The sequence below is a fragment of the Botrytis sinoallii genome (genome assembly GCF_014898435.1).
Source record: "Botrytis sinoallii strain Bc 23 chromosome Unknown BSIN_015, whole genome shotgun sequence".
In the NCBI taxonomy this organism is placed as follows: Eukaryota; Fungi; Ascomycota; class Leotiomycetes; order Helotiales; family Sclerotiniaceae; genus Botrytis; species Botrytis sinoallii.
This window is the reverse complement of record NW_024066042.1, coordinates 970,030-1,024,668: the sequence shown is the minus strand read 5'-3', so window position 1 is coordinate 1,024,668 and position 54,639 is coordinate 970,030. Positions and strand designations below refer to the sequence as shown.

Genomic DNA, 54,639 nt, shown 5'->3' with positions numbered 1-54,639 from the left:
GTGTTCAGAAATTTCACAACAAATCAATATCATGTCATCACTGCCCAGAGGCTATATTAAAAAATCATTTTATTCCGCTATCTACTATGCCATCAAACACTCAACCTTTCAACCCGCTAACCATCCCAAAAAAAATAGACTATCAATCATCTCCTGATATCCTATCCCCATTCTCCGTTCATAACCATAAGAGCCTTCAGGGTATTAAACATAAAACGCTCCACACACGCAAGGTAAGGCAAAAAAGACTGTATAATAGATCCAACGTAAATATCCGTGGTATACGCCATAAATCCTCATTGCGTTAAATATGTCTCTCTGTGAGATTATTTGTCTCACATGATCGTAGAAGAAAAAAATACCCCAAAGAAAAGTGTGCGACCGGACCAGACTTTTACATATATTAAGAAAATCAATATAAAGTCGATAGAATGACCCAAAATGCAAAACATCCAAAGTGAGATCGGGCCCAATAATATTTCTGTACAATCATCGCCATAAATCTTGGCTGCTGTTTTTCCTGGAATGTCTTTTCTTTTCACCAGCGGAGCTGCTGGGTCTGGGAGGATCATCTGCGGGCACGGCGAGGAAGCCACCAAATCCATTTCCGACAATAACACTTCTTCTCGCGCCATGACCCGGAGCCCATGCTTTACCCATACTGTCACCTAGTCCGTAACTGCTAATCGGTCTTGCTGTTGTTGCCGAACCTCTCCTGCCGGGTGCAGTTGGCGGTTGGACTTTGGCGAAATTCCATTCCATCTCATCAAGACCTTTACTGTAAACCTCTAATTCTTGTTTAAGTCCCATTCCAGTAGGCATCGCCGGAGACAGGCTTGCTTGAGCTGCAAAAGGATTGTTGGAACTGAATCGATTGTTGGGCATGGCAGAAGGCGCATTCGACGAACGATCGAAAGGATTAGGTGGTACAAAATTATCTGGATCGGACGCATATGCGGGAGCAGGAGGTGCGAGACCGATCAAAGATTCGGGGAACTCGGAATCGCGAACGTAAAGAGCTCGAAGCGCGGGAAGTCTATTGGCGATCAGGGAGGTGGTGAGGTATGAGTAATGACTTTGTGCAACGCTCTTGAATGTATTTGCAGATGATCCGGAGGTAATTTCGTAATGCAGTGTTTGTAGTGACGTTGAGGAAAGTGGTGGAATGTTTTGAAGAGCTGGAAAGGACGCATGTACTGACTCAACAATCGACAAAAAGGTCAATCTGGGAGCATTGTCTGTGATTTTGTGCAAAGTAGAAGGATGGATACCCGTTTCTGTCAATGAAAGACTTGTGAGTTTCTCTTGCGTGTCTGAACGGAATAAATACGCCTCCAAGCCGATCGCTGTAACGTTGGGTGTATTTTCGAAAACCAATTCGGTAAAAGCTGGAAACGGCGGTAGATAATCGCTGTGCTGGAATACTTCATCATTGAATGTCTTTGTATCTGTCACTTTCAAAGCTCGAAGCCCAGTCAATGAGCCCAAGGCACGTCGAATGATCGTGGGGTCCATATTGAGTCTTGTAAATTCCAATACCTCCAGATTTCTCCAGATCTTGCCGCCTGCCAATTGTTCAAGACTTCTCTCCGAGCCGGTCATGTATGTCATCTTTCGTAGATCTGGACATCGCGCTTGAATTTCGAGTTTGAGTGCGTGACAGGAAGGATCATCTGAAAATATCCCCTCGGGAAGATCGAGATATCGCATATTAGGACAAACTGCCACGCTGCGTGCAAGATCGGCTTTGCAAGCTCCTCTAGTCATATACGGTGTTTTGAGAAATTCCACCAACTCTCCCAACATCCTATTATCGCGAATCGTTCTACAAAGTAGTTGCAACCTAACGTTGGGGGTTTCTTCTGGTTCTGCATTGCGATTGAATCGACCTTTGTGTTTCCTCTTCTCTGATAATATTTCTTCGAGTTCGCAGAAATGAACTGCATCAATCCGAACACTATGATACCTGCGCAATAATTGAGTCAGCTTAATTGAACACTTTGCACCAATGGTTGGACTACGAACAAAACCCCAATAGCTACATTCCTCCATTTTCTTGAGACTCGCGCACAGTGAGCCAAATCTCTTGTATCGCATAATGGACAGCAGTCATCCAGAGAAGATTGCTCGCACGTCTCATAAGTTTCGTCTTGCGTATGAGGGCATACAAGTGTGAAGATGCGTTCGAGAACTTTATCGGGAAGCTTGTTTATGATAGATCCACGCGGGGTTGCATATGCTGCATGATGCCTTCGATCTGCTCGATTTGTGTAACTGCGTACGAGAGTTGGTTTATCTGACAGCTCCTTTCCTGGCTTCTTCTTTCTTCGGAACCACTTCATGATGAATTTTGCCAGTTTGATAATTGAAGCAACAAATCACCCCTACGGAAAGAGGTGATTATTAAAAGGGAAGGAACGATCTCGGTATTTCGAGGGTGTTAATCTTTTTTGGTGGAGGAGTTGCAAATCGACCGGGATTCCTTGTGGATTGGTGGATTCCTTTTGGGGATGTAGCTAAGCCTGAGGAAGCGAATCAAAGGGCGACAAAGCCTGAAGGATTGATTTGATGGGATTTCGTTGGTTGTTGGTGCATTGAAGTTTGGGGCGAATTGCCTATGAATTGCCTCTGAACTACCACGGTATTACCTGTCTCCCGGTTACCCAGTATGGATGTACCTGATACCCAGAATCTAGTATCTACGGAGTAGAGTAGTAGCACGGAGTATGTGGGGAAGGCAACCTCTTATTAATAACTTCAAACACAATCTCGCTCTTCTTCTCCCTTGGTATTGATTTGGTCGAGAATCAACCTCACTCTGCACACATAAAAGAGGTGTGCGTGTGCGTGTGCGTGTGTGAGTGAGAGAAAGTTTGATAAATGATTTTGAAAGAAACCCTTCAGCAGACAAGGAAAATCGGTTTTATTAACCCACCACCACCTAGGTATGATTTACTTATATTCACTTGATTACATACTCCTCAGAAATAGGGGAATTCACTATCATTACATCCTTGGCATCACAGGCACAAGTACAGGTCAGGTACAGGTACAGGTACGAATGTAACCAAGATCTACCCATCTCCAACCGTTGGATGGTAGCTTGTTCTCTAACCATCACCTATGAGCCTTCCACAAGACTCACAAGACGACGGCTAAATGTGAATGGGAATTCCATCCTGTTAATTACATTGTTTGCTAACTCTTGACAGGGTCTGTGAATGTTTCATATCCAACCGATCAACCCGTCTGAACTTCCTTTGATTCCTTGAGATCCACCTTTTGGGTTCAATGGAACTTATGGAAGCGATGAAGTGCATTGTATTCCGACCCCAAATTTTCATTTGATCCCTGACAGCTACCGGAATCAAGCTCCTGTTGCTAATTCGGGATATCTGTAGGACTTGTCAATGTGGCTGTGATTTGTTTGTTTGTTTGTTTGTTTGCTTGTTTGCTGCAAGGGACGATATCTCAACAACAAGAAAGGAGCCAGCCTTGTTAACGTTCTCTCTCCCACTTGTGAAGTCACATCTTTATTTCATATATGGAGTCCGGGGTTCAGATATTCAGATCAATTGGGAGTTGATCACGAAAGCGCTTCTAAATTTTCGATCAATTTCCTTTGTTCCTACTAGGTAGAAGTCACACATCTCTTTGGTCACAAAACGAGAGTTCAAACAAGGCTTCCTGATAATTATCCGATGTACCGAAGTTGCTTTCTTTGTTCTCACATCTATTTTGGCTCCAAGATATATCATACCTGGTAATCTCATCATGAAGCCAGCAAACAAACACAGGGAAAATATCCTAGACCTTGCCACTCAGTGTTGGCGGGAGGCACAGGAAGTACATTTGCCTGTTTTACTCATCATTATCACACAATCCTTGGTACTTTTGATATCTCACCGACAGCCTTTCGTCACCAATTTATCGTGATTCTTAAGGCACTTTCACCAAAACCCTCACTCATTTGAGTCAAATCCAGATCGTCATGTCTAACAAACTACAAATTTGAGGTTCCAGTGACCACTTTCCATGATTCACTTGCTTTACGCTTCATGCTTTGTTGAATAATTCCAATTCAAAGAAAATCAAGACACAATGGCGTACATGAGACGCCCACACGTACATCTCTCATTGAACTGATGGTGATCATTGCAAAGCGAAATCAGGTGCTTTACAAGGAAACATTCGGGGGTTCAGATGCTTCTTATCAGCGATGTAAGGCGAAACAAGTTACAACGGTCGTTATATCGGCGAAGTTTCCTGATGAAGAGAAATCGAATTTATCAACAAAGCAGATCAACAAGCCGGATCATCAATTTGGATTGTGTAAAATTTATGTTTCACTACTTTCCCCGCCCTATTATGAAGCTTAATTAAAAAGCTAGTCTCGGGATATGTCCGTGCATCAGATATTTTGACTTTATCAATGACTTGGTTCAATTATTTTCTCCTGAAAATCTTTCTACATCTTCATTTACTGATATTTTTAGTCACAACATTCACACATTAATCTCATCGCATTTGGGGATTTGATACAGTTTCTAATTCGGTTTTGATTACTTACAATTTTTATTTATTGATCAAAGGCTAGGTCCTGCCTGCCGTCATGCTCACACTTTACTTTTGTGAAAATAACGCCAATTGTGGATATCAAGCATTTTTTGTAGGGGTTTTTAATTTTTACCTTTTTTTGATTTTATTCTTGGGTGTTTTGAATATGAAAATCACTCGACCAACTCCGAAATACCAAATGATTGATACTTATACAATTTCGGCGCGTGTTTGTTTGTTGGTGTCCTCGTCCTCGTGGTCCCAAGCTCAGTGTCGAACCAAGCATCCCCATTTGATCTCAGGCAACTCCCAATTTGGACCTTTCTTTTGTCGAATAATAGAGATGAAACTATTATACCAAGGGACAGTATATCCAAATGCATCCATTTCCACCTGTGAGAGTGGAGTTGGGTCGATCGAGACTCTGATGTTATCAGAAGTTGAGCGGATGGCGGGGTCTAGAATGACTAAATGAGGTGTTACTTCTTGTGCCGGGTCATCCCGAAGGATTACCAAGGTCTTTAACCTCTTAAAGTTGCGTGCGTCATTCAACTGGGAAAGATGTAGTGCACAGTGCAGACTGTGGTTGCTTATGCCGAATTTTGATTGTGGAATAGCAATGGTTCGGATCGCGTATTTGAGAGTGGGGATCTCCCACCTACCTAGTGTAAACTTTCTGATAGGGTCAATGACAAAGACATCAGCTTCAGTGCTAAACCAGACCTTTTTGCGACGCCCAGCGCCAGTATGCCAGGGGCATTCGCCAGGGTATACTTGAACGTTTCCAAATCTGGACGATGGCGAAGAGCTTCTGCACAAGATTCGTGACTGACTCCGAGAGCTCCGATGGTTCTAGGCTCCCACAGCACGTCGCCGATGATCGCCGAGGAGGACTGAGATCACCTTCTATTATGCTTCGCCAGATCCGTAGTCTGATTTCCAAGGGAAGATCTGCGAAGCGAGAAAGATCTGTAGGAGACATGATTTGTGGGTTGATAAAGTGATAGCTGATAGATTTTTGGTTGTGTCTATTTATCTCTAGTCTATGTCTTGTTCTGAGATGGAACTAAGGATAATGAACTGAATTATGAGAGTGATAACCATCTCTTATACACTCCAGAAAGAGGTGCTGTTTGCATTTGAGGAACAACTCACAAACCGTACTTCCACAGAGAAGTGTCTCAGTACAGACCCCTTGAACAATAGTTGTACAGCAGCTGAACAGGCGAGTTGGCGGACCAAGTCACGCGACTTCAAGCTCAGTATCGGACCAAGCATCCCCATTTGATCTCAGGTAACTGCCAGTCTGGCGTCATGTTGCTGCGCATCGAAATGACGAGGTTGTTAAAGAAATTGACATCGAATCCCAATAGGTCCAACTCCACTTGTGAAAGTGGGCTGTCTTCGATCTTGATTCTGATGTCGTTAGTACGGGGGTAAAAAAGTCTGTTCTGGATGAGATTTCTGTGGGAAATTGGTTCTTGCGCCGGATCGTCTCGAAGAAGTACTACGGTTTTCAAGCCCTGGTAAATATTCATGTATCTCGATTCCCATCTAAGTTGACGAATAATCACTCTGCCATCACAATCCAACACGAAAGCTGGAATTGCGATGGTTTTGATTGCATTTCTGAAAGTGATATCATAACATAGTGATCGTAGGATACGGTCATTTGCCCCGAGGACAAAGACATCTGTTTCTAGACTGTACCAATCCCGGGGGCTGTGCCGAACATACTCTTCTCGATCTTCTAGACTGAGGCCTAGTCGATTTAAATGTACTGGGTCTTCTGGCAAAGAGTATCGAAGAACGCTTCTCAAATCTGTTTGAGCCATGGCCTCTTCACGAGCCTCGAGGCTAGTGTTGAGAACTGCGATAGTTCTACGTGGTCCGTTGCGCCATTCGATGATGGCACGAGGAGGGTTCAAGGCGTTCCTTGCCGCCCATCCCCAGACTTGGAGCCTGACTTCTGCGGGAAGATTTACGAAGCGGGAAAAATCTGTGGAAGACATGATTCTTGTTGTACTGATTTCTGATAGATCCTTGAATGTGTTTATTTATCTCTAGTTTATTATCTTCTTCTATAACAGTATTAAGAATAATGAATTAAATTACAAGATCAATAACTATTTCTTATATATTTCAGAAAAAGATATTGTTTTTATCTGAGGAATTACTTATAAACTATAGGTCAACAAATAAGTACTGAATAAAACCCCCCCTAAACAGTAACTGAACAGGCGGGTTGCTAAACAAGGTCGGTCACATGATGTTAAGTTAAGTTCCTACGGTATCACTCCTAACCAACGCGTCAATCAGATTAATCTGGGCATACCCACTCCAGAGCGTAACTATACATTCCCAAAAATCTTAACACTAATTGCAATCACATCTATCTGCGCTCGCTACTGCACATAAGTTTCGCGCTACATATCATGACATTGTTTTTCAATTCGAATTCTGGAACCACGAATGTCTTTTATCTGGCAGATTAAACATTCTACGCTTCTGCAGTCTGTCAGTATAGATTTGATCAAGTCAATGGAGTGCCTAAATAGTAGATCGGAAGATCGGAAGCTGCAAATGTTTGTTCGGAAGTGTTCTAGGAGCTGGGGTAGAGTGGGGAGTATGGGGGGTAACAGGTAGTAGGTAGTAGGTAGTATACTTACTCATTCATAACTAAATCACTAAAGCTGCTACTAGGGAAATAGGATCTACTATGGGCTTTAACCCTCTGTACTCGTTTCTACAGATGATAAAATCTTCGCCTGTCAGTTGGACTTGCAGCTATTATCTTTATTATTCCCTTTTTGGTAAGCGGAGTCAGATATCGATTGTAGGGGTGATATGTGATATGTTATCATGATGATAAACATCCTATATATATATATATATATATAGGACAGTAAAGTAATCTTTAGAAGCTGCAAGTGTGCGAGGAATGACAACGAGAAAAGTTGTGGGATGTTGGTGTGGACTCTTTGGCGGGTGCTGATTATAAGATATTACTATGTCAAGAAATCTGATGTTAATAATAGTATGTTATAGAACATTAGCTTGTGAAATTTGATATTTTTTGTGGTTGTTGTTGTTGGCTCTTTTCACTGAGCGAGTTATGATTGTTAGTTTTACATAGTCGTCCTGAACATAAGAAATCAGGAAGATATTGTGCTTTTGTTGTCACCTAGCATTCTTTGTCGAAATCTTCGACTCTCACAATTTACAATCTGAGATTTTGCCCAAAAATGAGATTATCTTGCATTGAAAATTGCTGTTACATAGAATCTCATCTATGCAAGCGAGAGTTTGCAGGCAGTCCCCCTTTCCTGCCTTGGGAATCCCTTCTCATCTCATTCCATTCCGTAATCATTGTTAGATGATGATCCCAGATAAAGCGTAGACGATGGTGTTTATATAGGAAGGTCTTGATCTACAGATAATAGAATTCACTACATTTTGATGGGACTCTGATAATGGGCGAGTACACATGACAGACACTACACTCCACAAGACAGTCTACTTACTTCGATATGAGAAGTGAATATATTCACCCCGCAAAAGCATGCGCCAAGATAATTCACAATCTTCCGACCGACAGACCTGAGTATTTAAGACATTCAACACCTTGCAATAAACGGACAAGCTTTCAATTTTCCAAGATGAGAGATCAAATACCATCTAGGTCAGCTTTTCTGTAGGTGTACTGCACTTAGTCGCGCTTTACAAGATTTCTCTTCCCGATTTTCGCACGGCGAGTTTGTCTTGATTGTCAAGATAGTTGAGTATCGTCGAATTGAAATTGTCATTGTCGCTATTGTTGCGTGGAGATTCACTCATTATTGTTTTCTGATTACTTATTGACAATTGACGATACAAAAATTTCTCTTTTAAATCAGCAAGATTCTCGGCCAGTAGAATTACCAAATAAGAACTAAGTAACTAGATATCTAGTCAAATCGAAAGATATGGATGGAACTGCGGGTACCCCCTTGGCTTATATCTACCTTTTTGACTTGTGGTTTGGGATCTTAGAATCCTGTTTTCCTTGTTCTTTAAATACCTCAATGTTCTCATTTTTCGCTGTCCGATAGGTTTTCTGGGGAAGAGTTGATGGGTATATTCATGGATGTTGATACATTGACGGGGTATAGTGAATCTTTACATACGGATTCGAGATTTTCTAATGAGGTCGCTGCAATATCTTCGTATTTAAACGAAGCCTTTGAATTCCATGAGGTTTGCGAACTCTAATATACGCTAGAAAGCAAAGAATGGGTAAAGCTCAGGATCTTGAAACTCTAGCTTCAGTCGTTGCATGAAACCACGACTTTAGGTACTTGACTATGTTACATATTAGCACTGCAACGTCCTCAATTGATCCTTACAATCTTCATTGCCGAAGCTTTTGGTTGCGGTGATCATTATCATCGAAGAACTTTTCATCGTCACCTCAAACACGATCTCATTGAAATGTCCAATATAGTATCAATACAAGGAAAATGTCTCGGGCTTTCCAATCTAAGTATCTTCTTACTCTAGCTTTATCTGGTTCTCATTCAGACCTTTGTGAAAGAGTCCAGATCCAGGACACATTATATATCTTCAATCTGCTTTGGGCTTGTGATTGTGTCTTGTGTAGGAGTTATAGTGATGTATTTTTATACTGTTACGATTAGGTTACTATTCATCAGGTGCTCTGTTTTGCAACAAAGGATCTCCAGCTAGCAAGTGATTCACTTTCTTGGCCGCGATGAGGTTCTAACTGGTATAAAAATCCGTCTTGGATCCATTTGAATTCCCTGTAGATATGAAGTCACAGAGATACAAGCCAACAGAGGACGAACAGATAATCCTCTCGCTGAACGTGCGCGAGAAATCTCTGAGAGTCTTGTCCCTTTTATTTCTTTCAATATATATCCAAAAAATTGACTGTACCTGTTTTCTAATTCTCACTATCGATACTGGTGAGCTATAATTCCCGAAAAGCGCAATTTCCGCTGTTATCGGTGGTACATTTTGTAGTCATCCCTTTTGAATACTCGTCTGACACAAACGACAACAATCCCTTAGAAATGAGTACCAGTTTGACTTGTTCCGGGCTTGAAGAAGTGTCCAAACTTGGGGGTTTGGAATACAGGTAAGGTAATTTTGTAGCCATGAAAACGCAATTTGAAGACCTAGCAGCCACATCTGCAGGTCTATCGTTTGTTCTTGATTATCACTTTCTCTGCCTTGATCAATGTTTTTATAGTTAAGAGACTCTCCGTGATGTGTCAGGCGATTTAGTGAATAAATGGCAACGTACATATTGATATCGTACCATTTGACTATGACAACCCTGGAGGTCATGGGTAAGGAATGGATGCTTGATGAAGAGATAGACATGAGATAGGAATGTATGAGAACCCAACCTTATGTCGAAGTTTCCGCTGAAGTGACCAGCATTATTTATAAAATCTATGGTAACAATCTAAAACCTTCACTAAAATACTCAAGAGTGTTGAAGGAAGACCAATCTATTAACAGAGTCTGGCTGGAACTATCTCAGCACCTTCCATTTTCACGAAAGTGATGAATGTATAAATGATAATGACAATGAAAACGGTGAAGATAATCTCCAATTCATGTCCCTTTGACAACTACTATGAACTGCCATCAAAAATTGAATCTTGCTGTCTGTACAGTTACATTGATATAGAAAGAAAGACTAATTGTTGATATCATTCTTGGGGAAGATGGATAACTCGTATTTAGTTTGAATAGAGAGCTGGTTCTTGAAAAAAAAGAAAAGGAAAAAATAAGCCTTCGCTAAATCATTTGTAGGCTGAAGCGCATTCTTTTCAATGCTATTTTATAGAAGTATGTATTGAAATACTGGCCCGCGATTGAAAAAAGTAGAATTCGATTAGCCTTCTCGAGTGATTTAGAAGACTAGCCCACTACTAATGATAACATAGAGTTAGCCGCTCCTTCTGGTAATGATATGAGCCCAGCTTAACCTGATGGGTTCATCAAGTTGCTTGATATAACAAAAAACCTTCTCTCATCAACATCAAAAACAAACCTCACTTCCCACAAGTCCCTGCTTACATAATCTCACAACCCACCCCTTCACAAGATTACTTTATCCCACCAAACCTCATGATCCGATCCGCCATCCGAACCTCGGCAAGAACGTCGCGTCTACTGCTCGATCTTGGTTGCCATTCAAGCTATAGCTACAAGATTGTCGTGACGCTTCAACGTTTTAGATTTTACTCAATTTACATTCATTTCATGCAAAGTAACGTTTCTTTTTTTCATTTCTAAAAGAGTAATTTGAGTAGGATAGAAGAAAGAGGGGTATCTGGTGCAAGATGTCGAAGTCACGGGAGGAGGCTATGAAGGGTGTCGAGGCGATTTTTGAGAGGTATTCTTTTTTAGTTTCTTTATATTTCTGTGTCGGGAATTCATTTAACTACATGCGCCAAGTGGAAGTATTTGCTACAGCATCGTACGGTACTTGTGCAGTGGTGGTATTTTTTTGCCGACTTCTCGCAATGAAGAACTCTCTCTTTCTGGGTGGTTAGTAGTACTATACCACAACTTTAAGAAGTCCTTCGGTATCAATTTGATTTTTCTCTATAGCTATTGACCATTTTCGTCTCAATTTTCACACCAGTTCTTCACTTCATATTCCTACCCCCCTAAATCCTACCTCCCCCTTTCCCACTCCCCTCTAACAAACCCCCAGATACCGACTAATCGCCCAAGCCCAAAATTTCAAAGGCTTTGACTCTCACCTCATGGAAAACATCAAAATCATTGATGCCACCCCCTCAGGAACCGTAACCTTCGAATTTCTAATAGACGAACAATATAGCAATATCAACAATGTGATGCATGGAGGAGCCGGTGGTGTCATATTTGACATGTGTACTACGTTTGCTTTGGGACCTGTTGCTAAACCTGGATCTTGGGAGTAGGTTTTCTTTCCTTCTGGAATCTGGGAGTACGTTTGTGATATATGCTAATGCTAACGGGAGGTAGTTTTCTGGGTGGTGTAACGAGGACACTCAATTTGAGTTACTTAAGGGCTGTTCCTATTGGTACGTACCTAGTAGATTTCCATTTAATCATGTGCTAGAAATACTACTTTCAGAGAATGATCAATATTAACAAATCCAGGTACAACTGTTCGCATCTATACCGAAGTAGTACAATATGGCAAAACGATGGCGATGCTTCGTGGTACCATGACTAGTCAAGATGGATTAATCATTTATTGCACGTGTGAACATCATAAAGTGCGTGTGCCAACCCGGAAAGAACATTTAGAGCATAAGGTAGAATGGGATGGCTTGTGGAGTAAGGATTCGGATGGGAAATCGAAATTATGATATCTGTAGACCTCGCATGGTGTAGCGTAGCATTGTCCAAAGGGCACTACGAATGATTCAGACAGATGTATAAAAGAGTCGTCTTCTCTCTTGGACCGCCTCAAAGAGAGGAAGTCTCGTTCAATATCGATTTTCAAAGAAGAGAGTACATAGATGACGCAGGGAAGATCATTTCAAGATCATGTAGTTCGCGTTTTCTTGAGCGATATCTCAATCTGCCTTAGAAGCTATACTCTATAACAGCACCTTCTAGGATGCTTGAATGCAAAGTCCAAGTGCCGAGTGGGTTTTGGCGTTTCCTCAACACAAAAAAACCATCACGCTTAGTAGATATTCTGCAATACACTGAATTCAATCCAGGTTCCTTATCCCAATGATGAGGGCATCAATTCATAGATTCGTTAATCCAACACACTAAACCAAACCGAACTCCAAGGACAATATCCCAAACCATTACTCATATAAACCTCAGCCCTACATACCCATCTCAATATCTCCATCATCATCCAAAAGACTTTCAACTAGACTGTCCTGCAATTGTTGTTCTAACAATGATTCCTCCTCGTCGGGACGAACGATAGTCTTTTCTTGTTCAGCAACGACTGTTCCTTCGCTTTCATCGACATCTTCTTCCTCCGCGTTTTCCTCTTCGTCTTCCTCTACGCTCTCCATTTTGATTGTGTTGTCCATTATCACTTCCGGACCTCTGCTCTTTTTGGATTCCACACTTCCGGCCCTACTTCTGTTGCTATCACCGAGCGGCACGCTTTCGCCCCTTACACTTTCCCTCATCACACTTCCTCCTCTCAAAACACTTTCTTCTCTCGTATCTTTTTCGACGAGAGAATTTACAATCTTACCAAGAGTAACGTGTATCTTAAACAAAGCATTTCTACTAGTAGCATCGAGGCCCAACTTTTTGTTCTCGACGGCCTCAGTCACCTCCTCATATGTGGCACGGAGTTTATCCTCGGATGAAGCTGGTGAGATGTGAAGTTTGGCAAGAAGAGGTGTGAGAGTTTTCTTTTCTTCCACTGCTTGAAGTATTAGTTTAGGTCTTACAACACTAGGAATATTTCAACTTACGTCTCATAGAAGAGTTTAACCTTTCCAAAATATCCATAGCAAAATCAAGATGGACATCTCCATTAACTGCTTTCTTAGCTGCATCATCGGATAATGTGAGTTGATTTCCAGGAACATAGCATTTTCTAGGGTCTGTCCAATCTACCAAATGGGCACCAATCGTCCCAAGACCAACCATTTCAGCCTCAGCATCCTCATCGTCATCTTGCGTTTCAAAAAGTTTGTGCATGGCATCTAGTGCCACTCCACGCATCCTATCTTGATTTTCTGCCCTGCTATAACAATAAACTGGTAGGAAATAGGTAAGTGTTTGCCGAACACCTTGGTTGTGAGCTGTGCTTGGATCAAAGTAAAGGACAACCAATGTCTTCAATAGATCATCGATAGCAGACGAAGCATCCGTAATTACACGTCCCAATAGGAGCTTAGCAACAGCAACGGTAGCTGCTGCCTGGACTTCAGGGTCTTTGGCACCGGATTTCAAAGCCTTCAGATAAACCTTGGTCAAAATTGTAGGGTTCGATTCCAGAAGTTGGGCACCGTGTTGATTGAGCATGTCGGTCAAGATCTGCAAAGCAGTGATTTGAAGAGCAGAGTGGCCTTTGCTAAAGAAATGTATGAAAAGAGCCAGATTCTCCTCGGCCAAAGATTTGTCAAGAAGAGAACACAGGCCAATGCAGAGAAGACCACGTTCTCGCACAGGTGCTTCATGACTACGCACAGCTGGCACAACAAGGTTGTTGAGCATGGCTACAAGATCCGGGTTCTCCTTAAGACTTCCCTCAACATTTTCAAGCATACATTGCACAATATGCAAGCATTTCATATTGACCATAATTTCACGGACCGCTTTCTCTTGCTCTTCTTCTTCCGTCATTGGGGGCTTTTTCTTGCCTCTGGTGGGCTTCTCATCATCACTGACGTCAGATCTTGCAGAATGGAAGCTCTCTTCCGCATCCTCGAAATCTTGTTCATCAGTAACCGTATCATGAACATCTGCAACGGCTTCCAAGACTACACTACAGAATTCCCTTTCACCAGCAGGAGTTGCGGCACAAATTCCTCTAAGGACTTCAACGGTTAGTTTAGTAACTTCCTCAGGCAGCTCCGGAATCGCCAAGTGCTGTCTCAGAAGCGTGAACATTTTCCGTCGTCCAACTTCATCTGAGTAGTCCAGAGTTCGAGCAATGTGGAGTAGTTGTTCGACAATAAATTCTTGCTCTACGGTATCTTCCTCTTCCGCTACATCCTCGGTGATCTCCTCCTGCGTTGCGATCCTCTTGAGAGCCTCTACCAAAACAGCAGTGTACCTGTGGAGGTAAAATGCCAGCTTCGTAACTTCGGGCATTTTCTCTTCAATCAAAGCCTCATACTTGCTATTTCCATCGTTCCGACAGAAATCGTTGAAACTTCTTGCCATGAATACAGCTTCCGCCGATAAGGTGTCCCAGAAGCGATCATCGAATTCAACGGCATCTCGAAAGTCGGGTCGGCCCTCCCAAAAACCCTTCATCGCCTCTAGCGCAACCCCATTTTCAACCCCAGAATTAACAACATCAATTCTTTCAAGAAGTTCTAATAGCGCGTCCATATTCGGCGTTCTATTCTCTTCGGTTGCCTCACCTTCCGCAGACTCTGCTGCGGCTGAAGCCAAGCAATCTTCAATCCAACGTTCTCGGAAAAGTCTCCCTGCCGCTTTGCGAACGTTTTCATCTCGGTCGCGAAGACCCCATCGTAATAGCTTTTCACGCATCGAGAGTGACAAATGTCGGAAATCTCCGAGTGCTGGTAAAAGTCGAGAATAAAGTGCCCGACGAGTTGCAGGGTCCTGGTCTCTAGCCCTTTCTAGCAAGTATGGAAGCGTATTGGGCAAAATTGGTAGATTGATCAAAAGAGACCTTCGAACGTCGGCACTAGGATCATTTTGCAAAACTGCTAATAGTTTGACAAGCAAACCCCCAGAAGATTCATCATCACTTTCATCTGCCTCCCCCTCTGCTTCGTTTCCAGCCAATCTGCCAAGACCCAGCACAGCTTGCACTCTCACCATCGCTTCTTTATCGTGAATTCTGCGCAGAAGCCCATGTCGGAGTTGCTGAAAGAGATCGTCATCAATCGAATCGAGAGAGTTAATGATATGCGAAATCAGCTGCGTGGATCTGAACCGCACAAATTTCTCTTTGGCCGTCAAAAGAGGTAAAATAGTCGTCATGAGGTGACTTGTTAGTCTCGTACTCGGCGTCTCAACCAAGACTCCATCCTCCTCTTCATTTGCTGGGGTCACTTCATTATCCTTCTCATTAGCATGTCTCAAGAACAGCCCAATAAAACGAATCGCCTTTTCTCCAACACTCTCACTCTTCTTGATCGGCATCACTCTGAGAACACATCTTGTGAACTCGTATGTAAATTCCTCCTCCTCAAAGTCTTCTGCGCCAGTTTTATTGTTCTTGCTAGTTGGCTCATAACAGCAGGCCTCCTGTAATTTTCGCAAGTTAACGACTAATTTTCTATGCGATGCGGTGTTTCTTTGGGAATCTCGGAATATGGATGAAATTTGCGTGCGCAACTCATTGTCAGGTGTCTCTTCTGGAATCTCAACGTATGGTGTTGATGATTTGGATGTAGCAGATCTGCGACTACTCGGTTCCACCGTAGATGATTTGCGGGATCCAGAGGCAGATGTCCTCGAGCTCCTGCTGGAGACTTTCCCTGGCATCTTGTTTCCTTGGGTTTGGGTCTGAAACGAAAAATTGCGTTTTTAACGTAGATTGTTTCGTTTGGTGGTCGTATATTCGTCGCACGTAGAATACGCAACTGTGTTATTTGTAGGGGAGACTATAGTGAGAGTCGGAACAGTATAGTCGCAAGCTGCATGGACGCGTTAGATGATCAATAACTTTTTCATTTCACACTTGATGTTTGCTGTTTGTTGACATTGATTGTTACTTTCCTACCCCTGCTTAGTCATGAACCGTTGTCAGCGATAAGGATAAGACCCGCCTGCGGGACAAAGTGTCGATGGCGACATCGGGCCAGTGCGAGGCATTTAAAATCGGATAAAGAATCTCGGGAAGTATCAAAGTCAAGTGCAAAAGCTAAGTGCAAAAGCTAAGTGCAAAGCTTGGTTCAATTGTTTTACCAATTCATCTTAAAGATGTTTCGATCTGGTGTTCGTCGCTTTGCGACCACAGCTGTAAGAGCTGCGGAAAATGTTGCTCAGATGGAAGCTCCAAATCAATATGGAATTGGAGTTTCTAAAGCTCAGGGCGTGGTAAAGGGTTTAACTGGAGGTTCGTTGAATCTTGGTAGTTCACGGCGCACTATGAATTATTGACTAAAGGATCATAGCAATCGGAAACACTCCACTCATTCGACTAAATCACATCTCTGATTCAACTGGTTGTGAAGTATTGGGAAAGGCTGAGTTTATGAACCCTGGAGGATCAATCAAGGACCGAGCAGCTCTATATGTTGTGAAAGACGCCGAAGAGAGGGGATTGCTGAAGCCAGGAGGAACTGTTGTCGAAGGAACCGCTGGAAATACAGGAATTGGTCTCGCACACGTTTGCAGGTCTAAAGGTTACAAGCTCGTCATCTACATGCCCAATACACAATCTCAAGGAAAGATTGATCTTTTAAGATTATTGGGTGCCGAAGTGTATCCAGTACCAGCAGTAGCTTTCGACAATCCACAAAATTACAATCATCAAGCAAAGCGCCATGCGGATAAATTAGAGAACGCGGTTTGGACAAATCAATTCGATAATATCGCGAATAGACGAGCCCACATTGAGACTACTGGGCCAGAGATATGGAATCAGACCAATGGCAAGGTGGATGCCTTCACCTGTGCCACGGGAACCGCAGGTACTTTGGCCGGAATCACTCGATACTTGAAGACAAAGTCCGACGGAAGGGTCAAGTGTTACCTTGCGGATCCTCCGGGAAGCGTTTTGCATTCATACATTCAGTCAGGTGGAAAGCTGGTGGATAGAACTGGCTCCAGTATCACAGAGGGAATCGGTCAAGGCAGAGTTACAGACAACTTAAAACCAGACATTGATTTATTAGACGGCTCAATGCACATTAGTGATGAGAAGAGTATCGAGATGGTCTACCGTTGTTTAGATGAGGAAGGGTTGTACCTCGGAGCGAGCTCTTGTTTGAATGTCGCTGCTGCAAAGGAACTAGCCGAAAAACTCGGAAAGGGCCACACTGTTGTGACAATACTATGCGATGGCGCATACAGATATGCAGATCGATTATTCTCCAAGAAGTGGTTGTCGGAAAAGAAACTTCTAGGAGCAATTCCAAAGCATTTAGAGAAGTATATTGTGCTTCCTTAAATTATTGTACAAGTATATACAAATACAAAAGTTTTCATCCGATCATTAAAAGAAACATGTGACTCATGCTGAGCCAAATAAATTGGTATATGTTCTATAACCCAGGTTTCCCGCAGCGATTCCCTTCAAGTCGGATGCGTACCTATTAACACGTTTCTCTAATCGAGGTATGTTCTCCTTCAACTTCGATGAAGCTACCGTTGATGGGTCGAAAACATGTAATGCTGTCTTCATCCCATGTAGCACTGGTACTGCAGCTACAAGCCAATGGTTCTTAGCCCGGATAGTCTTTTTCTGTATTTCCTCTGCAGAATAATCTCCACCATCCATTTTAGTTTGACTGGCTATATCTGATTCGACGGCGCCGGATTTCGAATACACCCGTACCTCTGGCCTCTTAAGATTGAGTAAAGAAGTGCTCAAGTCGTATGCCGTTCCAAGTAGCCTTGTAGCATAAGTTGCGACCTTTCCATCCAAATCTTTCCCATCCGTATGTTTTACGGCGCGAACTGCAGCCAACTGTAATAATATACCAATAACCTCCGGAAGAGCCCGTACGTCATTCGCGCCCTCTGCAAGTAATGGACCCTTATCTCCAGCATGTCTTGGATCCTCAAGCAAATCTGCCACGGCTTCTGCCCATGCAAGCGCCTGTTTCGTTTCGTGCTCTTCAAAGCCACTGACCTGTGCCTTGTAGTAGATCCAGTACATCATTTGCAAAACAACTTCTTCGTCGTTCAAGCGAAACCCTGTGTAGCGAACTCTTCTTGCCGCCTCAATAACAGCATCCATTCGTCCTACCAAACCAGCCCGTCGAATCGTCTGACAATATAAGGCATGGGCTAAAGGTCGTCTACAATCGCGATATCCCTCGAGAAATTGTGGTAGATTGTCCCAATCCTTCTTTTCCATCATGAGATTAAGAACTTGTCTAAATCCTTTCGTGGTGCCCGGTAGATCTCTCAACTGGTTTATGTGCTCCAGGATGAATTCTTCTCCACCAATCTGGACCTTGACGGGATCAGTCTTGAGTGATTCTGCATGTTTCCTGCCGTATACTAGCTCCTGGTCGTATTCTGAAAGATGTGCGGGTAGGAAAAGATTCTTTCGGTATTTCAAAAGTAAGGCGTCAAGCTCTGCGGAGGAGGTTGGAGAGAAAGATGGAACTTGGCCTACTCTGAAGTCAACACATGGGATACAATTTGAGCATTTCAATCACATACCAACTTTTTGGCATACTGGAGAACTTGTGAAAGATCGTTGTTGTCTGGTCAATTTCAGTGGCGCATGTTTGAACAAGCATTCGCTGCCACGAACGACCTTGGAAAGACCTTTACCACTCATAATGACCTGGGGAGTAAATTCAGGTAGCCTTGTAAGAGTGTACGGTTACAAATTGGAGGGGTGAGGTCGATCGTTATCATCAAGAGGGTTTGGAGTTCTGATTTAAATATTTAGGCGGTGACCCCAAGAGCGGCAGAATTTTTCAGATTGGTCGCATTCAACCTCACTTCAACACAAAATCTAGACCACAGCAACCATGGCAACCATGACACCCACATTGCGGCCACTGAGCTGTTGGAAATTTCTTTTGAGGCAATCGAGACAACAGAAGACCATTGCCAGGTCTTTGACTACATATCATCACTCGAAACCGGCGTCGCAGACTCCTCTTCAGACTCAAGGTCGGCACTCCACCAATCTTACAATTGAGCTCCTCTTTATACTGATACCCTAAACAGCTGTCCGAAAAATCAAAACCTATCCTCCACCCTCATCGCCAGCTCAGATCTTCAAGGAACCAATAAAAAACATTCACGCAGAGCAAATTGCCGTCCTCGATCCCACTGGTGCCCGTACCAATCTATTTTCTAAAACAAACCCAGAAGCGGCCAGAGTTGGCGATATTCTTCTAGTACGACTCAAAACTGGCGATCCATTTGCCGGAGTATGCATCAACATTCGACGACGTGGTGTGGAGACGGGCATCTTATTGAGAAATGAGTTGACGAGAGTGGGTGTCGAGATGTGGTATAAGATATACAGCCCCAACGTGGAAGGTATCGAGGTGGTACAGAGAAAGGCTAAGAGAGCCAGAAGAGCCAGGTTGACATACATGAGGAAGCCCAAGCATGATATGGGTAGTGTGCAGAATATCGTCTTGCAATACCAAAGAACGAGAGGTGTATTGGGAAGACCTGATGGTGAGAGGAGGCAAACTAGTAAGAAGAAGACAAAGGGAAAGAAATAAACGGCGCGAGGTGGTGAAATATCATGCATTGACTTCATGAAACAAGATAGCGCTTGTAAATTATTGTCATATTATAAGAACACAGAAAGTTTCTATCGTTTCCCTTTGATTTGTTTTCTCCGAAATCCGAATGAGGGACGGGTATCCATCTGAATATCAAAGGCAAATGGCACGTTCTTAACTAATCGGCATTACACTTCAATAAATCGGTCAATTGAGCAGGAATTTACAGCAAGCGCTTGTTTCATTGATGAACTTGATACGAAAGTCGTAAAGACTACAATGATTAAACGATGAGATTAAGCGAACTCTCTACATTTTTGCTGCAATTCATAAATCTCAATTTGATTGACAAGGTCATAATGACCTGTATAAAAAAGTGACTTTGGCTCTCTATCAATGAAGATTAATTTCTCCAACCATCACTTCTGGCAAATTACCCCATGTTTCTCAGACGCATTGAAACGTCGCGATGCAGATGCCATCCCGTTTCTAACAGCTCGGTCACAAAATCTTCCCTTTCCCAAAAAATTCTCGTCTCTTGCCGATCCGTCCATCTCGCGTCCTTCAAAATCATGTAATTCATGAACGATATCACTTTAATACTCCTCCATAACTCATCGCTCTCCCTGTCGACAAGATCCGGCATGTTGTCGCAGAGGAGAGATCCGGCTGCGACAAAAGCAGGTCTTCTCTCTAGTACTTCTGTGTTGGGGGTAAGTAAGGGAGGTGAAGCGAGATGCGCGACACCATTGAATTTCTCGACGGCTAGGCATTCCAGCGTTTCGATCTTGTATTTGCGGGCGAAGATGTACATTTCCGTGTTGAAAACCAATCGTGAGTCGTCAAGGTTTTGAGCAGGTGGAAAGGAATGCTGGGGTTGATGAGGCAGGGGAAGTATGCGAGGAAGCACATTCAAATTTGAATAGATGCCAGAAGGGACATCATTGTATTCGGAAGTATAGATGTACGAAAGCGCTGCGTTGACGATGAGTGAATGCTGATCTGACATATCAAAGTGTCGTAGATTTGGTTCAGTGACGCTCCATCTCTCATCTTCCCTATTTGCGAGGACCGCGGAGCGAGGTAGCAGTATTGCACTATGTGCGAAGATAACGCCGTCCTTGCACTTCAATTCGATATCATGGTAGTCCTTCGATTGGTAAATTCTTACAGGTTAGTTGAGGTAGGCAAAATCAGACGGCTTGACTTACCCATGCCGGGCTTCAGCATTTGCTTTTTGGTGTTGATTCATGACTGCTTGTACAGAAGAAACATCGCACCGGTATTTGATGGAGTTGGTACGAAGTCACGTTTATATTCACAGCAATAAATTAATTCGATTTATTCAGAGCTTGTTCTTTATATGTTCCATCAAAGCTGGCTGGAAGCTTGAAGCAAATGTTGACTTTGTGTTGGACTCAACATTCGATAGGTACCCATAGTGAGTGCACAAAATCATGAAAGACCTTCAGCCTATATTTCAAAGTTGACAATGGTCTAATTCTAGAATTCACATCGTACAGTCTCGTTGTCTCGTCTGCATAGGATTATTTGATCAGCATTTGAGATGAACGAGTTGGCATTGAAGAGATTTTGCTGTATTCAACTTTTGAAGTCTTCTCGTGAGTCTACCTAGATAATCACCCCTTATTGTACATTGGAAACCCGTAGACTGTTCTAAATTCCCTGAATCGTATAGCTTTCAAAGGAAGCAATTGTCTTTCTCTGGGAAACAAAATCGTATTCATTTGCATGTATCATCCTATCATTAGAAAACAGAAGACAAATTCGTATCCTTAATAACTGCTGGAACATTCTCCCACTCAAAACTCCACTAGCCTACAGCATCGAGCAATCATTCCATATTGCCTCCCTTAGAATCATTACATCGACCACGAAGACCACTGAAGAATTGCGAAACTGATATCACCTCTCTCCTGGCACATTTGAGCGAAATCTTCCCTCACTAGAAGTTGTTTCATATATCTACTAGCAACTTCCAGAGCAGCCTTTCGAAGATCATCACCTTCGGAAATATCAGGTGTGCCATCGAAAATAAGTTCAATACTTTGAACGAAGCAACAAGAGTTCCAGTAATTATCTGCGACAGAGGAGTATCCTTGACGAGCAAGTCTCTTTAATGACTGGATATCGTATTTTTCTGCCATGATATAGACCTTTGCATGCTTGATCAAATCCTCCGCTTGAAGCTCGATATTTTCGGATGACAGACCATAAGTTGCGCTCTTGCCAAAAAGACTACCACGACCTGACCAATTAAATTTGCCTTTTGATAATTGGATTGGAGTCTTTGCTGCCTCGATATTATTGCGCGAAGTATTCTCTGTGCCGAACAAGTTCCGTGTTGAGGATGCGGTCGCAGTTGTAGGGGCATCGACAGGAGCAACAGGAGCAACAGGAGCAACAGGAGCAAACGAGTTTCCAGTTGTAGGGGCATTGGTAAAAACAATGGGCTCAAATACGTTTGATGTCGACCGAGAGGTAGTTGCTTGAGTAGTAGTTGGAGAAACAGAGCGAAAAGTGTTTCCAGTTGCGGGTGCAGGTGCAGTACGAGGAGTAACGTCGCGGTAAAGGCTGAATAACGACGAGTTTTCACGAGTTTGGGGTACATAGCTGAACAAGTTGCGTCCACTATCTCTTGGTGCTTGTGGAGGTCCGAAAATGGAGGCGCCGTTTAAGCTTGGAAACAACTTTTGCCCAGCCGGGAGAGTTGATCCAAAGACTTTCTCAGGTCCACTTGTATCACTGTTTGCTGGAGCGCGGAAGGATTGCTTAGTAAAGTAAAATGGCGGGTCCGATGAATCTCCAGTGAGAGATGTTCCATCTGGCATGACAGAAGTTGCGTTTCCTCCCCACGTCGCAGTATCAGGATGCTTCTGTTGTTTGGATACAGAGTAGAGACCATCATAAAGAAATCTGATCATGTACTCCACAATCTCTGGTTCCTCTTCGTCAAAATCGAAGACACCATCAGTAGCTTCCTAAACCTCGGTATCAGCAAGAACAAGCCACTCATCATCACCTTGCAGTTTGATTACCTTAAATCCGTGATCTATAGCCGCAGCAAGAGGCTTTGATTGAGAACAAATAATTGCTCGATGGACTTTGAACTCTTTTCCTTGGCACTTAATGATAAGGTCTGTGTATTTTCCAGTAGTGTATAACCTGTCAATGATCAATATTGTTATGTCAAATGAGATGATACATCAAACTTACTGAGAGATAAAAAACGGGTGAGGTTGCTTGAATAAGTTATTCAGGAATAGTGACTCGGAGGAGGATTGATTCGATTGATTCTCGACCGAGGGTTGACTTGTTGTGTTGGGAGGGTCCATGATGGTTTATAGAAACTTGGTATGTTTCTTGTATTTGCTTTTGACTATAGAATCTAGTAAACATTAGGACTTACTTTGTCTTACTTGGAAGGGTATTTTTTTTTAACTTTCTCTTTGAGGTTGTAATTGTGGTTGTGGTTTCCTGTGTGAACAGAGTTTCTTCAGTTTGTTGTGAACTCGAGCAGAAAGGTACTGAGAACATAGTCCCTACACGTGATTTTCCTGAATTCACCTCATTGATTCACTTGCCACACTATCAGGTTTTATTTTAGATTGCAATGAACACAATGAATATATGAAAACGAATCATGGAAACATAGGTAATATATCACTAAGGTTGTTCTTTCTTCAACGTGCACGGCATCTGGGCACCTACCTAGTACCTATTGCCAAACTTCAACATATCCACATGAAAATAACATATACAACCTTGGAATACAGACTTCCCCAATTATTGATTATTAGCCCAGGCACTAGATCCTAGACAGCAGATAAATAGACAATATCATTTTTGAGTGAGAAGGTAATAGTCGGCCGCTTGAAGAGCCGACTATTAATACAAAATATAGTATCCACAAAAAATGAAGATCCAAAAATTGAAGTGAACTTTCAACACTTGACCGTCAATAAACCCGTACTCCAATGAAACTTTTCAGCCAAGGTTCCTTGAAACAACAATAATATATTCACTTGCTACTGCTGACCAACCATTACTAGGCCCCACAAAAATGGATTCCAAAATGGCAAAACTCTAGGCCCGGACGCCTAGAATCCCAATGAACCAAATCGTTTTTACCCTGACTGAACTTGCGTTCAGACAGGTCTTATATAAGTTGTCACTGACGAAGCCCTGCCAATGCAAGTAGAGAGGCGGACAACATTACTCGGGAATGATGAACTCTACCGCTGCGCCATACGAGACGTGGGGGTGCTTAAATGTTTGTCACCATATTTGGTTATACGTATGGGGCCGGCTAATCTTTGAAGCCGGCTCGGGCGGCTTTCCATCATCAACGCCCTCACGCCGATCACATGCTTTATTTTTGATATGTTCTCGGTTTTATTGGCGCATCGTTAAAGTCCCAAGGTCCAACTCAACTTCAGATTGAGTATCCACCATGTTATTTGTAGGTGCCCTTTCCATCCTCCTTTCAATGTAAGCCTCAAGCAAACATGTGATTTGTAGAGAGGATCGCCAATTATCATGGCTTTACCACCTGATGCTCTTCGTAATCGGGTGCTCTCTTTCGGACGGGTTACTAATATTTCTAAAGCAATTCACTGTTCCAATCCGCTTTTGTAAATCGAATCGCATAGAGGTCTGATACACTCTCTTACTCTCAGGTATGAAGCCAGCTTCTCTACCTTCCTCTTCCAAGCCCACAACTGCTCTAGCAATATTGCCAGCCACAGCACTATCCCACACCCCCTCGCGCCATGACTTCGACAACAACAATGAGATAGCTTCCGATCGAATTGGAAAGTTTCGACATTTGAGTGCAACAACATATATCTGACTGATGATTCCAGAATCAAATGTGAACTTGCCTGTCCATGCTGGATGAGACATTAAGCTTTTTGCTGAATTAAGGACTTCGCGGAAATCTTCCAAGTACTGATCAAGAGCGACTTGCGATGGGATCAATGCGGAGTTAATGGCAATGCGACAGAGAATCCAGCGCAATTTTAGGATTGTGGCACCTGCAAAATCTCTCTGGCTCGGGAAGAGACGGCACTTTTGCAAGACTGGTGTGAAAGCCTCGTGCCAAGAAATTAATTCGGCAAGATATCTCTCTTGTTCTTCGATCACAACTGAAGAAGGTTTCTTCATGATAGCTGTCTCATTATCATCCTCGTAGCCGCGCATTGTTGCTTGTGCGGTATTCAACGTGGGCAAAAGATGCAAAAGACGACGCATGATGAGATCCCAATAGGCCTTGGCTTCCGGGAGAGATGCAAATCGCGAAGGCATGTTCTTTACACACGAGGATCCAGAATCCTTAGCTAACATATGGTAGGCCATGCCTCGACCGTCAACATTGAAGCTCAACGAAGCGATTTCTAGTAAGCCGAAGGCCTGGTAGATTTCATCTTCTACGTCACTTGGCACTGGAGAAGCTATGCCAAAAGTAACCGAATCGGTCGACGCATCGGACTCCTCAGGCTTTTGAAGATGAGGCGTGTCGCTTCTAGATGTATGTTCATGATGGTATGCTTCTATTAGACGGATTCCAGCTATGATGTGTACAGTAGCGGATTGTTGTGTCCCATAAAGATTCTCAAAGCATACAATGAGCAAGCAAAAGAGTAAGGCTGTTCTTAATGAATGGCCTCTCTCAGCGATATCTTCCTTCATCAATTTCACTGCTTTATCATACTGTTTGATAGCGAACATATGATGGTCCTCTATAGTTGACCTTTGCGACCTTTGCTCTTTCGTATGCAATATCAAATCAAGAGCCCCTATAGCGCTCATAGCATGCCGAATTGGCCGTTCCTCTTCGCCAGCTTGCAACATTAGATGACTCCATAGTTTTGATTCGAAGAATCCGCATAGCCGTCGTGTAGTACTTTCCGTGAAGAAACAAAAGTACCGGTATTCTTGTTCGGTTTCGACGATGGGACTCCTTGGTCGCAGGACTCGTATGTTTATACGAGCTGTTTTAGGTGCTGCCCTCGCGTCAGCTACTAATTGAATGACTTTACAACAAGAAATAGCTAGTAATCGCTTATTAGAAGTATCAGACCTTTCGAGGGTAGTATAGCACGATGAGTTGCACCAGATTTTCTCTTTGGCTGCGGTTTCTGAACAACAATTGCGCGCCTGTGAGCATGTGAAAATGCGTCTGCAGAGTACCCATCGCATTTGAAACCCGAAGCCTCACATCTAGCACAATCTGGCTTTTTTTCGTCACATTTGACTCGCCGTTTTCTGAGATTGTGGTCAATCTTGGCGACTCACGTGACCTTGGTGGTGAAAATAAGGTTTCGGAAATTTAGTACGAACCTGCAAGTCCAACAACCAGTTCTTGTCTAAAATTGTCATATCGTCAATGTAAAGTTATGTTGAGGAATTCATGGTAATTTACCTTGGGAAAATATGCTCGCGTTCGTTTGTCCTTTCGTTTCAACGGGATAGTTGTCATTCCACTACTCTTGCTCGTGCCTCGTGGCATCATTGGCTCAAGTCACACAGATTGATACAAACGCACAATCGGTCTGGAAAGATTCTTTGACACAGGTCTAGAAAATGCTCATAGATATAATGTTTATTCGCTGGGAGTTCTATCGGTTTGATTATTCTTAGATAGGAGTATTCCCACGATACAGCTGAGCTGTGCCTCTACCATGCACGTGCAGTGATCAACGCGCTGAGGCCTGAAACCCCTGTCGCGACCTCGTTGGCCAATCCTATTGCCTACATTTTCACTCATCACTTTCTATGAAACCGCTGCTAGATTCCAGGCCTGATCTTGGCTCTCAAGTTCATAGGTGCTCTTTGAATGATCATTATCACCGGAAACTCATCAAAATCTACTTCGTCCTCCGCATCAACTGAAAAATTAAATGTCCACAAGAGTCTAGTGACTGCGAGACGGATCTCTGCCCATGCAAGCGGTCTTCCAAGACAGCTATGGAATCCCACACTAAAAGTTTTGCTAGCCGAGAGCTGATCATTTGCATATTTTTTCGGTTGTTGGTCTTTCGGTAGCCAGCGTTCAGGAACAAATTCGTCTGGATCTGCAAATATGTTTTTAGATCAATTTGTCGCATATGTCCGAACTGCTAGACGTGTCTGCTGGAATGTTAATTTAATGAATCACTGTATATATGGGTTTTGAGTACTCACACCTCCCGGGAGGAATATACCACAATATTCGTCCCCGCCTTCAGGGACTACACGCGGCAGTCCACTAGGAATTGAATTGCATATTCTCAAGCCCTCGTTAATTACAGCTTCCAAATAAGGGATAGGAGTGCTTTGGATCGCATCCAAAGTGATTTCCTTCTCCTCCCTGAACTTTGTTCTAATGTCATTACAAAGTCGGTCAAGGATTCGCTTGTTTTTCTTTTTGGTGAAGTGGTTGAAGATACCAGTCATCACTGCTGCCGAAGTTTCAGAACCACCCACGATGATGAAATTAAACGTGGATACGATCTCTTCGCGGGACATATTTTCAAAATTGACATTGTTTCTCATGAAAGGAGTCATAAAATCCGGACGATCACCTTTTGTATCTAAGCGACGATTGATCATCTTTTCCGCATACGCACTATGCTGCCTCTGTTTCTCCATGATTCTTTTCGGAATTAATTTCTGAAACAGAAATTCCATCGTAGGGTAGAACCGAGGAGCTGCAGTGATGGACATCCCCTTGAGATAGCTGATTAGCGTACGGACCTAATGATGATATTCTCCTTTCTCGAGGCAGCCAAACGGTGCTCCAAATGCCAAATCTCCGATGATGTCCATGGTGAAAAAGTTCAACCAGTCTGTAATATTGATTCGAGCACCTCTAGTCGAGTTCTCGGGCTTCTCGGCAGCTTCTCTGATCTTGAAATCAGCATGTCAGCATGAGATTCGATTAATGGATGCTGTGTGCGGAGCGCTTCATCGGTGAAAGAATTACTCATCAGTCCTCGGACACGAGCATGGAACTTGAAGTCGGTCGTTGTAATGAGGTTATCGGCTTGATTATTCGGTGCTGAGATAGTTAGCTATGGGTGTCTAATATCCTTATGTTACGTATTTCCTAACCAATATATCAAACCTTGTCTCTCAAAGCACGCTTGTGTCCGCGACGAAAAGTGTATATATCGTTCCAAGCTTGCTCGCTGGCAAATGATACTTCATCCGGCGCGAGACGGTAGAATTCTCCATAGATGTCGTGGAATTCTTTCACTTTCTTCACGAGCTGTCCTGTGAGAAGGTAGTATATGAAGGGGAGTCGCGAAGCGGTCCAAAGTTTAGGACCTGGGAATTTCGCGAGAGGGTGGAAATAGATATTGTAGATAGCACTTGATATAGGATACTTTCACATATTAGCTCTGTTTTAGTCCGTCAAATATTAGGGGAGTGGTACCGCGAGTAGAGCAAGGAATGCTACTGCAATCTTGTTTTCTTCAAGGATAGTTGCTATGAGAGCTGTGACTCCCATGTCGGATAAATGTTCACGAATATTCTCAAAAATGAATAACCGAAAAGTTGCTAGATATGTTGAGTCATTTAGATGTAGATGGAGAATATTTGACCTAAGGTTTGAGGAGAGGGCAAGTCTCCTTTTTCTAGACGGTGTAAAACGTAAACCCCTTCACATCCAACTCCTAACAATTCATTTCGCCATTCGAGTTCTATCAACTAATCAAAGGGTTACTCGAATTTTTCGGATCCGTGAATCTCCAAATAAAGCAATAAAGACATGCCATGAATACATTGTTCAAAATACATATAGTTAAAATCATATTTATTAAAATCATCAGTGATCTATTTGTCAGCATTACCAAAGATCGAATCCAGAAATTCATTCCCCCAAGATTCGATTTTCCTGTTCCCCTACTCCCCCATTTCCAATTCCCATTTCTATTCGTATCTAGGTGGCGGCAATGCCGTAAACGCCCTTTGTCTTCTCTCATGCAACATAACTTCTATCGCCATCGTCGCATTCTCTGCTGTACAAACCAACTCTCCTTCTACCGCCATTTCCAAAAACACAGTTCTGCAAATCGCCTTCGCTAATGTCTCCACATCTCTAGCATTACCCCAGCTATGCGTTGCTGTTAAGAACGTCATCACTCGCAATAATTGTTCGTATTCTCTCTGTTCGGTTTGCTTCAGTATCGGAATAGTAATCCCCGCAAGCCGCAATTTGATTTCCAAAATCTGCAAACAATGCAGGGGCGTCAAAGCTGGGAAGTTCATTTCATCTGGGAATCGTGATGCGAGTCCAGGATTCGCTGACAATAAGGAGTTAATTTCGTCCTCGTAACCAGCGAGGATCACAATTAAGTTTCCGTGAAATTTGGGTTTTGTGAGCAGATCAACGAGTTCTGATACGACTTCGGATGTGAAACTGTGGCTTTCGGTATGGGGTGCTAAACGATATGCTTCGTCGATAAATAAAACTTTTCCTAGAGCCTTCTCTAGAACCTTCGCGGTTTTGGGCCCTGAATGTCCAACGTATTTGCCGATAAGGTCGCTGGCTGAGCACTCGATGACTGTTTCGTCGGAGAGGAAACCCATGTCATAATAAACTTTTGCGAACTTTCGTGCTGTAGTTGTCTTGCCAGTTCCTAGAACACAGTTGTTAGTACCCGTTATTCTGTGGGAAGGCGAGACGTATAGATCTTACCTGGTGGCCCCTTGAAGACAAAATTCGTCGGGATGTACTGTCTTGGATCAATATTCCTTAATTTCATGGCTTTACAAACATTTTGGTATTGTCCCAACTGTTTTACTATATTCTCACACCCAATGACATCGGCAAAAAGCCTTTGAAGGTTCTCATTCGCCGATCTGCCTCTATCATATTCAGGATCGAAATCCTCCGGTTGGAATATCCATATACTAGATCTTTCTTCCACTGGAATTTTCGACGTTCTCAATTGGTAATTGGTTCTCGCAGTCGCAATTAAATTCTCTACTTCCCCACCATTACCAAAGTTTAATCTGGTCCGGGCTTTCTGGAGTACATCCATAGCAACCTTGATGGCTTCTTCTGTAGCTTCAAGAACATGGAATTCTAATTTCGAGCGGAGGATTTTCTCGAGTTCATCAACCGAAAAATTCTCGAAGCAAAATGCACTTTCGATAGGGAATCGTCGACTGAGTCCAGGATTCGAGTGGTTAAGCATTTCCAGCATCGGCTCCTTATATCCCAGTAAGAGAACGCATAGATCATCGCCAGGATTTCCTTGCACTTCTGCAACTAGCGTATCGATGACTCCTTGTCTGTACGAGTCGCTTTCATTTCCAGTGCCGTCCGAGTTCCCACTGTACATCATATATGCTTCGTCAATGACCAACACATTGCCCCTTGCGGCGTTAAGCGCAGCTTTCGTATTCGCTTCAGAATCTCCAATATATTGACCAATCAAATCACTAGGATTACGAAATATCACTTCACCCTTCGAGAGAACACCGATCTCACCAAGGATTTTAGCATACAACTTCGCAACCACTGTTTTGCCAGTTCCAGCTGGACCCAAGAATAAGCGATTTAGGGTAAATTGATGCAGAGGTTTTTCTTCCAGCTCTCGCTGATAATTTGACTTGACGAGCTCAAGGAGTGTAAGCAAAGAAGCCTTAACCTTCTCCAGACCAATAAGCTTTTGAAGTTCCTGCCAAGCCTCACTGTTGAGAATAGCAGCGGAAGGATCTGGACCGAGTATATCTTCTTTTGTAAACAAGAGGTCCTCTGGATCGATTGCTGGAGTTTCCTCAGTTTCTGATCCTGAATCTGAATCTTTGTCGGTCGAATCTTGTGCTTCATCGGCCAATTTGCCATCTTTGGAGGGGTTGTCCTCCTCAACTTTGTTTCCATTACTATTTTCGACTTTCGAGGGGTCTTCGTCTTTTGTTTCTAATTCTTTATCGATTTCTACTTCCGTTGGGACTGTCTCTTTCGAGGATGCCTGCTCATCCACCACTACCTCGTCTTTTGTAGACGAGGGTGTATCTTCCTCTAATTTTGGCTCTTCTGATTTGACCTCTTCTATGAAACTTGCGTCTATGGGCGTTGGCACTTCCGCTGGTTCCGGAACCACCACTACAACAGGCTCTTCTTTTGATTTTGTCTCGCTCCCAAGATTATTGCTGGCTGGAATTTTCAATATCTCCGCTTTAGTGTATCTTTCGCGAAGCGATTTTCCGGTTTCTTCCTTTGTCTCCTCGCTCTTAGTCATTTTGTCGTCTTTCCGTACATCGATGAGTTCCTTTGCAACAACGACGTTTGGATCAGTATCTGCTTCTATTTTGTCTCCCTGACTTGCTTCCTGACCTGTATTCTCTTCGGTGTCAGATTTATGTGCTGTCTCAGAATTTTTTTCTACCAAAGGCTCATCTCGCGGCTTTTCTCCGGTGGTCTGTTCGCCAGTAGTACTCTCCTCGATCGTCTTCCCTTCACCTGCCTTCTCTTCACCTGTCTTCTCCTCGCCTTCTTTCTCCTTCGCAGCCTCTTCTTCCGCAGCCTTAGCAGCTCTCTCTTGTCGAATCTTAGACAACCTAGCAGACTGTCTCTCCCAGATCTGCGCGACCAGATTTTCCACAGCTCTAGCATTACCAAACTGAGAGCCTCCTCTCGTTCTACTAACTCTCCTCGCCGCAATCCGCATATAAAGTCCATCATGACCACCCTCAACCTCCATCTTCCCTTCAAATCTCTTCTTGATACACGAATTGAGAATTTCAAGTAATTCAGGCTCTGTAAAATCGTCGAATGTGAGAACGTTGGGAAGCAGGCTGGCAACACTCTTTGTGCCATGTCCTAACAATTTGCGCATTCCTTTTTCGTGTCCCGCAAGAATGAAAACGGCAGATCCTTTCTTCTGATCGATTTCCTGGTAGAGAAAATCGAGAATCTTGCCTCCGTTGCTATAATCGTCTAAAGTCATTGCATCGTCGATGAACATCACACCGCCATCAGCTATTTTATCAACGTATCGTTTTGTCCTTTCAATACCCCATCTGAAAGATATGTACCTGTTGTCATGAGAATATCATCTCTCTTGATGATTCCCATCGAATACAGATATTTAGTATAAATCCTAGCCATGGTCGTTTTTCCAGTCCCTGAATTACCCATAAAAACTGCGCCAAATCTCTCTTCTCCCAGATCGATATTCTGCCGAATCGAACTCTCAACTTTGGCTTTGAGTTTCCTCACGTGTTCTTTCACGTTCTTCAAACCAGTCATACCCATGATTTCTTCCCAGGCTTTTTTCTCCTTCTTGCGCTCTTTCCCTTTTACTTCGTTCAATCCTCTCGGCAATTTGATCGTCCGAATCTGAGTCTGAATCAAATCCGGCATCAGATGCACTATCGTCTTGCCTAGAGCATTCAGGAGGTGTGCTGGCCCACCTTTTCTGCAGCCAGGCCCCCGACGAGTAATCCATCGATGGGTCCTGTAATCCCATTCATAATGACTTGATGGCCAATCCAAATCCACAGGCATATTTTTCGGACACCAACTATCATTCGAATGTGTCAAAATATTCTCATCGGGCTCCTCAGGTATACATATACATTTCGATCGTTGATTGGGTCCCCAAAATGATGTGATCGTCCATACCTCTTTCCGTTGTCTTTGATAATCGGGATTCCAGATACAACTCGTTGTTGGTAATCTCTCCAGTACAAAGGCTGTCTCGAACTCAGAAAGCTGGCATACCATCGATGGTGGAATCCCTATAGAATCGTCTTTTGATTCAAAGAATTCCTCTAACCATAGACGAATAGCTTTAAGCAGGTAAGGAATGTCAGGAGTGAGATAAGTCGGCATAGGTGTTAATTCCGTGCACCTTTCCATATCAATCTCCTTTTGCTCGCAGTCCTCCTCCACAATAGCCATGACATCATCATCCAAGAGAACTTCCTCAAAAAACCCCGGGCTCCTAACCTCCACCGCGGAATCCATAAACGGAACCTTGACATCAGAAAATCCAGCATCGAGTTTCAAAATTGGAAAATTCATTCCTCTCTCTCCCTTCCGACTTCCCTCCAATTCACAACCCTTCGTCGTCTTCTCATCATTAACCACCCTAAAAAGAGGCAGATTTCCCAACCCCTCACTCTCATCTTCCCCCGCCAACTTACCCAAGATTTCTCTCCCCTCCTCCTCTGCAACATCAACCTTATAAAGTCTCTGTAACGCCCTCCTCAACTGTCCCTCCACCACATACACATCATGTCCCAACGTATTTCTCGCATAAGATTTCCTCACAAAAGGTGCCAATTTCCGATAGACCTCCAATGCATTCTCCAGAGCCAGTATGACCTGCATTAATACATTTTGGCAATCTTTTGTTGTATTGGTGCAAGCGATGCATGTAAGATTACTTTTTGATTCTGGCGGCATTTTCGGAAGTATGAATATGAGGTTCCTCTGTTTTTCGACTTGTAGAAAAGCAGTCGAGTACTGAGATATGATGGTATGAGTGAGCGGTTTTCACTTATACGTAAGGTAGTCAGTTGGTAATGCAAAAGCAGACCGGTTGTATCCCGCGATTCAATATATATAAACCTTGCGATAATGAGTATTCAATTGAAATGCAAATTCAACATATGCTCAATTCAATTCCACGTTTCACCTGATTTATAATCCACGCAGTTAATCCAATGCAAACATATAATAAAATCCAAAGAAACGAAAAATAATCAAATCAATTTATTCACCAGAAAATGGTTCCCACGACTTATATCCATTTCCTCACCCAATACTTACCTCTGGATCCGCCTACCATAGTTCGCATAGCGTTAGCCCCAGAGCACCAAAATGCAGGTCAGATAGGCAGACAATCCAATCAAGCGAGTGCAAGATGTATAACGAGGCTAACAGTGTTGCACCGCTGCTGCAAGTCCACTCCTCAAGGAATGCGCTCTCCTATCATCGCGAAAGAAAATTCGCTGCTGATGACCCTGTATCGTGTCAATGAGTCAAGGCTGAGCGGTCGCCAGCGGTCTCGAGTGAATGGTAGAAATGATATGTTGTGGATTGATTACTGGATGCGGATTATCACATCTACGTATGATACGCCACTTTTGATCGGTTTTGCCTAATGGGCCCATTTTTGTCGATTCGTTTATTCGTCTGTTTGTCTACTTACTCCGGATTTCCAAGCATTTATTAATGAGCTACGCTACCCACCTAGGTACCTAGCTCCTTTCACAGGATCAATGCAGCGATAAGAATCCCGATAAGATTGATACCCTCATACCGTACAAGAGGCCTGCGGCCCTCAGATGATAATCGAATGCAAGCGACAAGACAAGCGTGAAGTTACTTAATAATAAGGTTAACACAGCAAACTCGGTGAAGCGGCGCGGGGATAGCAGAACAAGGATTCCACAAGCGCTCCACTTGCTTGCTTCAGACGTATAGTGGGTGACCGGTAAACCATCTGAGCCTCATTTTCGTCCTTCCTCTCGCAGCTTTTTCGCTGCAGCTGCATATGAATTTCTGCGCGGAAATGGCGAATCGTGGGATATAACCTATCTGGGTGCAGAGGATTGAGCAATGCGAGAAACCGGAGAAGATGCTGTGAAGAATGCTGTGAGGAGTGAGATGTGGGGAGAAGGATTCTGCCTTGGGTGTGAGAGTGGAGATTTTTCGGCGGCTGCGGATGAGATCATGCACATGAGTCATGCGGGCCGGTTGTGAGTATGTATGTGGCCGGTTTGGGGGTGGGATGAGGCTCTTGAGATTACTGATGTCAGAGGAAGTGGCAATTGAAGGATGGCGACTGCATTTGCTACGAGGGGCTATCAAATATTGGGTTGAAAAACATACTTTTCTCAATTCTTGATTTTTTGGGCTCACATTTGTCGGGCAAGATCTCATATGGTTTATAGTTGCTCAACATCATCGTTATTCGTCATCGTTTACATCTCGCCCCCTCCAATCTAGACTCATCCAAAACAACCCCTCACTCCCCTCCCTATCAATCATCCGACGAACCACCATTCACAAATCCCTCTCAAAACCTCGCACCAGTATGATCAGCCCATCCTGTCCGATCCCCAAAAATGTCCCCCTTTCTCCCCATACTCTCCTCACACACTCTTCTTCCCCTAACCGCACTCTGTTCCCAATCTCTCCCAACTCTCCTCTCCCTCTGGACTCTCCTCTCCTCCCCCCAAACCAACAAATCCACAGCACACTCTCCATCCGCACTCAACAGCTCTCTCAACTCCTTAACCTTCATGATTTCCCCAACTGTAAATCTTTCCATCAAAGCCTTTACAGCTATCTGTCTAACGCGTGTATACGATCCCGGGGTTTCTTCATAAATATATCGCAACACCGATGTGAAATATGATAAAGTAAGATGTGAAAGGATAGTTTTGAGATTCGAGAGAGTGAGGACTTGTAAAGAGGGAATGTCCCAGAGATCAGAGAAGATGTGCAATGCTACGTGGCGGTTACATCTAATCGCTTCGTCTGATGAGTAGCGTGCCGAGGAGGAAGTATTAGAGGGAAAAGAAATTGTATACTCTCCGGTGTAAAGAAATTCGACCATTAATCCCACGATTTCTGGGTCATCGTTTTCGTCGCTCAGTATCATTTCTCTTTCTGTTCCTTCCTATATTCCAAGATAGGTCAGCAAAGTTGAGGTGAAATTACATCAATTAAATACCATAGTAATGGTAGTTGAAGACTGGAACTAGCGGAGTGAAGCTTACCAAGAATTTCTCAGTGTCCATCGCAGCACCCAATGGTTTAGACTGCGGAGCAACGATGTCCCTGTGGACGAGAAATGAATGGCCTTTACATTTAATAGTGAAATCTGGAGGACCACGTTTATCACTTGGTTTATATGCCCTGAGAATTAGTTAGGAAACTCTTTCTTATTTCTCTTAAAGATATATCTCGCAATGATTTGACTCGGTTGAATTAGGGGTATTTCTGAAGGAGGACTTACATGTCTTCCAGGGCTCGCGGTGTTTTTGATGCCATTTCTGATAGTGTGATAAGTGTAGATGTAATTTATCTCACGTTTTGAGTACTTTGTAATGGTCAAGATTTGAGATGGAGAGTGCCCTTTTATAGAGAAGCTTATCGAAGAGAGTTAATAAGAGATACTTGTAAAGAAGGTCAAAGGGTGTGAATATGTTTTGGCTTTGCAGTAAATAGGCGCTTTCGTTAATTTGAATGTGATATGGAAATCCATACATCGAGATAGTTATTCGCATGTATAAGAACGAACGAGAATGGGAAACTGTGATTGTACATGCAAATTATAGCTTCACATGTACTTCGTGAATAAGGGCAATCAACGTACAGAATATAGTGAGGTAGAAGTTACTGTGCGCAGGTATAACAACACCAAGAGCATATAGTGTTGAAGGATTGTATTAGTTAGAGTATAATATGGTAATTCGTACATGTGAATCCAAGGACGCGTTGGCTCTTGAGCTTATTTATTGATCTTTGTACCTTTGCTCAATTTCGAGAGCCGTGCTGAGAGCATTCAAATGGGCTTGCAAGAGGTCCATCGCATTCTTCCATCACCTACAAGGAAAGCTTCGAAGTCATATTCGTTCATCAAGGGCTCCAAGCTTTCATGCTTGAGAACGTGATACAAGATGATCGGTTTGAGATCCATATCCCACTGCGGAAGACATGAATGAGCGAGTCTCAGCATTTCAAAGACTGCATCCGAAGGTAAAGAGGCCCGCCTTGAATATGCGTCTAGAAAATTTTCAATCTTGGAGGCAGCGCTCTTCTTCAGGAACGGAATGCCCCATCCCCCCCCCCCCCCCATGATGTAAAGTCTAGTAAGAGTGACGAGGCCATGTTCATTACCAAGAGAGCGGTGATAGAAAAATCGGACCATAGTTTCAAAAATTTAGAGATCAGCCTCATCGAAGTCGAGCAGTATCTCACAGGTGGTACCATCCTAGCCACAAGCAGTGTGTACTCTATGAGCTGCATTTCAAGGTAGAGAAGTGATAGCCTACTTTCCAATCGCGATCCACCATAGCAGTGAAGAATTCAGACTGTACGCAAATGTCGTTTCTGTGTCCGGGAAATGCTTCTCCTTGGAATCTTATGATAAGATCTGAGTACTTGTCCCCTTCCTTAAGAATCGTGCAGGGTATGTCAATTTGATCCGGTTATGTAACATACGATATTTGTCAATCAACTTTACCTGCAATTCCCCCAGCTGGTCCACGTTATTGACCATTGTCCAAATTGAATAGATGAATCTGGTTCGTAGCTGGCGATCGGAATTTTCTTGGCATGTATTGCGACACGAAGACAGCCCTAAACCGAAATTCATAGGGATATTAAGACATATTATACCAGTGCCAGTAGATTATACACGAAGCTCTGAGTACATTCGACGCATATAGATAGGCTAGAATTTTCCTACGTCCTTGGTCTATTCCCTTTTCTTTGGCTAATTATACACCGCACTGAAAGACCAAGAAATCGCTAGGATCCTTTCAATATGGCATGGTCACATTCAAGGAATGCTATCAACATTTTTGCCCCTTCTAGCGATTTCTGTAGACCTTAACAAGTTTCTCAAACTTCCTTCTGCATGCGATCCACTTCTCGCCCTGCCTTGAAAAGTTCGCACTGGACTAGGTGGTTTACTCCAAGGTAGCCATGAACTCAAACTACCAAGTATAGACGATCTCGGCGAGGTCTCAGGCCTCAGAGTGGAAGCTATCGACTCATTGCGTATTAGAGTAGGCTTTGGTAATGTCAACTCATGGAAAGTGGAAGGCCGATCAGGAGTAAGTTCATCAAGGGCAGGCATATGTTCAAGGTCCGCACCAGAGGTTTGAGGTCGAGCGGGTTCGCTTAGAAGGAAGGTGGGAGATGAAACTTGGGGTTTGTGTTCTTGTCTGAAGCTTTGGGCATTGTCTATAATCATGGATGCGAATGTGGAAGATCTTGGCCTGGCGTGCTTGGAAGGAGGGCTCCTTTCAGGGACAGCTTCTGGGACTGCAGCGTCTATTACCACATCGGGATTTGGAGGTGATACTTCAATCTCCTTACTTGTTGCTCTTCCACGAACCTCATCTTCCAAAACAGCGGCAGGCTTTTTTCTGGATTTGTCCTCATCAGAAGATCTTGATGATGATATGATGGTCTCTAGTGTACCGTAAGCGGCAGATTTCCCCCTTCGACTTCCTCTTGAGCTTCTGGCTAATTGTCTTGGAGAAACTTCATCCGGTTCAACGGCCTGTAATGTCGGTACACCTAGATCTGTCGCGGAGACAATACCAATTTGTGGTATGCGATCTCCAGATCCATGAGGGGGGTGATGGAATTCATGCTGATTTGCCAAACTATACTTGCTCCTTGCACATATCTCCGCGATCCTCTCTAAATCATCATTAACACCATGTTTTATTTCATCCATAATCCCCTTGAAGCTGAAAGCCTCCACTGGCGGAAGTTTCATATCCATTTTATTTGCTGCTATGCCCGCTGTTCCATTCTGTTTCTTGGCTGCAATAGGATCTCGTTGTTGAGAGCGAGGTCGAATGGCTCCTGAGTAGGTCCGCACAATCACCGGCTGATTAAAGGTTTCTCCAGTGGATTTCGCATAACGATGATCGGCTCGATTCGCGCCGTTGAGAGAACGAAGAGCTGCAAGACGATTTGCAACCTTAGCCTCGTCTAGGATATGTTCCCCACGGGCAGCTTCTTCGGATTCCACAAGACTGGCAGTTGAAGTATTAGATGTCCATAAACTTGGTGGAAGGAAATGAAGTGGGAGCGAATGACGTCTATTGTTATTTTTATCGGGATTCGAATTCGAATTCGAATTTAGAGGAACATTTTGGTTGAAGCTCGAGTTTGAGTTTGAGTTGTGGGGATTTGAGGAGGATTTTGAAGTGGTGTGAGGTCGCATGTGAGGGGTTGATGCATCTCGCACAATTAACGGTGTTCCAGTGGTTGTCATGGTTTGTGTATGGGTGGTGGGTGGATACTTTTCTATCTCAATCTCAATCTCTCACTCAGGATTGGAAAAGGAAAAGACAAGACATTGTTGTTCTTAATTTCAAATCGCAAGTATTACCAGTCTTGGGAGAGGTAAGTAGAAAGAAGCAATTGCTGCATTACATGGGCTTTTTTACTCGTATGGTGATAACAGAGATTGAAATGTTGTGTTGTCAATACTTTTCTCGACTTTATGGAGTTTTCGTGGCGAGCTCCCTATGGTTCTTTTTTATCAGAACCAGTCAAACTGCGTCCCCAAGGGGTTTGGAGCTCAAAGTGGCTTATGTGCGGTGAAGGAATTGATAGAGAAGGAAGGGCGAATGCATTTATTGGTCGATGGTTATTAGATAAGTGTAGGATTGTACGCAGGAAGGCAAGTTGTGTAGTAGCAGGGAGTGGTTGTGGTAGTTGAGTGGTTGTGGTTGGAGGTGCTGGTTTGCGGTGAAGGTTGGAAGAGGACAGGAGAGGAAAAGAAGAGATAATAGGATGAAATGATTGGTTGATGTTAATTTATATAGAATAAGAAGAGATAATAGGATGAAATGATTGGTTGATATTAATTTACATAGAGTAAGAAGTGGCAAGCCGAGGTATAGAATGATATCGCTCTGTGAGTGAAGAATGAAATAAAATCTACTGGTACGGTACCTAGTTGGCAGTGAATGCTATGATTGCCTGTACAGAGTGAAGTCTAAAATAAAGAAATGAAAAGAATTCATTGGTTGAATACCTTGGTCCACGGCCAGCTAAGGATGAACCATTCGGAAAAAATCATGCCTCTACGTACGTGCGAGCGTGCCTCGAGCGTGTCTGTACACGTGCCTACACACGAGCCGTGCCTTCTTCTCTCAGGCGCTAAATTTATTAATAATTCCTAGACCCCGCAAAAATGGTCAACAAATTGCAGGTGCCATGATATCTTCACAATCAGTACATTATCTCCCCACTACTATCTTATCAACAAGCCATCAACTCTCAACAACTCTAAAATCGACGATATCATCAATACATCTTTCAATAGCTGTTGCGCGACATCACTTACATCAATAATATCACCGTCGTCAAAAGCACAATGTCAAAATCATCAAACCCAGGCGATATTGACAAACCCTCCAAAGACAATCAATCGGATTCCAATAACCCGTTCATTCGTTTCAGACACTTCGCCGATGAACAAATAGGTGCAGTTCTACAAGGATTCATTGGTCTGCCATCGGCATTTTCAAAGCCACAGAATGTTTCACAATGGTCCGCATTCGATGAGGATATGAAAAGAGGAATCGCACTACAAGCGAGGCGAAGGGAATTGAAGGAAGCTGAAGAAGCAACAAGTGAGAATACAACAATGTCGGAGGGCGAAGAAGTCCAAATACCTGTAAAGAAGTCACAAACTACACACGGCGACGTAGATTTTGTTCACTTCTTACATGACCAGTGGTTAAATGTTTTCGGAACTGCCGATATTCCGCTATATTCACCTTTGCAGTCTCCCTTAGCCAACCCTTTCTCTGGCAACCTTAGGCATACCATGAGTTCTTTTGCTGCGATGATGTTATACAAAGCCAATCCTGATGATCACTCACTAGTGCCCTATCTTTTTGGATCGCCGTATTCGCCGCTGTTTTTATCTTTCAATCAATCTATCTTTGCGCATCACCAGTTCTACGACGCGCAAATCAGAGGTACAAGAACATATGATAGGCCTCGTGGAGCCACTCCCCGAGACAACTTTCCTTATTGCGAAGCATTTGAAGACCTTCTTCTTATCAGCCAGGGGAAGAGTCGCGATACAGAGGTTCCAGTCGACCGCATTGAGAGATCAACCACCGAAAGACCCGAAAGTATCACTTCGACAGTGGAGAATGGATTGGATTGGATTGAGCGACTTCAAAGTCTAGGCATCCTTAATCTGCCTAGCCCAGAGTTGACCAATGTTTCAAAAGAGTCTCCCTCATCTGAAGAACGTGACACTAGCAGTCGAGGTGCAGCTTCATTTGTCTCTCAGAATAAAGGGTTCAAGAATAATGCCGAGACCGAGGAACAAATGTATGAGAGTTTTCTTCGAGATGCATGTACTACGCCTGATCAATTTTTCACCACGCTTGAGTCCACCCTTACAGCAGTAGAAAAAATGATGAAGGGTAAAAGTGTACCTTTCGAAGAATCTCGTCGGTCAAGTTCCTCGGGTTTGCAAGAAGCCAACAGCATGAGTGGCAAATCACTCTCGGAGCCAAACGGATCAAAACGAGAAGTGTCTTCAAGCTCAACCGTTGAGCATTTTACCAATGAAGATGGAAGTGTAGAAACGACGATCCGTGTATGGAAGAGATTTGACGACGGGAGTGAAACAGAAACAACGTCTAGTCATACAGTTGATAAAGCAGGGACCCGGCAATCCGATATCAATAGGTCTGATTTTGACTTTGAGGGTTCTCAATCTCAGCAGAGAGTGGAGACTGATGATCAGGAAATTAAGTCGCGAGCCAAAAAGAATACAAAGTCTAGATGGTTTTGGAATTGAATGATTGGATCAGCAGTGGAGTGGGTTCATGGACTCGTGAGATTACGAGAAACTTTAATTCGATGATAGTTGTAAACTACTATCTCAGGGATCCTAGGAGCTGCAAAAAATACCCGTTACAGATCAAGCAATCAGACTGTATGTTTGTTTTTTACGGGAGTCGGATGGGATTTGGATAAATCATGATTTGTTATTACTTTGGGGGCAGCTCTCAAAAGTCCGTGCACCCACTGATGGATAACTAGGTATTATGCGTTAGGTTTATATATCATAGGTAGGGCAACTGGAGTTTATTGATTGGTTAAGAATGCAAATATCTCGTTTTACAATATAGCCTGCTACATTCGCGAATTTCTTTTATAAATACCAAGCTCAAGGAGACAAATGTTGACTAAATTTGTGTTACTTATTTGATTTTCATTACGGAATGGGGAACAATCATTGGAGCAGTGGATTTAGGGCGCATGACGCTATTGTACTTCTCCATGGGGAGCACTGCCCCTGTCTTGCATTCAATGATCTACAAGCTATTCATAATCACCTTATATTTCCTATAACAAACAACTATTTACTTCCATGGCTCTCTCTTCTCAAATACGCCCATCTGTATCAAATGTTTGTTGGAATAGCCATTTCATATATCGGAAAAGGAAAAAAAAAATCAAATATTAGCTCTCATCCCTGTCACGCAGATGTCTCCCATAAGATTCTGTGATAATGAATCAGTCGATACGACTAAAGTCCTGTGGGCTAAGTGCGATTGGAATTCTGTTGTTGCACGATGTTTTTGCTGATCTAGAATTAGAATGATGGGTGCAAACGAATATAGTGATTTCGTTATTAAATGTCACTCCCGAATATTCCCTGTCCATCGAATCGTCGTTTGCACACAATCAAAACCAATACAAGCTGCAGCAAATGGAGGATTCATGGTTAGTCCTGTCTCTTCAGTCCATTTGAAACCTCAACTAAGCGTTGTGGAATGTATATGTCCCCGAATTATTACTGAGACTGATACAGGAGTCTGTTACTGGCGTTCTCGATTTAGAGGATGATGATCCTGAAACTGTCGCGAGAATGATCAACTTCTTGTACCTTCAAGACTATGACGATACTTCTGAGCCGAGTGAAGAAGCTGAAGAGGAGGGTTATGGACGTTTGTTAATCAATACTATGGTCTACATTATCGGCGACAAATACGATATTCAAGCTCTTAAAACTCTCGCAAAGAAAAAGTACGAAGCAGCAATAGAGACTGATTGGAACACGCCTTCTTTCTCAGCTAGTCTGGAACTTATATACGAGGAACTCCCAGAAAGCGACACCTCTCTGACATCCGTCGCACTCGCAACTGCAGGAAAGCATTTAAGAGAGCTAAACGACAGAGGAGAGTTTTCAAGCCTATGCAAAAATAATCCAGCAATCGCTTATGATCTTTTAACAACTATTACTTCACAACCTACTGCAGTAGCCTCTCCAGGCAAGATACAAACGCAAAATAAAAATTCATGTCCCAAAGGCCACACGTTTACACATCTCAACGATATACACGCGATGTATGATTCGGACGCCTGGAAATGGAAAGTCAAATGTCCGAATTGTGCGATGCAGAAGGTTTGTTATAAGACGGATAATTCGTGCAATCTCGAAGCGAAATGGGATGCCCCGGATGTGGGATATTGGTATTTGTGATGGGGTGTTTTAGGGGGAGTTGGATACCTATGTATGTATGGGAATTGGGAATTGGGAATCGGGATTTGGGATTTGAGATTTGCGATTTTATATTGTTGTAAGGGTTAGGGTTTGGATTCGGTGTTCGTGGTTGAGATTGCATTTTCTTGGGGCGTAGCATATTGTTGGTGTGTAGAGAGTACAGAAAAATATACCTGGGATGTATGAGAATATTATTATTACTGTTCGTACCTCGATTCTTTGATTTTTTTTTCACAGTCGCCGTCTTGTTGTTATTTGATAAGCTGCATACAGCATTATCTCCAGCGCACTGGGTATAAGTTGTTAATGAATGATATTTCATATTCGCTACTCGTAATATAATATAATATAATAAGATTACATCTAGATGTGCAGAAATCGGGAAGAGTGAGATGAGTCTCAGATGAGGTCCATCAGTCTATTTATGATAATAAACTTATAAATTTAGGGAAGTGAAGAGGGTCCTTTCGAATTATACTATTTTTCTGGATTTATCTCGTTAGTGTAGGGGTTATGAGGTAGTGATAATAGATTTTTTGGGAGGGTGATTTTGTTGTGGGTTGGATGGGTGGATGGGTGGATGGGTATTTGAGTTGTTCTGGAATGGGTTTTGCGGGGGTTTGTGTGTTTGTATCTTTTAAGGGCGGGCTTGGTGAGTTGGGTAGAGGGGAGATGGTATAGTACGATATGGTATGAATAGTAAAGTAAAGCACTTGATATTTATCATTATATTAGTCTAAATATGTTGTATATTTATTAGAATCTCGAATCTCAAATCTCAAATCTCAAATCTCTATGCAATCTCACGTATATCAAATCCGAGTATATACCCAGAACATCCATCCCATATTACGAAATACCATCTAAAGATTCTCGAATCTCATCCATCACACCACCGTCCATCTATCTATCCATCTAGCTGCATTCTTCGCATATCTAGAGACTTGAGTACTAGATATGTCGATCCCCTATTCGTCTAAAAGGATCAAGTGGGTTAGGAGAATGTGGTTTCTGTATGTGGTTTCTGTATGTGGTTGGTAGACTGGTGGTTAGACAGCGTATATATCTCTAATCTACAAATAAGTACCTATATCATAGATGAGAGATGATAGAGAGATGCACGATGACGAAGAGATAAATCCGCTGCATAAGTATACCAACTCACTAGCTCACCAACTATATCTCCGCGTGGTCGTGGTTATGGGTGTGATTGTTTCATTCATTTAAGCTTCGCAACTACTGAAGTAGAATATACTAGGAGCGGGTAGAAGCCGGGCCGGGTGGATAGCGGGTAGTAACTAGCGGGATGAGTGTGGTTGTGGTTGTGGTTGTGGTTGTGGTTGTGGTGATCTTGTGGTGGGTTTGCGGAGCCGGGGGTCTTGGCTTGGTAGTGTGGTGGGGTGGGTGCTCGTGATACTTTTGGGTTCTTGGCTTGGGGAGTAATGAGAATGAGTTGGTGTGTGGGTATGAATTGTGTGAATCGATGAGTGCTAGGGAACTTGGAAATGTGTGATGTATTTTCTTCTGGATTATATATGATGTAAAGTGGTTGATCGATAGTCCCTCTGAATCCATTTTCCACGCGATTGATAGATGTAAACACTCTATAAAATTGTTTTTAGGTTGGTTTGAACTAGGTACTCGTAGAGGATTGTTAATGTGAAATTAGGTTGTGGCTCAGTTAAAGATCATTCTTTCTCAAAATAGATCATTCCCCTCAAAAGTAGATCTTCTCCACTACACATAATTCTCATCGTCCTATATTTTGAAGTTGTTCCCATCGAATAAGACAAACTTCGAAGTGGAATTCGGAGGGTATATCGAGATGTTTCAACACGATGGAAAAGTGGTATGAATACATGATGTTTATGATATAATGGTACCTAGGTAGGTGAGTGACTTCACGGACTTCACAGAAAGGTAATTGGAAAAACTTGTCATTGATCGAAGATACACCTTTACCTAATACTTACACGATTGCGCTGTCGCTAAATTGGATCTGAAAAATATGAAATAGGAAACTGCAATTATTTTATATCTCTTCTCCTGTCCTATAGGTCGTGTCAAGCATGCTGGTAGTAGAAGGTATTCGGTAAGGAGGGGTTCCATCACTTTTTATTCTTTTTGATCTTTTTGTATATATTTTTCGTCCCATCAAATGCTTCCTCTCCATTCTTATAGCCTTTGGGTTATTAATACAAGATAACTACTTTTGCTATATCAAGAATGTTCTTATTCCAAATCTCACTTCAATGTTATTGGATCAACAAGTAGTTTCTGGAGAGTGGAGAACACCAGGGTTGATTGGATGATATGCGTACATGAGCTGGAGTCAGCACAGCCGGTTTAAGGCTGTATCTTCTCGAGCACTTCAAAAACCAGATAACTTCACAATTCTATCCAACTTATCTTTCTCTCAACAATTGACAAACTCATACTAGATAAAAACATGGCAGAGGTTCTTGGCACAGTTGCTAGTGGCATCGGTGTTGCTCAGCTGGCGGGCAGTCTTGCTTCTAGTATTATCAAGCTGAAGGGTTATTGGGATGAAATTCAAGATGCGCCGGATGATATTAGCTTTTTGGCGCGAGAGATTGATTCCCATCATTTGATACTTCGAAGCATTCTTGAGAGCCAAGCCAGAATAACTTCTTCTGGCAGGGCTTCGGACATGTTCCTTGAGCATAGTCTAAAGTTGTGCGAGGATTCCTCAAATGAATTAAACGAGCTTGTAAAGGCTCTTGGGAAGGAGATGAACTCAGGCAATAAATGGAGAAGCAAACTAGGTGCCACGAAGGTGGTACTGAAAAAGGATCAACTTAAGAGATTAAAGAAGAGAATGAAAAATGCTTCAAAAGTGATGAATCTCGCGATCACATGGCAGACAAAGTGAGTTCTGCCAGTGTTTTTTTGCGAGACCGCAGGTTACTCACAGGTAGCAGTGCCACTCTTCAACAACAATTTCCAGTCTTCGAGTTAAAAATACAGGCTTCTCTCGATCAGTTTTTGATAAACCATCAGAAGCTTATTCCAGTACCACCATTGCCGAGTCCAGCCACCCAAATGTCCTCGATAAATAGAGACATTACAACAACTTCACAGCCACAGAACTCCGAATGTCACAGCAATTCAACCCCACGTTTTGTACCCAAAGATTGTACCTCCGCACAGATTTCTAGTCAAGTTTACTCGTCAAGGTGGTCTGTCTATTTGATGGGCTCCGTTGATGTTCGAAAGACACAACAACAACGGAATAGAAATCGGTTTGAAGAAACTGAGGCGAAATACAAACCTCCAGCATGGCTGTCAAATAGAGCGTGGCAATGTATGTACACCAGAGATCTATCAACTTTAAGATGGAACTTTAACATTCAGACTTATCGTACTTTGGACGTCGAATCGGATTTCTTTAAGATCCTGAGAGAGGGGGATGTTTTTGGTGTACAGGAGATGTTGGCCAATCGAACGGCTTTTGTGAACGATCGGTTTGTGGGAGGCCCCCGGCGTGTAAGTTTTTGGGATGAGGGTACGCCCCTACACGTAAGCTTTGCACGGATTCAATACGGACTTATTCAATTATCGACAACTAATCTTAATTTAGATAGCTGCCTCAAATAATCATCTTGATTTATGTAAGCTTCTCCTGGAGAACGGGGCGGATATCTCAAGCGACGCAGCTCGTGGGTATGCTAATCAGTCTTGCGTATTTTATTTCAAATTGGTCTACATGGCTAATTATCGTTAGCAAAACACCTTTAGGAGTGTTTATTTTCAATGTCTCCTGGGATCATAGACATCGCTTTCAAGCATTAGATCATACTCACGCACTTGTTATTTTACGAACCCTCATCGAAGCAGGGGCAGATTCGGAGCTTATTGATCAGATGGACATACTAGCTAGCAGTACCGGTTGTCCTACAGAAATGTTTCACTATCTTCAACAGCGCACATTGATGAGTTCTGGCGAGATAAGTTTCATTGATAAAGTGTATATTGCTTCACGTTTTCTTGTCGAGTATGGTGTACAATCTCAAAATGTGATTTTATCATATCTTGAAGATCCTAATTTCCAGGCAAACGTTGCACTGCATCGTGATAACATTGCCGTGAAAGAATTCTTTATAAGAGCCTGCAGAGAATATTCGCAAGATAATTTTAAAGATGAAGGGATGGTGGACCTTATCAAAATAATGATGTCGGCCGGTATGTCAATCCATACCTTGGACGAAAATCACGAAACGGTGCTGCAAAGGAAGGTTCGGCTTTGCTATAGAAGAGTTGACGTCCAAGAAGGAGAAATTTGGGGCTTCGAGATGTGGCTTGGATTTTTGGTCAATTTAGGTGTCGATCTCAACACATACGGCGAAGTAGAATCTGCAATTTATAAAAAGAAAAGAATGGCCCAAGACTTGGATGAGGATTGGCTGCTGGAAAACGTCTTAGGATTCAAGTATGGGCCTCGTATTGAGGATTGGGATTTATGGGCAATCGAATGGAGGGATGAATATGCGGGGGATTTTTGGAAACTCATTGAGAATCCACTTCAAGCTGCTCTTGCAAACATATCTGTACCCGGGGAATGGGTTGATTAATGACGATACTTTGGTTTGGTCTTGATCTTGCAAATTTTGGAGGAGATATCTTTTCGACCTCTTTGCAAGTTTGCATGCTGATTTCATGTGTCTGGACGGGACGATTGGATGTTTGTTATTTTAGGCAGGAGTTCTCTTCTTGTGAAATTTATCTACGTTCAGCATACAATAACGAATTCCATGTGAGCTTAGATGTCCATATCTCATGTTATGTTTACAAATCTTGGCATGTCAAGCTACTTCGCTTCGAAGATCTGCAGATTTACGATGGACCGAACGAATTCGAAAAATATTTGAAGCCCGGAGTCTAGTATCTTCTCTGATGGCCCTTTGATATTAAGATTTGGATGCTTTAGGATCAATAGATGCATGGAGTAATGCTATACTATCTAGGCTTCACGTTCAACTGCAACTTCAAGTCCGGCTCGAATCATGAGATCCAGCATTCTGGATCAATAAAAATGCTACATATGAGTTTTTAGCATAGCTTTAACTAGGTAATGAATGCAACTTTCTAGATAGTGCAAGCAGTGAAATTTTGCTGTACAACGTATAATGTCCCGTTGTGAAACTAGGAAGTCTATGGAATTATCGCAGTTTCCGTATTATGCTCCGCATCATTATTCTCCTTCCTCTCCTTGGGGTTATAGACAATAGTTTCGACTAAACTATCCTTGACACTGAGCGATAAGCTGAAGCTACCGCAACATGGAAGTTCGTGTTAAAGACTTATTGTAGGCTATGAGGACCTCAGATGCTCAGCATAGGGGGTTGTAGGAACAGGGGTTTTTTTATTATAAAGGTATAGTATAATCGGCATAAGTCAAATTCTGATCAGAAACAACTCAATAGTTGAACCGCTTATTAAATAAGCTATATGAACTGTATGTAATCGGATGTTAGGAATTTGCGCCTTGCTTTGAGTAACTTCCTCCCACTGATCCATATCCGCTTTCCACTCGCTTAGTTATCATCGAGACCAAGGTTCAACCTTTTTCATCAGCTTAACAAAAGTATCATCTCCATACAAATCCATAAGCTTTTCCAATTTCTCCTCAGACGCCGCTGCAATCCACTTAACATTAGCAGCATCGAAGAAATCAACATATGTCGCTATCACTCATCAGCATTCTCTCTTCAAAACCCAAAACTCAAACGACTAAATAAAAAAACTCACGTTCACTCTTCCCATCATCCCCCACCATCCTCTCCCTCAACCCCTCCCACCTTCCTTTCAAATCCTCCAACACAGCCGCTTCCCCACCCCCCCTCACCTCCGTAACATCCTTCAACTCGCACCCCAAAAACTCCTCTCTCGTCCTCTTAAAATACTCCCGCGACCCATCATCCTTATCCAGCGCATTCTCATACACATCATTCATAATCCACCTTAAAATCGATCTCCCAAAAAACTGCGCGCTAGTCGCTTCATACCCCTCTAAATCCTCCACGCCTTTCAAATCCCTATATCCATTTTCCTCTGTAAACCTCTCATTCAATAGTTTAGCAATCGGCGTAGAATCATTCAGCGCGACGTGGGGCGGTGCGAGAATCTCGATAATGGGAACGGTGGCGCTGCGATTCGTCATATCGGGGAACAGTTTCTCGCAGAGTGGTTTGATGGCGGGGTAGGAGATTTTCTCGACGTCGTAGGGGATGTTTTTGTAGTTGAGAGCGTAGCGGGTGAGCCAGCAGGCGGGGGACCAGGGTTGCGGACCGGAGAGGTCGTAGAAATGGACGAGGGGGGAGGGGCTGGACATGGCGGGTTTTGGGGCACAGATCTATAGGGATGAGAAGATGAAAGGGTTAGAGAGGGGAGGAGGGAGAGTTCAATGGTTCTGTACGAAGTATATAGATAGGTCTAGTGACTAATGATATAACCGATTTCCCCACTATGTGCACGTCCCTACTATGTGCACAATTTTGAAAATATTAATATTATAGTTTTAAACATTGATGATATATCTTTAGAGACTTGTATAAAACTTGTATTAAATTATTTGAAAGAAATTCAAGCTTCTAAATATATCTAGATAGCTAATTTCTTTAAAATTAATCGATCCACACTTTTTTAATAATATAAAAGTAAAATTATTTTGAGAAAACAATTCCTTTTTGATATAAAACAAATACTTTCTAATAATCAGAAAGAAGTTTTAATTAATCAAATCAATAAATTGATATAAAGATCTATTCCTCCTATAAGCTGTATAATCAGAAACCTTACAGAAGAGATCCTAGATAAAGAGACGAGAAAGAATTAGATTAGTAATTTTGTTAAAAGATATTCAATATATCTTAAAAGTATTAGAAGATTGGGTGGAAGAGGCCTCTATATTAACTATATAGTTATGCGTGTAAGCATATTGATCTCCCTGTAGTATTATATGAGGGGATTAATGGGCCGCTTGACCCTGGCCCATCCTGCCTCCCTACAGTTAGCAGCTCCCGCTCTGTTCTATATGCTAAATGTCGATGCTCTGAGAGTAGATAGTGGAAGGAAAAAAGAGACCTGATTTTTGAAACATACAATACATAAAAACCAATATATAATATCTCGAAGCTAGAAAGCCTTAAGCTTTTTTGTAAGGTATTATACAGACTTATAATAATGTGGATCGGATATGGTGATTTTATAGTCTATTATATTAGATTCAATTACAAAAATAATACGAATACCTGTAAATATAGGATTGAGAAAAGCTCATTATACTTCTTTCAATATTCAATCAATAATCAAATGTATAGCGATTAGCTGTTTATATTAAATCGATTTCGATCCGAATAGGATGTGATAGTATATATCAACCGTATCTTGTAAATATAATATAGCTTTATTAACCTTCTCACTAAATTCAGATTCTATATTAGGATATACTCAAACTATATGAAACTATACGAATTCCAACCTACTCCAATACTCTGAGAATAAGCTCTCTACCCTAATCAATCTAAAACCCGCACCGAATAGCTATAAGCGCTCCGAGCGCTCTCCCGATTGATAGCGATCGACCTAATCATCCGCCAACACCCAGATAGCATACGAAACAAGGCCCTCTGAAGCAGAATCACAAACCCTTAGACAGAATAGCTGCAGGATCGCTATAAGTAGTATTAAGCGGGGGAACACTAGAGGCAACAAGCCTCTGATTAGCTAACATTATACTACTATGAACGGCTGGAACACTAGCGGCCCGTAGGCCCGCTCCTTAGTATATCTAGAATACCCCTTGGGAGGTTAGATATTAGATGTTAATCACTATAAATAAATAAATAAAATATAAGGGGATTAATATGCCTGTCTATGGTTCGTCTAATCTAGCCCGTTTAGATAGCCGTATTACTAATCACTACACATGCTTAGCACCAATAACTTCTATTCCTTTTAACACTCCCTCATAGGAGTTACCACCTTTGATCTCCCTGATCTTCCACACCTCTACTGTCTCAATCCCAGCATGTTTTTGAACCTTTCGAATACTACTCTCACTAAGGATTTAATCATCCCATCTACTACCATATCCGATATATTGATATAACTAATTACTACCTTTTTTTTTCAATAAGATTTCTAATAAAGTAATAGTATATATCGATATACTTTGATTATTTATATAAATACAGATTCTTGATTAAAGCAATTGCTCCTTAATTATCACCTAACAATTGAATAATATCTCCATATACAGATACATATTTAGTCTTTTTAAGATCTTTAAATATTTAAGCTAATTATCTTTTTTACTTAATAAATATTACTATTGATATATATTCGAACTCAGCACTTGATATCGCTATTGAATTCTGCTTCTTATTAGCTCACGATATTGGTCTACTATAGAATATAGTAATTCCCCTAGAAATACTTTTCTGATTATACTGATTATTTGTTCAGTTTGTATTAGTAAAAACTTTTATAGTATCTACTAATAGATTATATTTCTTTATAATTTGATATTGTACTCCTTTAGACTTGTATTTGAGTTTCTGAATAATTATAACTCTCAGATATCATATTAAGTTCTTTATTTCTATTTCATAACATTTTGCTGCATTTTCAATCATATATATATATATATATAGTATTGTGTCTATATTATAACAAATCATATTGAAGGAATCTTACAATACCATGATACCGTCAATGTGTGGTTGTGAGCGACCTGTCGCGTTGCTGAGTGTGTCGGGTCGCGATTCAATTGTTCTAACGATAACGATGATGATCACATCGATAACTAAAGCAAGTGGAGATGACGATATATGGTTTATCTACAAAGTAATAACTGATCAATTCTATAAGGAGAATGGAAAGCAATGAATAACCTTAAAGATCGCGAGCGTGATTGATATATACATTAAAACCCTGAGCAAAACAGAATTAAGCTACGCCAATATACTAAGGTCTATATGCATCGATAGTATAATCAAGATTATAAGATAAGCCGGGCTTATACAAAGAACCCCTATACTAATCACAAGAATAACTCTAAAGGGAACTGTTAAATCCTATATTGATGCGCTCAAGACTAGAGAGGCGCTTCAGATACCAAAAGGTGTCAAGGCGAGTATGCCCAAAACGATGGAGATGATATAGGAGTATGAATGATGGAAGCGAAATAGCTACACGATTCTTATAAAGATAGGAAGTGGGCAATAGATGATTGCTAATAATCTCTTCGAATTGTGACTGAAGATTATAGAAGCAGTTTCTGAATTAAGGCTTGATCTGATCCCTTTGCTCCATCACAACAGGATGGGGTGAACCCTGGGATACAAGATGTTAGAGGAATGCAAGAACCTTCTGCAAAACGAAAATCGCATACAGCTGATTACCACACTTGATGCAAATGATACTCAAACCGCGAAGACTTGGTACAACTATATTGTGCCTTAGGTTCCTTATAACATGTTAGGCGTATTCATAATACTTCTAGATACGATTATTCGAGAAAAGATTAAGGTATAAATAGGAAAGGAATCAATGCAATACAGAGTCTTTAAATACAGGGTAAATCCTTTTATAGGGAGGGCTAATTGGATTGTTAGTTTCAAGAAGATAATAAAACCATTCCGGCTATTTAATATCAATAAATACTCGAAGCCTTTTGATAGATTACAATGCCCTCAATTACAATAGTATTTTAATGGGTGTCAGCTATACTATAACCCGTATATATATTATCGCTTAGCTTGCTGCTCTAGATGCAGCGAATTGATTGCTAAATATATTAACGGAAAGATTTATAAGTAATACCAAAATAATGCTTAATGTACAGGATATCTAGAATCCTTCCGATCTATATACAGCAATTGCCTAGTAGCACTACAATCAGTCAATAGAAAACTGATCAGGCTCACCTATCGATAAGTGAAAGAAGTCAGAATTGCTGATTAAAAGAAGACTTAGGAAGTATATAAGAGAAAGATATCTACTTCAATACCAGTCAAACAGTCTTAAATAGTCATCCCCAGATTCCCTGTACTAGGAGTCCGTATCACTGCCTACAAAAACGAATAGTAATTGGTGGATTGATTACTCAAATAAACTCGATTAGGGAAGGGCTCCTTCAACAGTTCGATTTATACCCCGGGCCGTAACCCTTCGCGTTGTGCTAACAAAGGGGTAAACTATAATGTAGCAGTTATAGCTAAAAAAGCCTTTTCACCTCCCAACTCTGAAATGAACAAGAGAAGTAAGTCAAATGCTGACAAAGCCGTTACTATTTCTGTATAAGTCGTATAACCAATGTGAATTCAACAAGGGGAAAGGAGTTTACAATTGCATAAGCGAATGTGGGGTGCAGATACTCCAATCATATTACCCTCCTACAGATCGCTGGAAAAACTGATATGGATATCATCTATATCCAAGAACCCCAACTATATAATAACTCGGTAACTCAAAATTATACCGCATATAACCAATACCAGTTAATCGATATCTGAAGGGCAGCTAATAGCCCTGAGCGTGGGCCATGAGTAATTATCTATGTATAAAAAGAAGACAATTTGAAGATCAGATAAATAAAGCAAATCGAAAATAGGGATCTATTTTGAATCAATATTAACAGATACTTGATCCTCAATACCTACTGCGCCCCGCTTGATTCACTAACAATAGAATATATACTCGGATTAGAGATCGTCTCAGGGATTGGTATGGTTATTGGAGGTAACTTCAATGCTAAGTATAATCTATAGGAACCCGGAGTAGCAATTGCCAACCAAAGTGATACACTTGCACAATAAACTGCCGAACAAGAAATGAAATATATCGGGACTCCTGGTGCCCCTATGCATATAAGGGGATACATTCTGGATCTGACCTTTTCCAACCTGATTACCGTTACAATGGTAATCGATGACAACCTGTACAGTAGCTCTGATTATGCTATTCAAGTTATTATTATTTTGGACAAAGGAATCTCTGAATACAAGCAAGTGTATATCCGGATATGCGATTCAGATTTACTCTGCCTGGTAGGTATAATGGCTAACCGCTTAGCGAACCTCCAGAACCCAGATCTTTGGTTTATCTATAATATCGATAGACTGATTATCAGATTTACAAGTATACTGAGCGCCTTTATAATAGCTATGAGGCAGAAAGGCTGCAAACCCTATCGATCATCCCTGTAATAAATCGATAAGTGTAAGAAGGCACACCGAATATATATACAAACCAAGAGAACTGGAACTGCTAATGGAATGGCAACTGCCCAGCAGGATCTATAAAGGGTCGTGCGAGCATCGAAATGAGCCTATTGAATTAAACGCTTGGATGATATATAGGATGATTAGGAATTATATAAAGTTATAAACTGGCACAAGCTGACCCCAGAAGCAGGCCTCAAGGTCTCTCTTTTGGTAATCAAAGGCTAGGAGATTACTGATACCAGGAAAAAAGCCGAAGCACTCTTTGCAATGGTATTCGATCACTTTAAAGTATCGGATAATCTATAGTATGATCCTCTACAGGAATAGGGTTGCCAGATGATCTTACCATAAAAAAAAACGATTATCGTGAAAAAAGTGGAAAAACATATAATAGGAATCAGGAGTATATTATTTGAAATCGATTGGGTAATTGTTTGTTTCCTCAAGGTATACTGGCCTAATACGAAAAGTATAATACATAAGATTTTCGCGGTTTGT

The 54,639-nt window shown here is 42.2% G+C and overlaps 20 protein-coding genes across 20 annotated transcripts; 6 read left to right on the top strand and 14 right to left on the bottom strand.

Moving 5' to 3' along the window:
* Positions 1–489: 489 nt before the first annotated feature.
* EAF02_008287 (uncharacterized protein) lies at positions 490–2,342 on the bottom strand (the record flags this gene model as incomplete). Its single annotated transcript, XM_038904335.1, has 2 exons — positions 490–1,966; positions 2,026–2,342. The coding sequence occupies 2 exons, from the start codon at positions 2,340–2,342 to the stop codon at positions 490–492; spliced, it is 1,794 nt and encodes a 597-aa protein (XP_038756057.1).
* A 2,482-nt stretch (positions 2,343–4,824) lies between these two features.
* EAF02_008286 (uncharacterized protein) lies at positions 4,825–5,539 on the bottom strand (the record flags this gene model as incomplete). Its single annotated transcript, XM_038904334.1, has 2 exons — positions 4,825–5,347; positions 5,391–5,539. 2 exons carry the CDS (start codon positions 5,537–5,539, stop codon positions 4,825–4,827), a joined length of 672 nt encoding a protein of 223 aa, XP_038756056.1.
* A 277-nt stretch (positions 5,540–5,816) lies between these two features.
* Positions 5,817–6,569, bottom strand: EAF02_008285 (uncharacterized protein; the record flags this gene model as incomplete). The annotated part of the gene is made up of 1 exon (XM_038904333.1): positions 5,817–6,569. The coding sequence occupies one exon, from the start codon at positions 6,567–6,569 to the stop codon at positions 5,817–5,819; it is 753 nt and encodes a 250-aa protein (XP_038756055.1).
* A 4,164-nt stretch (positions 6,570–10,733) lies between these two features.
* Positions 10,734–12,198, top strand: EAF02_008284 (uncharacterized protein). The gene is made up of 4 exons (XM_038904332.1): positions 10,734–10,966; positions 11,291–11,518; positions 11,587–11,645; positions 11,725–12,198. Exons 1-4 carry the CDS (start codon positions 10,914–10,916, stop codon positions 11,934–11,936), a joined length of 552 nt encoding a protein of 183 aa, XP_038756054.1. The 5' UTR covers positions 10,734–10,913; the 3' UTR covers positions 11,937–12,198.
* Positions 12,199–12,410: 212 nt separating this feature from the next.
* On the bottom strand, positions 12,411–15,741 carry EAF02_008283 (uncharacterized protein; the record flags this gene model as incomplete). The annotated part of the gene is made up of 2 exons (XM_038904331.1): positions 12,411–12,970; positions 13,023–15,741. 2 exons carry the CDS (start codon positions 15,739–15,741, stop codon positions 12,411–12,413), a joined length of 3,279 nt encoding a protein of 1,092 aa, XP_038756053.1.
* A 438-nt stretch (positions 15,742–16,179) lies between these two features.
* On the top strand, positions 16,180–17,371 carry EAF02_008282 (uncharacterized protein; the record flags this gene model as incomplete). Its single annotated transcript, XM_038904330.1, has 2 exons — positions 16,180–16,315; positions 16,374–17,371. The coding sequence occupies 2 exons, from the start codon at positions 16,180–16,182 to the stop codon at positions 17,369–17,371; spliced, it is 1,134 nt and encodes a 377-aa protein (XP_038756052.1).
* Positions 17,372–17,418: 47 nt separating this feature from the next.
* On the bottom strand, positions 17,419–18,800 carry EAF02_008281 (uncharacterized protein). The gene is made up of 2 exons (XM_038904329.1): positions 18,595–18,800; positions 17,419–18,543 (listed from the first exon to the last, which is right to left on the bottom strand). The coding sequence occupies exons 1-2, from the start codon at positions 18,713–18,715 to the stop codon at positions 17,435–17,437; spliced, it is 1,230 nt and encodes a 409-aa protein (XP_038756051.1). The 5' UTR covers positions 18,716–18,800; the 3' UTR covers positions 17,419–17,434.
* A 111-nt stretch (positions 18,801–18,911) lies between these two features.
* EAF02_008280 (uncharacterized protein) lies at positions 18,912–19,622 on the top strand (the record flags this gene model as incomplete). Its single annotated transcript, XM_038904328.1, has 2 exons — positions 18,912–19,056; positions 19,114–19,622. The coding sequence occupies 2 exons, from the start codon at positions 18,912–18,914 to the stop codon at positions 19,620–19,622; spliced, it is 654 nt and encodes a 217-aa protein (XP_038756050.1).
* Positions 19,623–20,058: 436 nt separating this feature from the next.
* Positions 20,059–20,877, bottom strand: EAF02_008279 (uncharacterized protein; the record flags this gene model as incomplete). The annotated part of the gene is made up of 2 exons (XM_038904327.1): positions 20,059–20,791; positions 20,837–20,877. 2 exons carry the CDS (start codon positions 20,875–20,877, stop codon positions 20,059–20,061), a joined length of 774 nt encoding a protein of 257 aa, XP_038756049.1.
* A 631-nt stretch (positions 20,878–21,508) lies between these two features.
* Positions 21,509–22,981, bottom strand: EAF02_008278 (uncharacterized protein; the record flags this gene model as incomplete). The annotated part of the gene is made up of 3 exons (XM_038904326.1): positions 21,509–22,627; positions 22,685–22,811; positions 22,863–22,981. 3 exons carry the CDS (start codon positions 22,979–22,981, stop codon positions 21,509–21,511), a joined length of 1,365 nt encoding a protein of 454 aa, XP_038756048.1.
* A 1,210-nt stretch (positions 22,982–24,191) lies between these two features.
* Positions 24,192–26,157, bottom strand: EAF02_008277 (uncharacterized protein; the record flags this gene model as incomplete). Its single annotated transcript, XM_038904325.1, has 4 exons — positions 24,192–25,651; positions 25,729–25,913; positions 25,989–26,014; positions 26,071–26,157. The coding sequence occupies 4 exons, from the start codon at positions 26,155–26,157 to the stop codon at positions 24,192–24,194; spliced, it is 1,758 nt and encodes a 585-aa protein (XP_038756047.1).
* A 278-nt stretch (positions 26,158–26,435) lies between these two features.
* On the bottom strand, positions 26,436–28,140 carry EAF02_008276 (uncharacterized protein; the record flags this gene model as incomplete). Its single annotated transcript, XM_038904324.1, has 5 exons — positions 26,436–26,722; positions 26,852–27,366; positions 27,421–27,536; positions 27,754–28,014; positions 28,066–28,140. The coding sequence occupies 5 exons, from the start codon at positions 28,138–28,140 to the stop codon at positions 26,436–26,438; spliced, it is 1,254 nt and encodes a 417-aa protein (XP_038756046.1).
* A 293-nt stretch (positions 28,141–28,433) lies between these two features.
* EAF02_008275 (uncharacterized protein) lies at positions 28,434–33,054 on the bottom strand (the record flags this gene model as incomplete). The annotated part of the gene is made up of 3 exons (XM_038904323.1): positions 28,434–29,272; positions 29,332–31,623; positions 31,680–33,054. 3 exons carry the CDS (start codon positions 33,052–33,054, stop codon positions 28,563–28,565), a joined length of 4,377 nt encoding a protein of 1,458 aa, XP_038756045.1. The 3' UTR covers positions 28,434–28,562.
* Positions 33,055–33,991: 937 nt separating this feature from the next.
* On the bottom strand, positions 33,992–34,558 carry EAF02_008274 (uncharacterized protein; the record flags this gene model as incomplete). Its single annotated transcript, XM_038904322.1, has 3 exons — positions 33,992–34,312; positions 34,333–34,457; positions 34,486–34,558. 3 exons carry the CDS (start codon positions 34,556–34,558, stop codon positions 33,992–33,994), a joined length of 519 nt encoding a protein of 172 aa, XP_038756044.1.
* Positions 34,559–34,672: 114 nt separating this feature from the next.
* Positions 34,673–35,652, bottom strand: EAF02_008273 (uncharacterized protein; the record flags this gene model as incomplete). The annotated part of the gene is made up of 3 exons (XM_038904321.1): positions 34,673–35,278; positions 35,379–35,517; positions 35,618–35,652. 3 exons carry the CDS (start codon positions 35,650–35,652, stop codon positions 34,673–34,675), a joined length of 780 nt encoding a protein of 259 aa, XP_038756043.1.
* A 1,513-nt stretch (positions 35,653–37,165) lies between these two features.
* On the bottom strand, positions 37,166–38,620 carry EAF02_008272 (uncharacterized protein; the record flags this gene model as incomplete). Its single annotated transcript, XM_038904320.1, has 1 exon — positions 37,166–38,620. One exon carries the CDS (start codon positions 38,618–38,620, stop codon positions 37,166–37,168), a length of 1,455 nt encoding a protein of 484 aa, XP_038756042.1.
* Positions 38,621–39,730: 1,110 nt separating this feature from the next.
* On the top strand, positions 39,731–41,179 carry EAF02_008271 (uncharacterized protein; the record flags this gene model as incomplete). Its single annotated transcript, XM_038904319.1, has 1 exon — positions 39,731–41,179. The coding sequence occupies one exon, from the start codon at positions 39,731–39,733 to the stop codon at positions 41,177–41,179; it is 1,449 nt and encodes a 482-aa protein (XP_038756041.1).
* Positions 41,180–41,755: 576 nt separating this feature from the next.
* Positions 41,756–43,260, top strand: EAF02_008270 (uncharacterized protein). Its single transcript, XM_038904318.1, has 3 exons — positions 41,756–41,933; positions 41,985–42,111; positions 42,200–43,260. The coding sequence occupies exons 1-3, from the start codon at positions 41,872–41,874 to the stop codon at positions 42,869–42,871; spliced, it is 861 nt and encodes a 286-aa protein (XP_038756040.1). The 5' UTR covers positions 41,756–41,871; the 3' UTR covers positions 42,872–43,260.
* A 2,081-nt stretch (positions 43,261–45,341) lies between these two features.
* EAF02_008269 (uncharacterized protein) lies at positions 45,342–47,680 on the top strand (the record flags this gene model as incomplete). The annotated part of the gene is made up of 4 exons (XM_038904317.1): positions 45,342–45,781; positions 45,835–46,432; positions 46,494–46,576; positions 46,638–47,680. The coding sequence occupies 4 exons, from the start codon at positions 45,342–45,344 to the stop codon at positions 47,482–47,484; spliced, it is 1,968 nt and encodes a 655-aa protein (XP_038756039.1). The 3' UTR covers positions 47,485–47,680.
* A 774-nt stretch (positions 47,681–48,454) lies between these two features.
* EAF02_008268 (uncharacterized protein) lies at positions 48,455–49,244 on the bottom strand (the record flags this gene model as incomplete). Its single annotated transcript, XM_038904316.1, has 2 exons — positions 48,455–48,597; positions 48,662–49,244. 2 exons carry the CDS (start codon positions 49,242–49,244, stop codon positions 48,455–48,457), a joined length of 726 nt encoding a protein of 241 aa, XP_038756038.1.
* Positions 49,245–54,639: the final 5,395 nt, after the last annotated feature.

Bases quoted from the DNA above. Each gene is read 5' to 3' on its own strand.
- EAF02_008270 (XM_038904318.1), top strand. From the start codon at position 41,872: ATGTCTCCCATAAGATTCTGTGATAATGAATCAGTCGATACGACTAAA. The intron at 41,934-41,984 runs GTGCGATTGGAA...ATCTAGAATTAG, and splicing joins ACTAAAGTCCTGTGGGCTAA to AATGATGGGTGCAAACGAAT. The intron at 42,112-42,199 runs GTTAGTCCTGTC...AGACTGATACAG, and splicing joins CAGCAAATGGAGGATTCATG to GAGTCTGTTACTGGCGTTCT.
- EAF02_008284 (XM_038904332.1), top strand. From the start codon at position 10,914: ATGTCGAAGTCACGGGAGGAGGCTATGAAGGGTGTCGAGGCGATTTTT. The intron at 10,967-11,290 runs GTATTCTTTTTT...ACAAACCCCCAG, and splicing joins GTCGAGGCGATTTTTGAGAG to ATACCGACTAATCGCCCAAG. The intron at 11,519-11,586 runs GTAGGTTTTCTT...AACGGGAGGTAG, and splicing joins GCTAAACCTGGATCTTGGGA to TTTTCTGGGTGGTGTAACGA.
- EAF02_008281 (XM_038904329.1), bottom strand. From the start codon at position 18,715: ATGAGTGGTAAAGGTCTTTCCAAGGTCGTTCGTGGCAGCGAATGCTTG. The intron at 18,544-18,594 runs GTATGTGATTGA...ACTTCAGAGTAG, and splicing joins TCCAGTATGCCAAAAAGTTG to GCCAAGTTCCATCTTTCTCT.